Here is a 72,089-nt window from a genome sequence, read left to right on the forward strand (position 1 = left end):
AATTAAGCTTCAGGAAGGAAGATGAAATTAAAACCTTCCACGATAAACAAAACTTAAAAGAATTTGCAGCTAGAAAACCATCTCTCCAAAACATCCTTGGCAAAACATTACAGGAAGAGGAAATGGAAAATAACAATGAAAACCAACAGTGGGAGGTAGTACAGTAAAGGGGGGAAAATAATCAAAGAGGAAAACAAATCAGGTTTAGTAACATCAATCTCAATAATAACCCTAAATGTTAATGGCTTCAACTCACCTATTAAGAGACACAGGCTAGCAGAATGGATCACAAAAACAAGATCCAACAATATGCTGCCTACAGGAGACGCATTTGATAGGAAAAGACATACATAGACTGAAGATGAAAGGTTGGGAAAAATCATATCACTCATATGGACTTCGGAAACAAGCAGGAGTGTTTATACTCATATCAAATAAAATAGATTTCAAGCCAAAGTTAATCAAAAGGGATAAAGAGGGACACTACATACTGCTCAAGAAAACCATACACCAACAAGACATAACAATCATAAATATATATGCCCCAAACAATGGTGCAGCTATGTTCATCAAACAAACTCTTCTCAAGTTCAAGAGTCTAATAGACCACCATACAATAATCATGGGAGACTTCAACACACCTCTCTCACCACTGGACAGATCTTCCAAACAAAAGTTGATTAAGGAAACTATAGAACTCAATAACACAATTAATAACCTAGAGTTAATTGACATATGTAGAATATACCACCCAACCTCAAGCAGTTACACTTTTTTCTCAGCAGCACATGGATTCTTCTCAAAAATAAATCATATATTATGTCACAGGGCAACTCTTAGACAATATAAAGGAGTAGAGATAATACCATGCATCTTATCTGATCATAATGGAATGAAACTGAAAATCAACGAAAAAAGAAGGAAAAATCATGCATCACTTGGAGAATAAACAATAGGTTACTGAATGATCAATGGGTTATAGAAGACATCAAGGAGGAAATTAAAAAATTCTTAGAGATAAATGAAAATACAAGACACAACATATTGGAATATGGGACACATTGAAAGCAGTTCTAAGAGGAAAATTCATTGCTTGGAGTTCATTCCTTAAAAAAAGAAAAAACCAACAAATAAATGATCTCATACTTCATCTCAAAATCCTAGAAAAAGAAGAGCAAAACAACAGCAGAAGAAGTCGAAGGCAAGAAATAATTAAAATCAGAGCTGAAATTAATGAAATCAAAACAAAAGAAACAATTAAAAAAATTGAGAAAATTGAAAGTTGGTTCTTTGAAAAAATAAATAAAATCGACAGACCCTTAGCCATGCTAACAAAGAGAAGAGAGAGAACTCAAATTACTAGCATATGGGATGAAAAAGGCAATATCACAACAGACATTTCAGAAATACAGAAGATAACCAGAAATTATTTTGAATCCTTATACTCCAAAAAAATAGAAGATAGTGAAGGCATCGATAAATTTCTTAAGTCATATGATCTGCCCAGATTGAATCAGGAGGATATAGACAACCTAAACAGACCAATACCAATTGAGGAAATAGAAGAAACCATCAAAAGACTACCAACTAAGAAAAGCCCAGGACCGGATGGGTATACAGCAGAGTTTTACAAAATCTTTAAAGAGGAACTAATACCAATACTTTTCAAGCTATTCCAGGAAATAGAAAAAGAGGGAGAACTTCCAAATTCATTCTACGCGACCAACATCAATAAGTACATGAAAAAATGCTCACCATCTCTAGCAGAGAAATGCAAATCAAAACCACCCTAAGATACCATCTCACTTCAGTAAGATTGGCAGCCATTATGAAGTCAAACAACAACAAGTGCTGGCGAGGATGTGGGGAAAAGTGTACACTTGTACATTGCTGGTGGGACTGCAAATTGGTGCAGCCAATTTGGAAAGCAGTATGGAGATTTCTTGGAAAGCTGGAAATGGAACCACCATTTGTCCCAGCTATTTCCCTCTTGGTCTATTCCCTAAAGACCTAAAGAGAGCATGCTACAGGGACACTGCTACATCAATGTTCATAGCAGCACAATTCACAATAGCAAGACTGTGGAACCAACCTAGATGCCCTTCAATAGATGAATGGATAAAAAAATTGTGGCATTTATACACAATGGAGTACTACACTGCATTAAAAAAATGACAAAATCATAGAATTTGCAGGGAGATGGATGGCATTAGAACAGATTATGCTAAGTGAAGCTAGCCAATCCCTAAAAACAAATGCCAAATGTTTTCTTTGATATAAGGAGAGTAACTAAGAACAGAGTTGGGGGGAAGAGCATGAGAAGAAGATTAACATTAAACAGGGGTGAGAGGTGGGAGGGAAAAGGAAAGAGAAGGGAAATTGCATGGAAATGGAAGGAGACCCTCATGGTTATACATAATTACATACAAGAGGAAGTGAGGGGAAAGGGGGAAAAAAACAAGTGGGAGAAATGAATTACAGTAGATGGGGTAGACAGAGAAGATGGGAGGGGAGGGGATGGGGGATAGTAGAGGATAGGAAAGGCAGCAGAATACAACAGACATTAGTATAGCAATATGTAAAACAGTGGATGTGATGCTGCAATCTGTACACGGGGTAAAAATGGGAGTTCATAACCCACTTGAATCAAAATGTGAAATATGATATGTCAAGAACTATGTAATGTTTTGAACAACCAACAATAAAAATTAAAGAAAAAAAATAAATTATGTAATCTGTTAAGCAACCGCTCACTTACATGCCTTCAAAGCCCCTGGCCAACTCTCCAAAAAGGAGAGACCTTTTTAACTCTATGATTTCCAGTTTGGGATATATAATATACATGTAGTTATAGCACAGGTAAAATTTTATGTCTGATTTTGTTTACTTTTCTTAATATTTTTGAGATTTTGTTTACATGGTTGCCTGTTTCAGTACTTCATTTTTATGGAAGAGTAATAATATTCATACATATATATAGATGCTATATAGAGATATATATTTGTTTATATGAATATATCTATATGTACATGTGCTTACTTAGACATGGATACATATAAATACATAGACACATTTTTTATCATTTTGGAAGGAAATTTGAATTTTTATATATTTCCTGGTGGAAATGGCGATGCCATTGATATTCATGTTCAAGTGTTTGAATATCTGTTTTCAGTGAATTTGGAAATATAGCTAGGAATAAAATTGATAGGTCATGTGGTAATTCTATGTTTAAAATTTTAGCAATCATCAAATTTATTTCCATACCTACTATACCATTTTATATATTTAACAGAAGTGCATGAGGCCTCCCATTTTTCACATGGTGTCCAACACTTCTATTTTTAAAAAAATGAAGGTATTCTCTTGTTCATGAAGTACTCTTTCATGTTATTTGTTGGATTTCTGTTGTTCAGGTGTTGTTGTAGTAGTTTTGGTGTACAGAAGTGAACCTTAAGGTGGTCTACCAATGAGATACATCTCCTACCTGTTTCGTTCACAAATTCTCACTAAGTTACCCAAGGTTCCCCAAAACTTGCAATACTCTTGCAGACTCTCTCTCTCTCTCTCTCTCTCTCTCTCTCTCTCTCTCTCTCTCTCTCTCTCTCTTTCTCTCTCTCTCTCTCTCTCATTGCCTAGTGATTGGCTTTTCTATTCAAGAAGTTTTCCCTGACTCAGGGTACATGATTAGGAATGGCTCTTTTTTTCCAGGTGTAGAGCCAAAGCCTTTTGTAGTTGGAGACCACCTGATTGAGGCTAAGTGGAAAATTTCACCAGCTGGATAAGCTGCTGGCATTCCTGCATTCCAGGTAGGTAATTGTTCACATGTAGTGCTCTGAGCTAGTAACTGGTTAAAACATGAATAATGAGAAACTTAGAGATTTCTTGAGACTGATTCAAGTTTTCCTTATACAAGTCTCTAATTCAGGGTCTACTTTCTCTGCAACTCTACACCCCACCCCGTTCCATCTCATTCAACCCCACTCCTCCACCAGTATCCTTTCTTTCCTGAATTCCTACAGCATTTAGTATCTCACTCCAGGACTTGGCAAGCCCCCCTTAATCTGCTACCGGGTTGATTAGTGTGCGTCACCTCAGCAGTTCAGCTATATTGTTTGGATCCACAGGATGAGTCAACATTGAGCATTTCTTTTATAATTGCCTGCTGGTACCTTGTGTTGAATTGACACATAGTAAAGACTCAGCAAACATTGGTTCTTGTTAACGTGTAGGATTCGATTTAAACTCAAAGGGAACTTGTGATATTCTTTCCCAGAAATGAGAGTTGGGTATCAGAAAATCATAGTTGGTTAATGTTCACCAGCCTCGTATCCAGCATGTACATCTTCATGACCACAGGAAAGAGGGGGTCTAGAAAAAGACCAGATTCTCAAGAATTTTAATATTTTCCCTTTAGGATGAACTAAGGCATGTCATGAACTAATGTAGTCTTGTTATATTTTATTGCCTTTTAGAGATGGAAAGATTTATGTCACAGATGCAGAAAGGTTATGTCAATGTCATATTAGCTAGCAAATGGCAGAAATAAGAATTGAGGTACTCACCTTTACACTCAATGCTTTTTCCAACAATTTAGGGCTAGAGTGTGGCAGGAATTCTCGCTAACTCTTGATCTTATGTTTTGGCAATCTTAAGTTAATTTTCTTACAAAAAATATAGTATTGACAACACTGTACTTATTTGTTTAGGCAAATTGAAAACAACGACAACAAGGGCTCTCAGCTTGACTGTTCTTACTGTATTATTTTGAATTCTCCTTTAATCTATTCACTGTGTATATGTAAGTTTTCTCATGTATTATGGGGGATTGCTTCTCCAAATTGTGTCTCAGATGACTTTTCTAGATGATAATGGCTTATACCACCAAGTAGGGCATAGCAGTACATAGCTGACCACCACTGATAAAAACACAGATCCTGGGAAATCCAGTAAATGCCATCTATCATCTGAACTAAGAAAGTTCCATAAAGATTAGCTTTAACCCTTCATTTGAATGAAGCATCTGAGTCAAACTAAGAGTCTAAATATACTAAGGGCTCATGAATTTGCTGCTACCATTTCTGTGAGTATGGTATCACACACTTGGTTTCCACCAAGCATAGCCATAGGTGTATGCTCTAAACCAGCTTTCAGAACTTCAAACTGGTGTTAAGGTGCCTTGATTAAGGAAGAGATTGCAGACCCAGCCAATGCAGTTCTATTTAAGCTGCCTGGGTCATCTTTTAATAAGGCCTGTACTTTTGGGTGCAGAGCAGGCTGAACTGTGTTGTCTTCAGGGCAGGCTGAACAGATGTTGGCTAGAAGATAGCCCACACACTCAAACCCCCCTCTATCTGGTCCTTTGTCACCTGTTTGCGTCAAGTCTGAACATTCAACCCCACTCAAGGCTGAACACTTAAAGCCCCCTTGGGCCAACAAGGCAGCTTTCAGACTCAGAGGCTCCATTAGATTTGGGCTATAAAAACTCCCTCCTGCCAGGCCCCCCTCTCTATTGCTCTCTCTCTTGCTCTCTTTGTCTTTCTTGTGCACGCTCTCTGTCTCTCTTGTTCTTGCTCTCTCCCTCTTCATCTCTCCTCTTCTCTTTTTTTCTCTCGCTCTCTCTCTCTCTCTCTCTCTCTCTCTCTCTCTCTCTCATTATTTTCTTCTTTCTTTTCTCTTTGTTGCACTGCTGCAATAAAGATCTTTTGGTTGCTCTGAGTGTTGTGTTCACTTTTCTTTCATTGCTGCCGAAACCCAGGAGAGGGTTAAAACCCACTTTTGGGTCCCTCTTCCTTCGGAAGTGCCACTCACCAGATGGCCTGAACCCATTTTCTCGACCCCAGAACTCCATCCACCCCTGGCCTTCGATTGGTGAGTTTCCCCTTCCTGGAGTCCTAAACTCAACAGTGGTGTCAGGAGGATTTGACCGTTGATTGTCCGGCAAACCTCTTCACCCACCTGCAGGGAGGAAAGCACCCCACCACAGCCTTTAAGGCCACGGTGGCCCTCAGGGACTCCTTCCTAGGGCAGAATAGACTCCTGGGTTCAAAATTATTCCCTTCCCTTCCCAGCTGGTAGTTTACCAGCATAGGCTTTGTAGGTCTTCCTCGAAGGACTCTGGAACTTCCAGGGACACATAACAGAGAACTGAACATCACACCCCACCCAGACCTTCACCGTCTTGGTGGCTCTCCTAAAATCCTAGTCCTCACACCTTCAAGACTCGGCCGCCAGAGAGAACCCTACCCTCCCCTCCCTCCCTCTTCCCCTGTCTCTCTTTTTCCCCTCTTTCTGGCCCTGGAAGTCTCTGGCCTCTCCAAGAGGGGTCCTGAAAAGCCTTGGCCAAGGTCTCCCACGGCTCCAGCTCTGTCTAGGATGAGAGCTTCGACTGTCAGGATTCGGTGACAACCAATCTCTGCAGCTCGAACCTGCCACTAAGTCACTCCTGATTTTTGGCTCTAGTGGGGATGCCCCTTTTGCCAATAAATCAGTTTCCTCCTTCTCTCTTATACTATCTTTGCATCTCCTTCCCTCTTCCTCATACTACATTTGAATCTCCTTCCTTCTCCCCTATACTATGTTTGCATCCTCTTCCCTCCTGCTTATACTACGTTTGCGACATGGGTAATGTGTCCTCTCTGCTGGTCAACTCTCCCCTACAATGCCTCTTGGATAACATCAAAACCCTCTCCTTGACACCAGACATCAAACCCCCAAAATTGATAAAATATAGCACCCATGTCTGGCCCACTTATCCCTTAGACAACCAAAGCAGATGGTTCCAATTTTGGGTCCCTGGATACCCCCATTCTAAGGGATCTCTACAATTACTGTGAGCATTTGAAAAAAAATGGGTAAAAGGCTGCTATATCAAAGCTTTCTTCTTTCTTGTGCTCTCTGCATCTCTTGCAGATCTCTGAAAATTTTTCTAGCTTGCAAACCAACACCCGCAACCACTAATCCCCAATCTCCTCCTCCTCCGGACTCATCCACTACTTTTGACCCTACTGATGAATTTCCACCCTATCACCTGGCTCAAATAGGTCCTCACCCTCAACCTTCTGCCCCAGCCCCTCCACTGACTCCCCCACCCGAACAACCTGACTTCTTTTCTCCACTCTCTAGATCAAAAACTTAAACAACCGCCTTTCCTCAAACCACTGCCTCTTTTCTGAGGTAGCAGGTACTGAAGGAATCCCTTCACCCACTCACTCCTCTCTTCTTCTGTCAGCGCCCACACCAGGTCCCACCAGGTCCTCTTACCAGCTAACCCAAAGCTCAAACTAGCTGAGGAGAGCCCTTGGACCCTATCAGAGATCTGGTGAAAATGGCCTTTAAAGTTGATTGTCATCACTGGAAACAGGTTACTAAGAATTGTCCCTTACAGGCTTTTTGGGATATCCACTCCCATCCTCCCCTCTGCTCTACCTGTTCTACTGCTCAAGTTTTCCTTGCTAGGGAAAGTCCTATTCCTTTACATCACTCCTTCCTCATTCTCAGATCCACCAAGCTGCTCTCAGCCCCACCTTCCCGTTTTTCCCTTCCCTACCCAGGCCCATAGAAAAGGCTTAACTGACCTTCTCCACAAATCTTCACCATGGCTGATTTTAGGACTTTCAGCAAAAGAATCTCTCCAAAAATATTAATGTAGATAAACTTCCTATTTTCCTGTTGCCCTGTTTTACTTGGCCACTGTCTGGAAAAAATCAGCACTCCAGAACCTGGACACCTCCTTACTAGTTTTCCCAAAATATGTAAACAAGGCCTCTGGCCTTGAGCTGGGGCTTCACAGAGAAGGCTACATTTCTAAGATAAGGAAGTTACCAACTGTAACTCCATGATAACAGCTGGTGGGGGGGTGGGGGGTGAGGAGGAGAGAAAAGGAAGAAAAAGCTCTCCCCTTCCCAGGTGTGTCCTTGGAAGGGTTAACTTGCCCAGAACACACACACATACACAAATACACAAAAACTGCTTTTTGTGAACTTCTGCAGACTGTGAACTTCTGAGCCCCTTCCCTTACATGTTGGGTACAAAATTCTGAAACAACCTAAACTTGGGGTTCAGGGGATTAATTGATTACAACAGAAGCTGTGCCTTCTGAATCTGGCTGCAACAAAATAAAACTATTTCCCTATCTTCAGTGCTATCTTAGGTGCCTTGCCTTGTCTGTCCCTACTACAGTATAATTCTATATACTTAAACATTGTTCATGTTTTCATGAAATGGTCAACAGATGTGATTAATTGTGTGTTGCAAAGAACAAACTATCTCTTATTAAAATGGAATAATTTGCCTAAATTATTTTTATAATAATTTGCCTAAACAATTTACAAGGATTGTTTCAAAGTGTGAATAAAAAAAGAGTTAACAGGAGAGAGAAATTAGAAGGTTCTAAATATGGATTTAATAGAAGAATAATGTGTTTCTAGATAAGAGAGTCTATTAAGTAAATAAGAGGGTTGAAGCAAGTGATGAAGAAAGTCTGTGTATGCTGGCTATATAGGTTTAAGTAAGTGCTAAAGAAGGTCTGTGTATACAACTATGGTTAAACAACAACTGTTATTTTGCAATATTGTAATATGTTATTTCTTTAAAAGCTAAACTTGATTAATATAAAAACATCAATAATAATTGTGGTACTATTACTCTTCTTTGTATATTAAGTGTGTTCATATTTTCCAGATATATGTCATTAAGATAAAAGTTTTTAAAAAATTATATCAAGCTAGTGTTCTCTAAAAGGTTGCATGGTTATTTTAGGCTTATAAAAATAACATTGGAGATTTATTTATATCATTTAATGTTCTAAAACTGAACCTGTTATCAATAAGATTAATATAAAGTTCTATACACTGGGTACAATTTATATGTAATATACTGTATTACCTAGTATTCATGTGACATCAAGCAACAACATACATAAACTTTATAAAATAATATTTAAAAACAAAGATCAGTTCGATAGTAGAACACTTTACCTAAGATTTATAAATCTTAGCCTTACCTGAGATAAGGCTATGCTTCCCATCTTACTACATGTCAGAAGGACTCCAAAGTAGGCCAGACTTTAGCTAAAGCCCAATACTCTTAATTTAGGGTGAAAATGACTTTGCTGGGTGTTTATGAGCAAGACTTAAAGTTAAATTAAAATGGCCAAGAAAACCAATATTTGGTTCTGGCCCTCTGAGTCAGTCTGAATCCAGGGAACAGGGAACTTCTATAAAGAGCTTTGCAACTCTGGGCAACATAACCTCCTGGTCAGAGAGATTATTGAGGCCACTGGAGAATGAAAACCCAATCAGTGCACTTGCTGTGAATTGGAGGGTCATTGGAGACAGGAGACATCCCTGATGCTTCCAAGGGAAGCCACAAGATCAAGCAAGACCTGGACCCATCCTAGCGCAAAAGGCACTAGCAGAACTAAGAAGCTGCTCTCAAGTTCCCCCATGAGGGACCCCTATGGGAACTCAGCTGACTCTTAACAATAGATAGAAACAAAGTCAATTTTGACCAACTTGATCTTAAACACCTACCAAAACCAGTTCAGCCAAAACACAGTCTTTCCTGGGAGTAATAAAAGACAAAAACAGCTAGAAAAAAGGAGACAGCAAATAAGCCAACAGGCTCCATGGGGAATGTTCAGTCAAGTATGGCCTTGGCTCCTCCCCCTCACATGACTCCTATTAGTCCTCTCTCGGTTTCTCCTAATCGGACCATATCTATTAAATTGCCTATAGAAGTTCATGCAAGATCAGATACACAAATTCACCAACAAGCTGGTCAATCAACTACTTCTTTAAGACTACCAGCCCTGATGCCCAAGATGGAGACCTGTGATTCATGACCAACTCCTCTGGCTCCAGAGACTCTGTGCCCATCTAAAACCCTGTCTAACCCATTTTTCCAGTTTTCACAACCCCTCTTTAACTTCCTAGGAATGAGAACTACTCTCCAGCAGGTCCACTCTGCTTATTCTGTCTGTTCTACAGTATCCCCACAAGGAAGCATCAAACCTAAACTCCCCACACCTCAGATGAGGAGCCACTAGCCAGGCAAAGACTGGTAGATCAACTTCACTCATGTGCCTAGGCACAAAAAGCTTTGCTACCTACTTACATTGGCTGATACTTATAGAAGTCTTCCCTACATCCAGGGAAATTGCTGACACTGTCACCTCCATCCTCATCCAGCAGATCATTCCCAGGTTCGAAGTTCTCACTTCCATCCAGTCAGACAACAGTCTGGCTTTCACTTCTCAGGTTGTTCAACTAGTCTCCAAAGGTCTCAACATCACTTGGAGGCTCCACATCTCCTATCAACCCCAATCCTTGGGTAAGGTTGAGAGGCCTAATGGCATTCTCAAGGATCATCTCACTAAATATGCTATTGAACTCAGGCTCTTCTGGCCCAATCTCCTGCCATTGGCCCTCACCTGAATTCAGGGAGCCCCAAGAGCTCCCTCAGGCCTTAGCCCCTTTGAGCTACTCTCTGGGTGCCGTTTCTTAATCAACCAAAGCTTTTCAATCACTCCTCCTCCCCTTGTGTCCTACCTGCCTAATCTCACACTTCTATGCAAACTCCTAAGGGAACATGCAGACGGGTGCCTTCATGTTCCATTCATTGCCTCAATCCCTGCACAATCACCAACTGAATTGGACCCTCTTTAACTGGGTGACTCAGTCTTACTTCAGGAACTCCATTCTCAATCATTGGAAGCTCAATGGATGGGACCCCATACAGTCATACTTACTACCCCAATGATGGTCAAACTTTTGGGCCACTCCACTGGTACCATGCCTCTCACCTTAAAAAGGCACTTGTTCCAAATGTCCAGTCCTGGACTTCCACCATGCCCACCAAACTCAAAATTTCTCGCCAACCCTCTTCTTCTTTTACTAATCATTTTTCTCTCTCAAGTTTTTATCTCAAACCACAGATACCACTTCTACATCCAAGTGACATGACACCAGGATGACACCACCCACTCTCAGTTTATGGGTCAAGGCAATTGCCCTTCCACTGGCTGCAATTGGTCTGTCACCCTTAATATTACTGGATTCAACCAAGCCACCTCCAATACCTCCTAGAGTCCCTGCTACAGGAAGAGTGGCTGATACCAAGAATCTCCTACATCCAGGACTGGTTTTATGCCATCAAGGACTTGTGGCTTCAAGGAACTTTTATGGACTTTACCCCTACCACAGTAGTTGTCTGTAGCCACTGAGTGTTATTTCTGGCTGCCCTGGTGTTCTCAGACCTGTCCCCAGAACATTCCTCCACTTCCCCTTCTAGGTCCAAAGCCTCCCACCATTAAGCAGGAAGTAGCCAGAGGACTTTATGCCATCCCTCATGTCACTTAGAAAAACAAAAAGGGAGGAATGTTGGGTGCAGAGCAGGCTGAACTGTGTTGTCTGCAGGGCAGGCTGAACAGATGTTGGCTACAAGATAGTCCACGCACTCAAACCCCCCCTCTATCTGGTTCTTTATCATCTGTTTGCATCAAGTCTGAACATTCAACCCAACTCAAGGCTGAACACTTAACCCCCCATTAGGCCAATAAGGCAGCTTGCAGACCCAGAGGCCCCATTAGATTTGGGCTATAAAAACTCCCTCCTGCCAGGCCCCCCTTCTTGCTCTCTCTCTCTTGCTCTCTTTTTGTCTTTCTTGCATGCGCTCTCTGTCTCTCTCTTGCTCTTGCTCTCTCCCTCTTCATCTCTCCTCTCCTCTTCTCTCCTCTCCTCTTCTCTTCCTCTCTCTCTCTCTCTCTCTCTCTCTCTCTCTCTCTCTCTCTCTCTCTCTGTTTCTCTCTCTCTCCTTCTTTCTTTTCTCTTTGTTGCACTGCTGCAATAAAGATCTTTTAGTTGCTCCTAGTGTTGTGGTCACTTTTCTTTCATGTACCACAACATGTGTCACCTGGACTCCCAGAGAATTCTTAGGCTTGTGATTCTTCTGACTAAGTGGGTCACAAGAGACACTCCCTTAGGAAGCCATGGTCAGGCAGGCAGTTTGGTCTCCCTTGAAGTCATCTGTGTGCACATAGTGTTCATGCATGTGTATGAACCTGGTTGCTTCTGCACACAATCACCCAGTGACACACTGTGCTCATTGAAGCACAAAAGGGGCTGTGCTTTGCACAGTCTTATTGCAAACTGTGTCAGAGTGAGGGAATTTAGTGTGCAGCACTGGCATTCAACGTCCCTTGAAAATCAAGTCAATTCAGTGCAGAGAGTGATTTTGGTCTTTTTGTCCTCTCCCATTTCTTTAAATTAAAAAAAAAAATTGCAGAAGCAATTTTTAAGCCACTTGTTTAAAATCTTAATGAAGACAAGTGAACTCATGGGCACAGAAATGACTAGCTGACTCAAGAGTTATTATACAGATGCATAAAACAAGTTCTAAATGCATGAAGAAGTGGCAAATTAGACAATTCTCATTTTAGAAATAACTGTGTTTGTTGTAAGTTCTTTGTGACTAATGGCATCCCACTGCAAAGTTTCCTGGTGTCTCAATGACCATGACTTAGTTGTAATATAAGGATCTATCATGATTGATGTTTTCTGTTTTATAAGAATATTGCATGACCAATGTTCCACCCTTTATTTCCTTAGAACACTGAGGCCCTCCAGGGGGTTGCCTGACTCAAAGCAAGACTCATGTGTACCTAGTTGGCAGGAAACCAAGAACTGGGCACAGGTTCAGAATCCAAACAACTACCCTCTTTGGAGGATTAGGACCCTAAGCCAACCAGTGCAGGATGTGTGATGTTGGAATCTTTTACCTCCCTTGGGACCGCGGCCATTATTGGGTGTTGGCTGTGGTGGCCTCATGGGGTTTTGACCTTAGTCCCGCCTAATGGTTTAACCTGAAATCTGCTAGGCCCTTAGTGATAGTGACGTAACTGCTCCTTATTGGTTCTTGGTACTATCTCTTCTTACTCCCTCTTTCTATCACTGTATAACCTTGTCCCTGACACACAGTTGAGATTGCTGCACCTCTATGGTTGACTCAACTCCGGACTCCCTGTAATTCTGGGCCAGGCTGGGTGGTGGGACGGGTTGACACCCTCTTGGTCAGATAAGGGAAGCACCAGCTGGTCTCGTGCATTCCCCAAACCTTTGTTGGAGGGCGGTTCTGACAGTGTGAGACCCTCTCCAATACTGTAAATTAAAAGCATTTTATCATGTAACAACCAACTGGGCTGGATTTTACAGCAGTGCCCAATCACTCTGAGCCATGTGGGAAATAACTGTAGTGTTAACACAGGAGCCAGTATGACCCTGCAGGTGCACTTGGGGAAAGGCCCAGGAGACTTGCATCAGGGTGTAACTCAAGCAAACTTAGGTGAAGGCAAATTATACAAAAAGGTCTTTCATCTATAAGGGGGAGCATGCAGGGGCTACCTTCTCCTTGCTTTGGGCTCATTCCCCAGCCTCTATGAGGCATTTCTTCATGGAACTTGGAAGTCTTGATACTCCCCAAATGTCTGGAACAGCAGGTTTTTCATCATTTCTTGCCTAAGATCTGGCACCCTCCTGGGCTTCTGTCTCACCAACAGCAGCCTCTACCCCAGAGACCTGTAATCTGCTGACAGCTGGGAAGGAATAGGCACAGGCATCACAAATCCTATTTTGTCACAAGCTCTCCTGAACCACGGAATGAGCCTGGTGTCTCAGGAGTGCCCAAAGTGGAGGTGGTAATGGCATTGCAATTCTTCACAATCTGAGGTATCCTAGTGCTGCCAGGAGTCTGCTTGAGTAACCTGAGAAGCTACACCATGATTTCCATGATGTCAGTGATATTTTATGTGCATTTCTCTAGAGGAAGCAGAGGCAGGAGCAGCTCCATGCTCTCCCTGCTCTTCTTGTTGGATTGGTGTTGGGCTGACTGTGGGACACTATAAGCACATAGCAAGTAGAAAAACTACATCAGTGTCACGGTGTAGCCTCCAGCATTAGAACTGAAGTAACCAGCTATGGAGGTAAAAGCAATAAAGGGCCCATCTGTGTTGTAAAAGAGCAACCTCTGCTCACACAGAAGCAAGATTCAGGAATCTCGCTTTAAAATCCGCAGCATTAACCATGTTTTAGAACTATTTCTTCTGTCCAATTTGATCATAATTTACTCACACTCTGAAAAGTATTAAAATGTACTTCAACTTTTCTCTAATTGTTTTTATATATAAATCCCTGAGAAGATATTTATCTACTTGAAATTTGCTTTTAGAGTTAATAAACTTTCTGCATGGAAGCAGAAACCCCAAGCCTGTGCCATCTGTGCTGTCACATGTCAGGAGAGTTGTAGACCAGGCCACCCTTTCTAAAAGCAGGGTAGGGTGAGGTGCTGAGATGCAGAATCCCAGCACAGGAGCATGAGGTGCATGATGCTCACTCATACTTGGAGACTCAGAGGTCTTGACCTAATGGGGTATCAGGGCCACCATAATGCTTCTTAGGAACCTTATTTTTCTGCTTTTTTTAGACCTCAGGACAGCTGGTGCCACAAATGAGCAAGGAGTTTAACCAAATTGGATGAAGAAAATGGACAAAGAAAGAAAAGGAACAGGAGAAGAAAAGAGAAAGTGAGGAGGATTTTAGGGAAGGAACTTGGAAGCTGGAGGGAAACTGTGGTAGGTCACCACTCATCAGCACCTGTCCCCTGGAAAGATGATGAATGGAGGGCAGACAGTCTGGGACTAGATGCAGCTGTTCAAAGAAATAAAAACACAGCAAATAATGTCAGCTGGACTGTCAGGGAGACCAGGGGCTATTTTTCTCCATCTCAGGGATCATAAAATCACATCTCTGTGAATCCCATACCCAGAAAGAGGTCAACTTAACAATGTCGCCTAAGAACTAACTGGCCCACCTGAGCCCCAGCACTCCTCAGGGTGACCTAGGGGCTGATCACAAGCCCAGTTGACCCCCCAATTGCCTCTCTCACCTTTATCATAGGGACACTACCAGTCTGTCAAGCATGGGCAGGAGGATTCCACTTGAGAATATCTGCCCTTGCACTCCCACAGATCCCTAACTTGAGAGAGTCATGAGTCCAAAGATCAACTGCTGAAAAACATCCAAACTTTGCTTCTTGATATCTTGCACTGCCCCCGTCCCAAGCCTAGGCAGAGTGTTCACCTGCTGTACTGCAGCCCTTTCCAAAGAGACTAAAGAATAAGGGGAATCTCCTCCTCCTTAGTGAGAAGAAAAGGGAAGAGACATTGTCCTTGAAGTGTAACAACTTTACTACCAAATATGCTACCACACAGCCAGACTGAGAAGTGCTGGGCACCTGATCCAGAAGCCACTCGGACCCCACCTGTGGATATCAAAGAGAAGGACTTCCCAGGTAGCCTGGAAGTGACTTGATTCTGGAGAGAAGAACTGGAGAGAGAGTTTGCACCAGGCTCTGCACCAACTCTTCCTGCACTTGGCTCTTTTGGGATTCACAGTCACATTCTTCTGCCCCTAATCTACATCACAGCTAAGAACTGTCAGAGCTCTCCCAAGCATGTATCATTCTCCTCACTTCAGGATACTCATCAGATAATGACTGCCTCCACCTAACAGGAAAAATGGCAGGCTCAACTTCACGTCTGCCAAAAAAACTGTTGTGCTGACATCAGTTTGCTGATTTAGTGGATTTTCTAAACGCATGTATCTTCTGAGCTATTCTGTGGACACCAGCAGTATTATTGGCTATGCCTCAGGCTGGTCAGGCATATTCTGTGCATCTGAACAAAATTAGAACAAACATGAAAAAGAAGTCCCAGGTCACACACCTCACAATAACTCAGAAACTGAAGAAATCACCTGCCATACCATTGACAGTCCTCCCATCACTGGAGACTCTGACAATGGCTTGTGGTGGAGTAGAGGGCTAGATGGGACCAGGAATGTGCATTTCTTGCCAGGTAGCAACAAAGTGCCACAGCTTGTCAGGGTGGGGCTCCATGCCATTCCCAGTGCCCATATACCATGGTGCTTAACAGGCAGGATTATTAGACAATCTTCTGGCAGCCAGATGCCAAATTAGCCAGAGAAGAATCTGCCTAACACTGGCTGTTCCAATGACAATTAGGCATTCTTCAAAGTTGGAGCTTCTTGTAGGAACTCAGGATGGGTGTCCAGGAAGAACAGTCTCTAAATCAGTGAGAATAGAATCTGCAGTTGTCAACACAGGCTGCAGTGTAGTCTCCTGGGAACTCAAACACTGATGTTCAGTTCCCCCAGAGCAACACAGCAACAGTCTCTGCATTAGGAGTAAGGGTGGGAAATGTTGCAAAGCTGCCAGGTGGTCCGCAGGGCATCCAGTATTGAGAAGTACAAAACAGAGGCCATTTGACCCTGCCTGGCTGGGCCCTCAGCTGATGAGGGAGGGGCTTGTGGTAAGACTGGTAAAGCTATGGATTCCATAGACATGGTATGAAGATGCCACAATGCCAGGGACACAGTACAACTCCAAAGATAAATGAGGTCATTTGCAGCCCTGTTCTCCAAGGTGATGTGACCAACCTCAACTTCTAAGCCATAGGGGTGTTCCAAATCCAGTAAACATCGGTAGTTCTAAAGGTGGGTCCAGGATTCTGAGGCATTCATCCTGGTGACTTTCTGGGATTTAGGAGAAATGTGTTAAAATCTGACTTTGCTACATGGTATATTTATCTCAGCAGTCTCTCCAACAGCCTGGGTGCAGCCTTATGATCTGTTAAGTTGGGAAGGAATAGTGTGAAATCTTTGATAAGCTCCACACCCAGAAGTGCCAATAGGAAGCAGCAAGGAGAACTGAGTGCCAGCCCCTGCCTGCATCATGAGACAGAGAAGTACATGTCAGCATGAATCCAGGGTTATTGTAAAGAGCTTTCAAACTGTGTACAATAGTTTCAGTTCATGTCGCCAGTATTTAAATTAACATTTAAGTAAAGTGCATATGTGACAGATACTTTAAAATCCACTAAAAACTTCTCAGTGCTTTGGAGATAAAAGCATAGAGAGAAAGCTCCACTGAGAGCTCTGCACCCAGGCAAATCACACCTCTGTTCTGCCAAAGACCTCACATCCTGGAAATTTTATAAAGCTGGCATGAGGATGAACATCAGGGACAATTACCAAAGGAAAAATAAAAGTAAACTCCACTTGAGCCTGGAAGAGACGGCTGTCCTGAAAGTGCTGAATACTCTTTGAAATTTGCTAAAACATCTAACTTAATACTCAACTCTAACCACCTGTTTCTAAAAATCACCTCCTGCCCACTTCAGCAACTTCATCACTCTGGTTTTCTCATCCTTTTTGCATAGTTTTTACCTTTTAAGGATATACAGATTTGACTTATCTAAGGGCATATGACTTAATTTTCTATTTCTACTAATCACTTTTTAAAGTTACCCCTCTTATTAAAACTCAATTTTTTTCTTATAACTAGTTAAAGATTTACTAAGTGGTGTATCCAATCCAAAGTCTCTGTTTAAAATGAATCTAGCAATAAATGCAAGTTTATTTATGCATTATTTCATAAATTTTGACAATGATTTTTTTTTATTACTGTATGGCCAAGAGTTCACTTGATCATTTTGCTGTAAAAGTCAAAGATTCCATCAAATAAAAAGAAATATACAGCATCAATTAATCAAATTAATAGGAAAATATAGTTCAAATTTGCACCCACAATTAGATGGAAAAGGTAAAAGCCAAAACCAATGGTAAAAAGATGGAGAACCCATGAGTTCTGTGTGTATTCATACAGCCACCACAAATACTTTAATCCAAGGGTATTCGGGCACATGTACTTAAACTTCTTTAAATACAAAGAGCCACATCACCTGTAAAATGGTGCAGAATGGTGAATAATGAATAAAATACAAAACAATGCAAAAATACTACCTTTTGATAAATTGTTTTTTTTTAATTTCTTAATTGATGTTCTATAAATGGTGACATTTAGGTAAATTGTCCTTTAGGTGTATTGATTGCTAGGAGAATGGGTGTTAGACAAATCAGTTTGTGTTGTTCCCAGTTAGAAACAGTTCATCACCTCCTAGATTCTGGGAAGAAGTCTGTTAGAGGCTGTGCAGCACTGGCAGAGAACACTGTAGGAGCCCTGTGCATCCTTCTGTGCATCCATCCTGGGGCCCCCCTCCCTGTGTTTCTCCCCATCACTGCATGTCTCAACTTCTTGCATGACCCCACCCACCTCCTACCTTGGGCTCTGCATCAAGTCCACAGCTGCTAGCCTGACACAGGTCCTCTGCTCAACAGACCCCCTCATGTCCTTTTCCTCCAGTGTGGTGCCCGCCTTTCCTTCTGTGCTTCCGCCTGGTGCTTCCTCTCTGCCCCTTCTGCCTTCCTCTTTTCTTTCTTGGACTCTTGTCCTGCCACTTGGGGATCTGCAGGTGGGTGCTATCTTGGTGTTGCCCTTCTGGTCCCTCTGGAAGGTGGGTGCTTGCACCTTGCTCATGTGGATGCTGAGGACCACCACACCTGGCCACTCACTTCTCTGATGCAGGAGTTTGTGGGGCAGGAGGCTGGCCTTCCACCTGGCAGAGGCTGACCCCTGGGCCCCTGGCAGGTAAAGAGATGGGGTGCTGACTCTTGGAACCTCCTCTCTGGAGGTCCTCTGGGCCTCAGAAGTCTGCTATTGTTGTTCAGTGCCCTCCTCCTCAGCCCTCTCTTGGGCAAGGGTGTCCTGGTTCCCTGCTAGCTGCTAGGATTTTCTTACTGCCTGCTGCCTTTTTCGCCCACAGGAAAGGTCCTCAGGGCTCACAGTTTGGCAGATGATAAGTCAGAATTGGACTGTAAAAGCTTATGCTCATCCTGATCATATGGTCTAGGATGCTCCCATCCTCCAGGCCCCACTTGGAGTGCTAGGTCAGCATGGACCGCACAAACTCAGTGAGTCTCTGTAAGCATTTTTGGAGGTTGTAGGCTTCAGAACTTCCTCAGAGGCCAGCAGCAGCTCTAGCCTGTACTTTTCCTCAAACTCTTCGGGATAGGGTTGGGCGCGGCCTCCGCGCGGCCTATGTAAGCGGCTCGCTTCTGAGGGGATATTTCATGGCGGGTGTCCCTTCCATGTATATCTGCCCCTGCATCAGGACTCTAGCACACTCCATTTAGCCCTACATGGTGACTTTCATCATGGCAGTGAAGCTGAAAATGTCCCTTCTTTCAAGATCAAGACCAGAGAAATAGTTGAACAGGTAGTTGGTGATGGTGGGGTGTCCTGCAGGCACAGCTGTGATTAGGGCCATGTTCTCCTTGCCTTTCCAGTTGATGCTTATGGGGGCAGTCTGCTAAGGTTATCACAGTGTCCACAAAGCAGACAACAAAAAGGCCCATCAAGCACTGCAGTTGGTCCCCTGCACCTTCTCATTTCGAGGACCCCACTGCACCAGTGCTTGAAGGAGGAGCCCTCAATCCTTGGCACAGCCAGTGCACAGGAAGGTGGCCTCCTCCAGGACATTGTCCAGGGTGCTGTCCATGCTCACCACACTGCATTTCTCGTCACTTTCAGAAAGATAGAAGGAATCATCAGAAGCGATTCTATGGGTGTCTGCCAGAGTATTCTTTTCTTCACATTTTAGCTTGTCTGAAATTGGGATGCATCTCATTACCACCAACCAGTTGATAGTCACAGAATTATCCCAGATTGTGCACATGTGAATTATAGCTTATAGTGGTATCCTCTTGACTGACCTGCATACCATTAATATAAAAAATGCCAGGTTTGATTGGCATTGTAAAATGGCTTCAAAAATATTACCCTATGACTCAAGTTTATCATATATGCAGAAAAGCATGGAAACAGAGCAGCAGGGTAGAAATTTGATATTAGTGAAACAAATACTCAGTGTTAGCAGAACTGATCACCATTTCATATTTTCTTGAGTAGCACTCACAAAATATTTTGAGAGCTAACATAGGAAGATAAGCACAAATAGATGAAGTTGAACTACATTTTGTCAGTGAGGCCTTGCAAAAGGTTGTCTGTCTCATGCCAATCAATGAAGTTGAAGGCAAAGAAAATCACTGTCTCACACTGTCTCATATGTGAGACAGTGCAAGAAGGTTCAGAGGAGAAATGACTGAATGCTTGTCTTGGTCTAATCAGTGAATTAGTTGAGTGGTAAACTCAAGGCAGGTGGGGTGTGGCTGGAGGAAGTTGTTCATTGGAGGCATGTCTATGAGGTATACATTTTGAATCTGGAGAAAAGAGTTTCTCTCTTTCTCTGCTTTCTGATCATAGTGTAAGTTGCCTCCCTATGCCACACTCTTTCTCCATTGATATTAAATTTATGTCTAATTACACATGAATATTCATATTATTACATATGCTTTATATTAATGTAGTTTTATGTATAGAACTAAATTTAGGAATAGTGTAGGGTTAGACATAGTGCTAGGGAATGAATATATATATATATATATCTCAAAAGCATGGTGGCTTTGCTTCTTTTGTGGCTCCTGGAAGGCAAAGGTCTCAATGCTGGAGCACACAGAAGGACCCTTAACGATTTCACCTGCAAGTAAACAAAAGAATTCTGTTCAGATGGAACTGTTAGACCCCACTTATGATGCCCAGACACTGGAATTAGGGCAAAGCATGCAGGAAGGCATAAACATGGTGGGAGGTAGTAAAAAGAATGAGTCAAGGGGATGCACTGGATCTGGAGGAGATTCCAGGTTCCAGCTTAGAGGATAAGCTTCCCTGTGCACCCAAATCCCTGGTGCCCCAGCCATAGCCCTACTGCATGTCATATGGTCAGATCCTACTACTGTCCTTTTATTACCCAGTTCATACTACATGTTATGTGGTCTGAAGAAAAATAAAGGCCTTGTCATATTCCAGGAAAAGAAGGAGGAAGCATGAAACACGCACATGTAGAAACAGCCTGTACTGAAGAGGACATATTGGGGCAAGTTCCCCTGTTAAGTGTGTGTCTCATTTTTCATAAGGAGAAGTCAAATTGGCAGGGACCTCAGAGATGGTCCACCTTTAACAGATGAAGGGTAGTAGCTCACAGAGGCAAAGGGGCCAGCCAATGGCATACAACCAGTTAACATTTAGCCTGGAGTTAGAGACCAGAAATTTGGAACAAAAGAGGGTGGCCTGCACACTGGAGGGAGCCAGCAGGAACTGGAGGCTGTGGGTTAACTTGGCAGGGATAGGAAGAGGCTGTACAGAGCCAATCCTCCAAGTGTTGTGTTAAGAGGCTCAGGAAAGAAAGCAATCCTCGGAGAAGAACCAAAGGGAATTAGAAAACAAGAGCTAGTTAATATACATCCCATGCTTGATCACACTATGGGTGTCAAGGCTCTCAGGGTACAACTTAGGAACATTCCTAGAATGCTCAACTGCTCTGATGTTTACCATATAAGTTTAAAGGTTTAATTTCTCATATTTAAAACAATCAGTTACACATGAATTTTCTCTTAATAGGATTTCTAGGGAATTATTAGCACAGCATTTAAGTGAAAGTAGAGAATATCTGCTATATATATATATTTTAAAACTTTTCCCTTAAAGTGTATTTTTTTCTTTTCTTTTCTTTTTTTTATTGGTTGTTCAAAACATTACAAAGCTCATGACATATCATCTTTCATACATCTTTTTTTCATTATCAGTTTTTTCTTTTATATCCAGGAGACCAAATGGATCTTCCTTCATGTTTTTTAAAGAAAATGAGATGTTAAAATAAAATGCTGTTCTTAACCTAATTTTGTGCACTAAAGTCAATTTATAAGGTTATGCCTTATTTGGTTTTTCATAAAGTAGTTCAGGAAAGTCCAGAATGCACTTATGGCCTCAAGATCTCTTGGTAGACAACTAATTCACACAGAGACTTTGAAAGTTTCTTCCCTCAGGGACCAACTGAACTGCATTTCTCTGGCTCCTAGCTTGACTGACATTAAGGAGAGAAAATTGGGCTAAAGGGGAGAGATGGTGAGGAGAGGAGAATAATAACAGGGTAGAAAGCGGAGCGGGCAGGAGGGTGAAGGGATGGAATCTTAAGAGGAGGCTATCCAGGAGCTAAGACCTGTGTGGTGAACCTGATATCTCCTAGAAGGTAAAGGAGGTCAGGGTCACTTACAGAGCTGATGTCAGATGGTGATGTATTTGAAGCAGGCTCTGTGACTGTGTAAGATGGAATCGTTGCTTTCGCTCCAAGTTAGTCCTTGCCTTCTTCAAAATATCATGTGTCCTGGTCACTGAAAGAAGAAAAGAGCCCCAGAGAGAAGGAATTTCCAGCTGGGCCCTACTTGCTGGGCATGCATTTTCTAGAGCATTTTCTTCTCACCCCTCAATCATGGCCTCTTGCTGACCCCTTTTTCTCCCCCTCCTTCTGCAACCACAACTGCTCATGTCACAGGAGGGTTGGGCCCAGTGCATCAGACTCTCCCTTCCCAACATTCCCAGTGCCTCTGTGGTCACTGTTTATCTGCAGCACAAGTGGGACATCTGCAAGACAAGCCCTTTCCTCTGCTGCTCCACAGCTCAGGGGCACCTACGCTGGCTGACAATGAACTGCTCCATGTTCTCCTTCTGCTGGTTAGCAGTCTTCAGACGCTCAGCTGTGCTCTCAAGGAGCTTCTCCTGTTTCGATACTTGGGCTCGCAGATCCAGGAGCTCCCTTTCCATTGATTCATCCTGGGGAAGAAGGACAAGCTCTCAGACAACAGTTTGGAGACCGAATGTATCCAGTTCTTTGTGGTTCCTACCAATCAGAAGCAGAACTCCAATCTTCTCAGCAGACTGAGTTCCCTTCATTATAGCTTCTCAATCCCTCAGTTCAGAACAGTTGAGAAAAAGACCACAGGTAGGAATGTTGAGAACCTGAAAGCCCCCAATCAAGGATCAAGGAGACCCTGACTCCAGACCCACAGCAACTCCCAACTGTGAACAAGACCTCCAAATCAGTCCTTGAAGTAATTTTGTCTCACCCTTCTCCCATCCATGCTGGACTTGGAATTTCAGAGATACTATGTCTGGGACACAGGGCTACCTGATGACAGTGTTCACATTTCAAAATGTCTGTACGAATCTGAAGATGGTAAAGTGCTTCCTTGTAATTAGCATAGTTTTTTCCCCAAACATACCAGTTACATTAATATGGAAATAAAAACTAGTGAGCGGATCCAGATTCTAGTCCAACCAAGGCAGGACAATTCTTTAGGGGCTCTACCTTTTCCCCAGACTGGAACAGAGATAAAAGGTGTGTTGGGATTCTAGGAGCATGACTGAAAGAAGCTGCAGGATCACAGTGACTTCCTTTGATCTTTTGACCAAGAAGCCCTGAGGAATGGAGAAGCTTCAAAGGCCCCTGAATTTTAGTTCAAACTTCAGATTTATTGGAAGCAGATATTTATAGATTACCATGGCATCAATGTCTGTGCTTCTCCATTTCCTTTTCTTCTCTTTGAATTATTATCTTGGGGTTTGGGGTGTGAGGACAAAGTAAGGTAATCAGAGCTTCAATGAAAACATCCACCAGGGGTCTCCCTCCAGGATGCTACATTAAGATCCAGCACATTCTAACAACCTGTGTAGCTCCTGACCCTCAGAAAGCCCTGGAACTGAGAATACAGAATCTCATGGGGCAGAAAAACAAAGCTTATACCAGAAGACAACACTGGCCTCTTACCACTTTGCCAGGCAGCCCAGGGCCATGGATACTTGGTAAAGCTGCTCTCCAGAACATGGTCAGGAGCGAGGCTGACTCATCTAGGGTGCGCTGCAGGGCATGAGCACTGCTTCTTAGCTCATGGAAACATTTGCTGCCTGGTGCCTGTGGAAAGGTGGGAGGGAGCCATGGACATCACTGAAGTTGAGACATCACAGGGCTCACGACATTGCAGCCCTGCACAAGACTCAAGCTTTCTTTGTTGATGAGGCACAAAGCATGGGCTGCTTGAACCTGCAAAACCCTAGCTCATCCCTTTGAGGTCCCAGGACTGAATAGTGGCTCCTTTTACCTGGAATGACTCCTCACCTGGACACCCTATATAAGGCTGTCACAGCTCATTCCCATGTCATGTCCTCTACAGACCTTTTAACTTCCTTGCATACAATAAAAGACCCCTCTGCACCAGTGAACTTGAGGTACAAGAGGTGACTTCTCACATTGGGCTTGTGGCCCATTAGTTGGTTTATGAATAGGGGTATGTATCTTGCCCTCAAGTGGGGGTTACCTGGATGCAAGGCTCTGTCTATACATCCATGGGTCTCTGGTAGCTCAGACAGCACAGCCATTGGCCCTTGTTGTCTCTGAACACAGATGCACTCTGAGAAGCATTTGCAGATTGCCTCCCTCCCACTGCCAGATTCTTACTCTTTCCACACACAAGGCCTTTATGGATGTGAATCCCTTAGTACCTGTCCACCTGACAGATTTTAATCCACATGGGTCAGCATGAGTGTAACAGATAATGAGCCATGAGGCTGTGCTGATTTCAACATCATATGGGCATCAACTCTTAACAAATACTTTACTGAGGATGGTGGCAACACTGCACAGACATCTCTGTGGCTCTGAGGCAGAATATCTAGTTGGTTTCCTATACCACAGAGTAGAACATAGAATGAATAAGGAGATAGGGAAGCAAGGGCTTGGCTAGAATAATTGGAAGATGCTTCCTCTGTCATTGGGAGATGCAGGCCACAAAAATAAAAAGGGGAGAAGAAACTAGAATTAAGGACAAAGGGCACAAAGAAAGAGTGAAGGCAGGAGCTGCAGGTGTGACTACCTCTGAGCCCTGAGCTTCAAGGCCCAGGAAGTTGCATGTGGGTGTCAGGAGAGACTGGATCTGTTCAACCAGCTGTTTCCCCTCCCCAATCTGCTCTCTGAGAGCAGTATAGTCATCAATGTGGCCTATGATGTGGCGGCCATGCTTGTTGGCGAAGGAGCCATCCATAGAATCACCCTCTAGCTTCAGAGAGTTCTTCATTCCTGAAGGATCATTTGAATCCAGCTCTGAAAAAGAAAGCCACAATAATAAAGATCTGCTGTTATTCATGAAAATATCCTCAGTTCTCACAGTGCAGAGACAGTGAAAGAGCTCAGGGTCAAGAAAGGCAGCCTTCAGAAATGCAGGGTGGCTCAAGCCTATAGACACCTTTTGTTTTCTTTATTTTTATAATCTTTCTTACAACATTACATAATGATAAACGTTCCAGAAGAAAAATTTTGTTTTCATTGACAAGTGGGCTATTCAGGACAATATTATAAACATGAAATCTTTCTGTATAGAAAAGGCACAGACAACTGAATAAGAATGTGTACAGGGCAATGACCAAAAGACAGCAATAGGACAACTGTGGCAAGAAGAAGAATGAGAAGAAAGGCAGCCACAGAAGTCTCAAGGAACATGGAAGATGCTTTCTCTGTGAGGAAAAAGGATGTCGCACACAGAAAATTTTCTAAATTCACATGACACACTTACAGAGGACCAGGACATATTTGCATTAATAATTTTCCTTCATTGTGTCCAAGCCCTTTAGTTGTCATATTTATACCATTTGTCCTGGTGACAATGACAGTATCTGAGCCAGGAGAAGAGAAAGAAGAGCTGTGGAGGACCAGAGTTAGAAAATCTATGCCAACACCCCAAACACCGAGGAAATACCTGAATCTAGGGAGTAAAAACAACCAGTGTCAAGGACATCACAAACAGCCTGCACCCCAAATCATGCACAGTCTAGCCTTTACCACACAAGATCTAAGGTGCCAGGACTTCCCTCTCATATCATTAGCCTATATATGTCACATAGAAAAGCAAAAGTCAACAGATTGATATGTTTCTATTATTTAGAAAAAAAATGTTTGATGGATGGATATTCCACATGAATGTAACTTCCAGTAAAAACTTGTTAGGTACAATTTCATAAACCAACTTTGAGTATAATTTTCTATGTGCTTTCTAGTACAATGCCTTGTATTGAAACTTAAATATGCACAAAATCACATACATATATAAAATACACATACGTATGAATATATATGAAATATGTATATGTTAAAATATTTATCAAGGGCTGGGGTGCAGAGTTCAGTGGTAGAATGAAGAAAAAAAACCACTCTATATAGTGTGGCAGGTCTAGCACACACAGAAGAACTTGGGTTCAAATTCTCTGTATTACAAAAGTAGATCAAAATGTAAACTATCAACAAAAGGAGTTCCTGGTAAGAGGAGAGTGAGTCATAGCCAGGTTCCAGTTCAGGCCTCTGGAAGCTGGGAACAAGAGGAAGAGCAGGGACTGAGCCATGCTGCTGCATCTCAGCTGGAACATGGGAACACAGTGACAGGGAAGCCCTGTCAGGAGGAAGTGAAGAGGAAACTCAACACCACACCCACCATGGCAGCTCCAAAAGGGCAAGGCAGCCACCTAATGTATGCTGAGCACTTCCTGCCAGCTGGGTACTGTGCTTAGCTGTTTACAGATATATCTTACTTACAGGCCACAATAAAAAGTCCATGAAATAGTCCACTTTCATCTGACATTTGAGGACATTAACTGAAAAATGAGTATTCAGCGCAACCAGAGAAAATAAGGATTAATATGACCCAAGAATATCTGGCATGAGAATGTCAAGGCTCAGACTTAGAAGAATCTGAGCAGAAGTGATTGAGGATATGGCCATGCAGGTTACTGGAGAGGGTGAATTAATTGGTGCCCCCCAAAAGACAAAACAGAAGAAACAGAGTGGAATGTTGTGTCAAGAGGCTGGGGAGTGGGGCCTCTGTTAACACTCAAATTAAAACTAGGGAGGCAAGATACAGGCTGGATATGGAAGAGAGCCAGAGAAATCTGGTGAACATGCTTATCTGAACAGGCAGGCAAGAGACTGGGGCAGGACTGAATGTCAACCACGTGAAATAAGTGTGCCTTCCACCCAGCACTTTTCCACAGCCCTGATTTCCTTAGGGACACGAGCATTGTGCCACAAACTGAGGTCCCCCTAGGTGAAGAAAAGGAAGCCCTTCTAGAGAGTGTGGAAGGTCTGTGATGCTGAGACGGAGCCTAGTGAGGTGGAAGGAAGACCAACTAAAAAGCCAAGCACCTGATTAGGTCTCTAAGCCCTGTAAACCCAGCTTGTCTATTAATGTCTCAGTTTCCCCTTTGTCAGTTGGATCATGTAAAATATAAAAATGTAGTAAAACCTGTCCTACAATAAATGACATTGGGAAACACAGGCTCCAGGCCAGTATGTGTCTCCCACCTATAGCCAAACTTCCATAGAAATTTGTTTTTGCCTTTTTAGGTTTCATAATGATTTTCTTACCTATATTTCTTTTTTAAAATTAGAACTGTGTAGTTATATATAGTAGTGGGTTCATTCGGTCAAAAAAATACACACATGCAATTTGACTTCAGTTCATGATTGCCCCCTTCCCTCTCTCTTTTTTCTCCCATTCCCCCTAACATTTCCCAAATCTCTTTCATCTACTCTATTAGACTTCTTTTTTGCTCATCTATTAATTTATATTTGATTGCTTCTTTCTACCTATGCATAAAGGTGGAGTCCCTGTGGTATATTTATATGTCCACCTAACAACTTTTTAAGAATTCATTCTGGGGCTGGGGTTTTGGCTTAGTCGAGAACACTTGCCTCAAATGCCTGAGTCCGTTTGATCAATCCTAAGCACCAGGTTAAAAATATATATAAATATATTGTGTTCATCTATAACAACAACAAAAAACAATCATCTGCATTGCCTCCCCTTACCCATCTCTGCACTCTGCCTCTCAATCTTCTCCATTACTGCTCTTTCCTTTATCTGTATGATATCCTATCCTGCCCTCCCCATTTCCTTTGTTCTACTCTAGTTTCTGCATGAGAGTAAACATTCAAGTTTTGAGTTTTTGTGTTTGGCTTATTTCACATAGCATGATATTCTCATTGCTATCCATTTACCTGTAAATGCCATTATTTCATTTTCTTTTATGCCTTTGAAGAACCCTAGTGTGTGTGTGTGTGTGTGTGTGTGTGCGCGTGCGCATGTGTGTTTACATACATATCATATATATGTGTCAGAATCATAAAATTTATTTATCTATTAAGGTGATTCCACCATTTAGTGAAATGTGCTTCTATAAACATTGAGGTGGCTGTCACTGAAGTATGCTGATTTTAGAAGTTTTGGCAAAATACCAAGGAGTGGGCAGATCCTCACAGGATGCTTACATCTCTAGTTTTTTGATGAATCTCTACAGTGGTTTCTGGACTTGTACTAGTCTGCAGTCCCATTAACAATATACAAGTGTATATTTTCCCCACAACCTTGCCTGCATTTTTATGTATATTCTTGAACATTGCAATTCTGGAGTCAGATAAAATTTTAATATTTCTTTCATTTGCTTTCCCTAATTGCTAGTGATATTGAACCTTTTCTCATTTGGCTATTTGTAATTTTTTTCTTAAGAAGTTTCGATTTCATTTTTTCTATTGCCCATTTATTGATTGGGTTATTTGGGATATTTTTGTATGAAGTGCTTTGAGTTATTTATATATTTAGAGTATTAATCCCTTATCAGATGAGTAGCTGGCCAAGATACTTTTACCATTCTGTAGGCTCTCTCTTCACACTCTTATTTCTTTCTTTTGCTGGGAAGAAGTTTTGTAATTTGATGGTGTCCCACTTATTTATTCATAGTTTCAGTTCATGTACTTTTGAGGAAGCTGGTGCCAGCAATTATATGTAGAATGTTGGCCCTACATTCTTTTCTAACAGTTGCAAGGTTTCTGGTCTAATTCCAAAGTGTTTGATCCATTTTCATTTGAGTTTTGTGCAGGGTGAGAAATAGGGTTTTAGTGTTATTTTTCTAGATAGTTATCTAGTTGTCCCAGAACCATTTATTAAAAATCCTCTTTCCTCCAATATATATTTTTGCACCTTTGTTAAGTATCAGAGGGCTCTAAGGATTGGATTTGTCTCTGTCTTCTATTCTGTCCTATTGGTCTTTGGGTCTATTTTTGTGACAATATCATGCTGTTTTGTTACTAGAGCTCTGCAGCATTACTTATTGTCTGGAGTTTTGTATTTAACAGTGGTACCAATAATAAAAAACAAACTGAAATAGAAAACTACTTCAAGAATTAGATAGTAGGAGACAACTATGTAGGCTAATATATTAACATCCCAACTTGAAGTGGTGGGAATTACAATATATATTTAGGAATACAGTATTTTTCTTCTGGCAGAGCTATTTTTGTTTAATACTTTTACTTTATTTATTTTTACCTAGTGCTGAGGATCCAATCAGTGCCTCACACATGCTAGGCAAGTTCTCCGCCACTGAGCTACAATACCAAATCTAGGAATACAGTATTTTTATTGAAAATTCTTTTTAAAAATATTATTATTTTTACATAATAGCATATTTTGGCATATTATACATACATAGAATAACTATAACTTGTTGAAAATAGGATCCCCCATTATTGTGGTTGTACATGACGAAGAACTTCATTGTTTGTATATTCATACATGAAGATAGGAAAGATGTGTCTTATTCATTCTCCTGTCTTTCCTATTACATGTTCCCCCCTTCTCTTCATTCCCCTTTGTCTAGTCCAATGAACCTCTAATCTTTCACTCTCTAGTTGTAAGTTAGCATCCACATTCTGCCTTTGGGTTTGGGACTGCCTTATTTCACAAAGCATGATAGTCTCCACTTCCATCCATTTACTGGTGAATGATATAATTTCATTCTTCGTTATGGCTGAGTAGTATTCCATTTTGTATGTATACCAAATTCTATATCTACTCATCTGATGTAGGGCACCTAAGTTGGTTCTATAGCTTAACTATTGTGAATTGAGCTGATATTAATATTGAAGTGGCTATGTCACTGTGGTATGCTGATTTTAAGTTGTTTGGGTACAAAGTGAGTGGGATAATGGGGTCAAATAGCGGTTCCATTCCAAGTTTTGTAAAAAAGCTCCACACTGCTTTCCAGAATGGTTGCAACAATTTCCAATTCCACCAGCAATGTATTAAGTGAATCTCTTTCCCCACATCCTTGCCATCATTTACTGTTGCTTTTATTTTTAATATTTACCATTCTGAGTGGGGTGAGTGAATTCTCAGTGTAGTTTTGATTTACATTTCTCTAATTGCTAAGATTTTAAATACTGCAACCTCTAAATCAACCAAGTTCAGGCAGCTTCTCTGATTTCAGGTTTTTCTGTACTCAATCTGTGTTTCTCTGTGTTCTCCCCTCCCTTTGTGGGGTCTCTTTGCTGCTTTCAGTACCCATGTGGCAGGTGAGTTGGCATCTATATATTCTTATATTTTGTTGTTGTACTCAAATTTCTGATTCCCTAGTCCAACTGAATGTACACTATTATATTTTGTGAAATTCCTTTTTCATCAACCTCAGTAGGTGTCTATATTCCTGCTGCTGTGCTCATGATACAAGGTAATGCAGCTTTCCACTATCTCACCATCTTCTGGTCTTGCAATAGAGCTTTTTATCCAGGATGATTGCTCATCAATTTTAACACTTTTCAGATTGATGCCATCCCATTTGTGGATGTTTCATTTTATTTCTTGAACTTTAGGAGTGTACTTAAGGAATTCAGTTCCTGAGCCTCAATGTTAGAGTGTTAGGCCTACATGTTCTTCTGGTAGATGCAGGGTTTCTGGTCTACTTCTCAGGTCTTTGATATGCTTTCAGTTCAGTTTTAAGAGAGAGGGGCTAAATTTCATTTGGCTACATATGGATTTCCAGTTTTTCCAGCCCCATTTGTTGAAGAGGCTATCCTCAGCACACTATAGTGATATAATCATATCAATGTTTTTATCAGCACAATTCACAATAGCTAAGCTATGGAGTCAACACACACACACACACACACACACACACATACATGTATTACTCAGCCATAAAGATGAATAACTTTATAATAGTTGCCATTATATGGATGAATCTGGAGACTACCATGCTAAGTGAATTAAGTCAGTCTCCCCAAATACAAATATCAAATGTATCAAATGTTTTCTTTGACATTTGGAAGCTAATCTACACTAAGGAGGGAAGAGTGGAAGAATACAAATTCCAGGTATTAGACAAAGAGAAATGAAGGAAAAAGAGTATGGTAAGGAAAGGAAATGAATGGTAAGAAAAGGAATGAACCTGACATTGTGTTCCTATATGTACATTTGCTATGTACATATAGGAACACAATGCAGAGAATGTCACCTTTATGTACATCAAAAGCCTGGGGTCCTAATTAGATTAAGATATATTCCATGCTTCTATATGATCTCAAAATGGGCTCTACTCTCATGAAAAACTAAAAAGAAGTCATAAAAAACATAATAAAAATGACACTTTAATTTGCATGTCTAAGTTAACAATCCAGGGGGCTGGGTTTGTGGTTCAATGGTAGAGAAATTGCCTCGCATGTACAAGACCCTGGGTTTGATCCTCAGCACAACATAAAAAAAATAGGTGAAATAGAGGCATTATGTCCAACTACAACTAAAAAACAAATATTAAAAAAAGATAACAACCCAGGTTTGAGTTAGACTTGTTCCCTATGAAAACCCCCAGAGAGAGATCCATGATCTACTAACTTAGTAAAGACTCATTCACAGCACAAAGAGGTAATGAAGTCAAGCAATTCAGGTACAGAAGGCAAAAAAGTGTAGAAAGTATACAATTTAAGAGAAGGGAGCATGTGTCTGAAAGATGCTCTTCATAGGGTTGGGACTGGGCTTCCCTGCAGCAGTTATCAAGAATATTAGGACAGCAGGCATGAGAACAGAGCAGATTTCAGAATGTAAATAGGAAATGTAGATGGAAGGGCAGGTCAGGGCTACAAGGCCATGGGAAGTACAGATAAGACCAAACAGAGGCTCCATCTCCTGTTGGAGACAAGCACAGATGAAGAGAAATCACTGCAGAAGGAGGAGCTACAATCTTACAGAGTTAAAAGGAGTCAAGTGCATTCCAGAGCCAACATACCTGAAGCCTGAAGGCCAGGGAATCTGCATGCTAGTTTCCTCTTGCTCATCAGAATTTTTCTTGTAATCATCTTCTCTTTGCTGACACCTGTGGCATCATTGAGGACATGCTCTGTAAGTATGTGCAAATAAGACAGGATTTGTAAAATGCAATAGCACCCAGATATATTTCCAAACACTAGAAAATCAGAGTGGAGGTAGGTTGTGCTTTGGGGAAGGAAGAGATAATAAAAATCAAGCAAAATCAAAGGAGAAACACATTATTAAAGAAAGGAAAACTCATCCTAAGGAATTTAAAAATATGCATAATAATAATACACTGCACGTATACCCATTATATATGAAAAAGCACATATAAAAAATGTGTAATACACACAAGAGGGATCTCTATATTTATCTGATGGACAACTGCTCCTTTGGGCTCTTGACTCCACCTGTGCATGGGAAACTTGCATCTATGATATGTATGGGCTCACATGTCCACTCAAAGGCCCTTGGGCCTTCTCAGAAGAAATTGAAAGGAGAAGAGGGTTCAGTAACAATCCCAATTCTCCCTTTGCTAACTACTCCTAGAAAACCCATTTCTTATGTCCCTGCCAATTGACCCAACCTAGCAACCCAGGCACAGTGACAGAAATCACGTGTCCAATGGACATGTCATCTTTTGTACATGTGCCTAGGTATTCTTGGGTGGGTGGTGCCCATGCAAAAGTTCCTAAAATAAAGTAATACAATTGACAAAAAGGGCTTTAAAGTAACAATGAATTCATGTTTATTATCCAAATATAATTAATCTTAGTCACTATTTCTGGAGAGAACATTCTACAGAGACACCAGGGCATGGGACAAAAAAAGGAATTTATTGATCTTGATCCACAGGCAGAAAAGATCATGAATAGAAATGGTGGACATCATATTTTTCTTTGGGGGGGGGACAACAGGGATTTAACTCAGGGGACTTGATCACTGAGCTACATCCCAGACCTATTTTGTGTTTAATTTACAAATTGGGTTTCACTGAGTTTCTCAGCACCCCGAGGCTTTGAATTTGAATAATACTTTTTGCTGAGGCTGGCTTTGAATTCATCATTCTTCTGTCTCAGCCTCCTAAGCCACTGGGATTATAGGCCTGAGCCCCCATGCCAAGCACAGCAGACATACTTTAAAGACAAAATCAGTCAGATCCACCTGACCTCTGTACCTACTCTGAAACAAGATGGGTCTCCTGCCTCTGCATGCATATATCTCAGCCTACACAGTAGAGTTGAGTGCAGAGAATTTTTGCTTTCCTAGGGAGAAAAGTTAGATTCATTTGAATTATGATAGGAATACTCACTGGCTTCATCCATAGCAGAACTGACTGTAGGCTCAGCTGATGGGAAGACAGAGCTTCTGACAAGTTCTTGTGTGTTAGATGAATTAGGATGATCCAAGGGTAGAAAATAAGTTTTCCCCAGCAGGAGGTCATCCTCTTTCTCCTCCTGCAGTTCACCATTGGGAATGCTGAGACAAGGAAGAATAACCAAAAAATCAAGGTGGTTTAGAAGCTACAGCCTCCCAGTTGGTTATGATTCAAAGTTGAAGAGTGGAGTCCCCTAACAGGTGCCTCCCTTCAAAAATAATCTAGAAAACCATTTTCAAATCATGGACATAGTTTAGATGCCATAGTATGAGAGAGAGAGTGAGAGCCACCAGTGTCCAGTGTACTGGGCAGATAACAAGCTGATGAGAAAGGAGGCTCAACTTCATCTATAAAGTACAACTACAGAAGGATCATACAATGAGAAGCAAAGCTGTAGTTGAACCTAGGGCATGACTGATACTGACACTTGCATATAGATGGCCAGCAAATACAGTCTGGTACATGAGAGAGTGCCCCCAAAATGTGTGCCTTCTAGAACTTTTTCTATCCATTTTTTTGACATAATACTTTTGGGGGGGGAAGGGGTAGAAAGGGAGCGTATTTCTGTTTTTCTTGCTATGACATACCTGTCCGGGATTCTCAGGCCATAGTATAGAAAGATAGTATGCCTCTAATTCTGATTATTCAACTTAAAATAAACAAGTGATTTTGTTAAAAGGAAGAAATGCCCAAGAATGACTGTGCAGTTCTTCTCAGTCACGCTCACTGTACCAGCACCAGGAAGATAAAAGATAACCTTGCTAAAAGGCTCCATCACACTGGGCTTAGTCAACATCACCCCTGCCAACAGTAGTCTTTTTTACATTTGGTCATCAAATGTGTCTACTTTTGACCTCATGGTCTAATCTTTCAGGTTATCCTTAACCCCTTATTTTGCCTTTTCTTACAATCTCCAGATTATTTGTTGTTACCTGGAATTCAGTGAATTTTGGTCTTTTTCATCATCATTTTCATGGTTTTCTACAAACAATTCAAAAACATCCAGGAGTCATTACATAGTGCTATTTCACCCATTTCAACACAGAGCCCAAGTGGGTTCTTCAGTCACCTTGGCTAGACAGGAATAAGAATCTGCAGGAAATCTTGAAAGTTATTACAATTTCGATCAGGAATGAGCAGAAAAAAGAGTCATGGAAAATGGAGTGGGCTAAGGGGTGAAGACAAAATGACTTCTGCCACGTATAGCCCAGATAAAGTTCAGTTGTCATAATCTTTCCCATCAGTTTTCACAATTTTTCTTTGTGTGTTGACTTAGTCCTGTTTGCCAAGGAGGGTCCAAGAAGGAGCCATGTGCTAGTGACTTATGAAGGCCATGTTCCCAGAATAAAGAGGCAGCAGAGTCAAGGAAGCAGGATAGATCAAAAGCCTAGACAGTGTGTGATTCCAGGGAAGGTGGCATGTGTCTGAAAGATGCTCTTCATGGGATTAGGACCCCCCATTAAGCTGGGCTTTCCTGTGTCAGTTACAGGGAATATCAGGACAGCAGATGTAGGAACAGAGCAGATTTCTGAATGCAAACAGGAGGTGGAGATGGAACAGCCTCTCAGGGTGGGAGACCATAAAATAGAGACATAAGACCAGACAGTCTCCATCTGCTGTTGGAAAGAACCAATGGTGAAGAGAAATCACAGCAGAAGGAGCTACCTCCTCATAGAGAGAGCTAAAAGAGGTAAGTGCATCCCAGAGCCACAGAAGCTGTCACCACTCTACCCGAAGCTTGAAGTCCTGGGAATCTGCATGCCATTCTCCACTTGCAGAAGAGTTGTTTCCTTTTCATGATCTTCTGTTTCATGACACTCATGGTATCAGTGAGGACATGCAGCTCACATCCAGGTGTTTTGACAGCCAAGCCTCCAAGGGCATCACCCTCAAGCTTGGGAAGGTTCTGCAGTTCAATGCAAGTATCCAAATTCAGTTCTGAAAATAAAACAGGAACTATTATCCTGTGACACAACTATTGACCCCAAAGGGTCACCTAATCAAGAAAGCAGCCTTGCACAAAAAAGTCTAAGGATTTATGTGTAGCTTATAGAGACTGATACTTTCAGGGCTGGGGTTGTAGCTTGGAGTTAGAGCACTTGCCTCAAATGCATGAGGCCCTGGGTTCTATCCTCACTACCACATAAATATAAAGACATTGAGACTGATACTTTCATTTTGTTGATGATTCTGGCATATCCAGTATGATAAACTTGACAGGAGGCAAGTGTGGTTACAATTCTTGAAAATATTCAAGAAATATGGAAGTTATAGACACCTATAGCTCCCCAATATAAAAGGCAATAATACCACTAGAGATCTAGGCAGAGCTTTTAGTCAGGAAGTGATCATCAAAGTTAAGCAAAATCATAGTAGAAGGAAAACTATATGAAAGTAGAGAACTGGGGAAGAATCATCCCTGGAATATTTTAAATCTTACTCTGACTGACTTATTTTATATACAGGCATTATTACTAATAGAACTACTGTATATGCCTAACATATAATGGATATATCTGATGAACAGAAAATTATGAACATTCACATGTGGGATTGTATAATATCAATATTCTGGCCACAAGAAGTCAGAAATAATTTAGAAACCTGAGGGAAAAAAAGAGATGTTTGAAAAGCAGATGCTCAAAAATTCCCTGTGAGACACCAGAACACAATCACTCAACTGAGCCTGTAGGCTTAGTCTTGACTGGGATTGTGGGAGAACCCAGTAGAGTCCAGCAGGAAGAAAAGATGGTGAACCTCCGCAAGTTTTCACACGTGCTTCAAGAACTACACACCAGTGACACACACAGAGCCCATGCCAGGGAGTGCTCTACATGAGGCACAGGTGTTTCTTCTCTTGCATGGCCCTCAGATGTTTGTAATGAGTGCAAGGGTGCCCACATCTGTCAGATGAGTGTGGCACCTGACATGAGAACCAGAGGCTCCAGAAGCTGATATTGAGGGAGACAGAGAATCAAGATGAACACAACCCAGATTAAGGGGACAAGGAGGGACTAAAACTCAGTCTTCACATCTGAGCAGAATTGAGTCCTTGTGAGGACACTGGCAACATGGATATGAAGACAGACGAATGGAGAGGATGGACTCAGTGTGGAATCAGCAAGGAGACAATTTGTGCACTTTCTGGGTGAAGGTGTCACATTAATTTAAAGAGATGAGGAAAGGTGAAAAGTGAGCTGGATATGTCAGGACACAGAATTGTGGGCCCAGGATTTATACTATTACTGAAAAATTGCTCTATATCCAATGAAAATATCTTTTGTGAAATTATATTTATCAAATAACCAGAAGTTATCTGATGATTTGAGATTACAGAGTCAAATCTTTCATTAAAAAATTTTTATTTTTATTGAACTGGTACTATGGAAATTATTTTAATAAACCATGAAAGAGATGAAAGCACCTAAGATATGCACTTGGTAAAGGCCAGCCCAGGACCTGAGAGTGTATTTAACCCTAGGCCCCAGGCTCCAGCTCACATCACTATGTCAGAGAATCGCAGCTTTAAGTCTGACCGAGAGAACATGTAGAGACCCACCATCTCTGCCACCCACAATATTCTGACAACCAACATGTGGATCAGAGCTTACAAATTCCCTTGCCTTTCCTATCTGGGAAGAGCATCCACTGTTTTCCAGGGTCAGTGTTGGCTACACAGCTATCGATAGCAGAGGAAAGACTCAGCCTGGCTCCACCATCACCACAGATTAACTGGTGATCCAACATTGTCCCCTGACAACTACTCATTTGGGTATTTACATCCAGGTGTGCATCTGAGGCTTGCATCTCTGACACACTGGGGCTCACATGCCCACTCAAAGGCCATTGGAGGCAGGCCTTCTTAGTGACACCTAAAAGGAGAACAGGGTAACTATCCCAGTTCTTTCTTTCTTTAGTACCCCCACCCAGAATGCCCATTTCTTATGTCCCTGTCTGTTGGGGAAACCAGCTTGTGTCTCAGGTACAGTGACAGAGATCATGAGTGTGATGGATATGTCACCTTTGGTTTCTGTGCCTGGATGCTAAGAAGGCCAGAATCAATAAATGGGATGGCAAACTGCAAAGCGTCTTCAGAGTAAAGGAAACAATTAATAACGTGATGAGAGCGCCTACAGAATGGGAAAAGATTTTTACCACATGCACATTAGACAAGAGCATTCAATCCTCAGGATGTATTAAGAACTCAAAAAACAAAAAACCCAAAAGAAAAAAAAACATTAAATAACCCAATAAATAAATGGGCAAAGCACTGAACATGCACCTCACAGCCGAAAAAATACTAATGGCCAAAAGATACATGAACAACTCTTTATTATCTCTAGCAACTAGAGAAATGCAAATTAAAACTATGCAGAGATTCCATCTCACTTGAATTAGAATGGCAATTATAAAGAATTCAAGTAACAATAAATGTTGGTGGAGAATGGGGTGAGAAAGGTACTCTCAAAAATTTGAGTAGGACTGAAAATTAGAGCAGCCACTATGGAAAGCAGTATGAAGATTCCTTAGAAAACTTGGAATGAAACCACCATTTGACATCATCAACAGATGAATGGATAAAGAAAATGTAATGTATATAGAGAATGGTATATTACTCAGCCATAAAGAAAAATAAAACAATGGCATTTGCAGAAAATGGATGGACTGGAGATATCATGCTAAGTGAAATAAGCCAATCCCAAACACCAAAGGCTATGTGTTCTGACTTCTAGATGATAACCGGAAAAAAGGGAGGTTGAGGAAGGGAATAATAGAAATCTACTGTATTGGACAAAGGAAAATAAAAGGATGGGAGGAGAGGGAGAAACAGGAAAGACAATAGAATTAACTGGACTTAACTAGCCTTAACTAGCCTTGTATTTGAATACATAACCAGGGTAAATTCACATCATAAACAAAAAGAGCGGGATCATCCACAGGATAAGTTATACTCTACTAATGTGTAATTTGCAAAATACATTCTACTGTCATATGTTACTAAACAAGAACAACAACAACAAAGGCAGGTGTCCAGAAAAGAGTGTCGCTGAAGAAAAATCATCCACTTAAGATGGCTTTGAAGAAAAAAATGAGTTTAAGGCTATTTTCCCAGGATTATTAAACTCCATCACTGTTTGTAGAGAGGACATTCTATTGAGACTCAGTGACCTGATTGAAATTAAAAGGTTTATTGATCTCTCCCCCGAGGGAGGAAAGATCATGGAAAGAATCTAGGATACCATGGAGAGGGGTGTCCAGTGGTTGTATAACATTCCTAGTTATGGGACCCTCTCTGCATTTTGGAAGCCTATGACTCCTTGTGGCTTATATACCACCTACAATCCATATACATATACAGTCTGTTGCCACCTGGAGGCTGTTAGCAGCTATAAGCAATGCAGCAGAGGAGCTGGCTCCTTATTGTAAATCAACTGTATGAAACTGTGAAGAGATATCGGGTCCATAATCCTTATATTTTCCACATACTACAGAGGCAAATTGGACATTCCTCCTGATATACTTGAGTTCTATGTCCCTAGGGAAATGAATAATGTCCTCAGAAATTGAGCTGACTGGAGGTTTCCAGCAGCCTCATGTCTATCCAGGTCAGACTCAGGAAGAACTGGGTACAATAGGGCCTGCTGCCCACTACTGTATTCTCCACACACTCTCCTTGAAAATCCCTCATTCTCACCACGATCTGCTTCAGTTTTCTCAAAATTTCTTCAATCTGACTGTTTGGCTCCATCACCCTGAGAGCACACCTCATCATACTCTCATCACTGGTGTCTAGATTCTTCCATTCTCCTCCTCACTATCTTCTCTTCTTGTGAAGTTCCCCAAAGATCAACTGTCTCACAGGTTAACGTTTGTTAAGATACAGCTGCACAGTGTTACCCAAGCTGCCCTCATGCTCCTGGCCATGAGAGAACCTCCTGCTGGGACCACTGAGCCCAGCCTCACTAACCACTAACTCAATGTCCTGCTCTTACCATGTTCCCACGCTGCTTGGGAAAACTGCATTCCTACATCCCCCTGAATAATTCCAACTCCCTATCCTGCATTTGAAGTCCTCATTCCTGGCCCCACAAAGTTATCCAACATCACATCCCAACACTCCAATACACCATCCTTCCTTGTCAGGCTGTCTCCTCCCTGACTCTCACTCTGCTTCTCTGTCTTCCAGCATTCAGGTCTTTGTCTACAGGTGCTGCTCCCTGCCTGTCATGTACTGTGTGTCCCCAAGTCTCAGTTCATCCATTATTAATCATCTGTCATTGAAGACACTCAGTAACATGCATGAGAGATCCTCTTGACCTGAAGGAGAAAGTATCTTAAACCAATATACCTGTTTGTGAAAGCAATGGTGAAACAGAGAAAAAAAGGAGATTAGACCCTGAAGGATTGAAAATGGCCACTGACACAAGAATCTCTTCATGGACTCTTGGCAACTTGGACAGTTTCTTCACAAAGGTCTTGTACAGCATGCTTTCTACCAGCCACTCTGTCGTTACATAATTTTGGTGGGAAGGAGAACTCCTTTTATATGTCCAACCCCTGAAATCCTGGCCCATTCCTTTTCATGAAAACCGATTTAGTATCATTATATCAAATCAAATTTCCTCCCCTTCAATCTACTTCTTTCAGTTCCTTGAGGCTGGATCCCTCAATCATTGGGTACAATATTTATTTCCACTGTGTCTAAACCTCCAGCCCCTCCTACATATAGTATCTATTATGAAAAGTGGCCAAATCTGTGAAGTCCCTTGGGAAAGTCTCACCTTCCCTCAAGGATATTACATTTAAACTACCTTGAACTCAGACTGAAGGGCTTTGGGGTAGTTTGGTCTCAAAGTGGCTGTAATTCAATGTAGACTCACTCTCTCTACCACTTCCGTGAATGACTACAGAGCTACTACTACCCTCTAGGTCATCTGCAATAAATATTTTAAATTGGGTTAGAATTTTGTCCTGTTTTCGGTTGCCTGCTTTTATCAGGGAGGAACCTTGCTGACATTTTTCAAGGCTCACAGTAGAAGATCCTCTGCAACTATTGGAGCCATTTATCAAACTCTAAAAGTATTGTTGCATGCCATTAGTGGGCAAGATGCAAAAGTCCTCAACAAAATATCAAGTTGTAGCTTAGTTATACTCATGTTGTTTCTGCAGGGCTTTCTGTGTACACAGAGGATAGGTCCGAGCAGAGAGGTTAGCACCACTACTGTAGTTACACCTGTGTCCTGTTCACAATATACACATTAGGGTCAGTGAACCCACACAGGATGAATATTAGTACAATTAGAATGCTCTTTTTCTTCATTTCAGATTCATGTATAAAGGTGAATGTGTCCATCTCTATTTGGAGGGAATGGATGAGGCACTGGCTCTTCCCAGGGACAAAGTATACTGATTAATAGCTCAAAAACCCATGTGAGAGGCCTTATGAATTCTTTGTTCCAGAGAAGCAATGTCTGTTTCTCTTTGAAATTGTCTCAAAAACATTTGTAACATACAGAATTAGAAATGGGTGAACACCCAACCCAGCCTCCTCTTTGAAAGATCAGGCTGCACAGCAGTAAAAATATGTTGGCTGAGGAGCCAGGCAGACATGGGCCCTGTGTTCCCACCACACACTAGTGGAGATTTGGGGGCAGTGACCATGCTGAATCTCAGTGTCCTCAGCACTATTGTAGAGACACCACCAACTGTGAATAGTGTCTCTTGAGGATTTAATGGAGTAGTCTGTATACAGAGATCCCTTGGCAGTGGTTACAGTTCACACATGTATTTTATTTCTGTTTCTGAAATGTTGTGACACTGAGATTAAACTTTTGCATCACTGCACCTCAGTGGAAATGGGAAAAAGAAAAAGATGGTCACACCTGAAAAGGCACTGACTAAAGCAAGAGTTGGAAAATAAATTTAGTCAGTTAATTTTACTATAAAACATTCTGATACAGTGAGACATCAGACTTCTGCTCTTCCTAAATACTGATTTAATGAGTAAAGACTCCCAAGAATTTCAAAAGTTTATCTGAGGAAAAGTTTAACTCTACCTTGAGTGAGAGGCAAGAAGAATATATTTTTTTTCTCTACATACTCTATAAAGCTTCCACCACTCATGGCTCTTGTTCAACAAGAGTGACATTCCTGGGAATTGTGGAGAGAAATGCTCTCTGCTGTCTGAATAACTGGGGCAGTTCCCCATCATGTACACTGGCCATTGACAATTTACATGAGAACATAACTCTCAGATGGAACACATGATTCAACATGTAATCTATGGAGGAAAGAATCATCTGTGCTCCTTTGGGTTGAAAACTACAGCAATGTATGGTGGAACAGAAACAGGAATGATTAATTGAAGGATAGCCTTCTCAGAGGAAGTTGAGAAAGTGCATTAACACTCAAGAACCATAAAAGACCTCCACAATGATTTTTGAATATTCTATCTCATGAAAAGAAGAGAGGAAATCATTAGAAAATAAATGCAATTTCCAAGGACACTGCAGAAGGAATGATTTAACCCCTTTAAAGACTGAGGTCTGACCAATCCCTCTAAATGCAATTTCCAAGGACACTGCAGAAGGAATGATTTAACCCCTTTAAAGACTGAGGTCTGACCAATCCCTCCTGGAACAAGTTGTAGTGATGTCTGTGAGATGCTTCTAATCCCCTCCTCCTAACTCCAGTCTACCTGCAACTGTGGCTGGCACATTGCAGACCAGGATTAAAAAAAAACTGACCTGGCAAGAAAAATAACAAAGCTTCAGATCCACCTGACCTCTAAACCTGCTGAGAAACAAAATGGTCTCCTGGCTCTTCAGGCATATGTCTCAGCCTAGATAGTGGAGTTGAGTGCAGAGAATTTGTGATTTACCAGGGAGACAAGTTGCATTCATCTGAATTAGGATAAGAGTACTCACTGGTTCCATCCACAGTAGAGCTGACTTTACACTCATGTGATGGGAACACAGAGCTTATGACAAGTTCTTGTGTGTCACATGAATTAGGATGACCAGAGTACTGAAAATATTTTTCATCCAGCTGGAGGTCATTCTCTTCCTCTTCCTGAAATTCACTGTTGATACTGCTGAGACAGCTGAGGCAGGGAAGAACAAAAGATGAAATCATGGTGATTTAGAAGTTACAGTCTCCCAGCTGGTCCCGATTCAAAGCAGAAGGGTGGAGTTCAAAACAGGAGCCTCCCTTCAAAAATGATCCAGAAAACCATTTTCATCTCAAGGACATAGTTTAGGTGCCACGGTATGAGAGAAACCAAGGGCCACCAGTGCTCAGTGTAGTGATAACAAGATAACAAGCTAATGAGGAAGGAGGCTTAACTCACCTATAAGACACAGTCACAGAAGGATCACACAATGAGAAGCATAGCAGGGGCCAACCTTGTGCATAAAGCATGGTGAATTTTAGACACAAGTGTCTGATCAATAGTCTCCTGAATTCAAGAGTCTCAGAGACATTTTGCCTTCTTTGCACATCCATATTATGACATGATATCATTTTTATTCTGCACATCCATATTATGACATGATATCATTTTTATTCTATCTATTTTTCTTGCTATGGAATACCTGTTGATGAGCTCAGGCTAACAGTACAGAAATGATTTTTGAGTCTCATCCTGAGTTTGACATTTACAAAGGGAACATATGATTTATTTAAGATCTAGAAGTGCCCAAGGCTGCTCAGTTATTCTTGAGAAGACTTACTCTTACAATACTATAAAGAAGACAAAGAATTTTGCTAATGGGTTCCATCATCTTGGGTTGAATCAACAACTTCACTGCAATCAGCACTCCTACTGGGCCTTTAAGAAACTTTGACTACATTTGACCTCATGCTCTGTACTTTTAGGATTCCTGCACCCCTTTTATTTTATCCATTTTTTTTCTAGCCCCTGGTCATTCATTGTTACCTGAAATAAAGTGACTCTTCTTTATCATTGTCCTCATTGTCATGGTGTTCTGTAAACATATTCAGAAATGCAGAAGTCACTAAATAACTCCCCTTCACTCATTCCAATACAGACACCTCCCTCAGAAGAAGACATAATTTATGTATATATAATTCAGGGAGCAACTAAGGGACTTAACCTGGGAGAACTCACATGTTGAGTTTAAAGAAATGGTCTGAAATGCTATGCTGATCCATCATGCACATCGTCTCTGACTGGGGGGATCATTATGGAATGCTCTTCATGTAATTGGACAAAGTCAAAATGCATTTTGGTCTCCTGATCCCTGGATACTCATCCAGGTTCTTCTGGATTTCACTAACTGCAGCTTCCTTCCTTCCACAAAGCTCATTCCAACACTTAGTGGCTCTGGGCCCCCTCACAATTCTCAAATAGAACCAGTTTCATTCTCTATGAAGAGGATTAAAAGCCCTGAGCCTCATTTTTCTCAATACTAGGGATTTTTTTTTTTTTAAGATCGCAAAGTTAACTTTGGCAGTGTACTAGAAGGAAATTCCTCTTTCAGAACAGTTCTAGTATAAATATTACTACCACCTGATTCTAGCATTTTAATGGAAGCAAAATTAACCATTTCAATGTTCTCTCTCTTTTATGTTTTTGGTACCGGCCATTGAACTTAGCGGCACATGACCACTGCACTACATCCCCAGGCCTATTTTGTATTTTATTTAGTGATGGGTCTGAGTTGTTTACTGCCTTGCTTTTTCCTGAGGCTGGCTTTTTAAACTTTAAATTTTTTTTTTTTAGTTTTAGGTAGACACACAATACCTTTATTTTTTATTTTTTTATGGTGCCGAGAGTTGAACTCAGTGCCTCATGCATGCTAGGTGACTGTCCTACCACTTGAGCCACATCCCATGCCCTCTGAGTTGGCTTTAAACTCAAGATCCTCCTGCCTCAATCTCCTGAGCAGCTGGGATTAGAGGCTTGTGCTTGTAATCAAAGAATTAAACATGAGCAAGAACACTTAGGAGAGATAAGTTGTCCTAGGTTGTAAGAATAAGGTCATACACAGCCCTGATATGCACACACATAAATGGTACCTGTGAGTAGGCTACAGTCTCTACAACTTCCCTGATCTTGTTAGTTCTAGGTTTACCATCCTGAATTTGTCACTGGACCCTCAGAAGTATAATTAATAGAAGTGCATTTGTGTTTTAATGGGGTGGTCATGAGCTGCAGCTAGACAAAGGGAAACTTCATGCTCACCCAAGAGATCATCACTGAAGCAGGTGGGCTGGTGGATATCTGATGATTCAGAGTGACTGGGGCAAGTGTTACAGCCCTCATTCAATACGTCCTGCAGGATTTCTTTCTCCTCCTGTGGGGCTTGTCTCAGACTAGAGGGATAAAGAGTACAATTAAACGAGAGGATTAAATATGAGTCCCAGTTGGTCTAAATAGAGGCCTAAGGGAGTGGTCACAGAAGGGCAAGAGGGTACTCCTTTCAAAGAGAAAGAAAATGATCCTCCTAGGATGTGGGCAGGGTGCACATGTCTTTATGACAGGAGATAGGAAGAGGGGCTCAATCTACTGACTAGAAAAGAGCTGAGGACAGAGACTCCACTCTCCCTGTGTGATACAACCATGAGCCACAGCATACACAGAAAATGAACTTTATGTGTGTGTTTGTGGGCACATTTGTATATGTATGTGTGTGTGTGTGTGTGTGTGTGTGTGTGTGTGTGTGTGTGTATGTGTATTCCCCAAACCCAAGGCTATGATATCCCTGCCAAAATGTCCTATCAACCAGAAAGAAATCGATTTATATCTCATACTCAATGGACCCATACAAGACAGGAGATGTAGATTCTGTGAGGTAAAAAAAAAAAAAAAAACATTTAGTTAGTTTGATTATTTCTAGTTGGATACAGACAAGAACCACAGAGAAAAGAAAAACACCTCCTTAAAAGATGTACTTCTTCCATGGTTGAGGAATGCAGTCATACCAGGAGCTTGTGTTTGCCTGTGCATGTGAATAGTGTGGACACTTTGTACCTCTTGGTTTGCTCATCTGGGGACCCTCCTCATATTTAACCCATCCTCTTCCAGGCTCTTAACACTCATTGTTACCTGGGAGCCAGTAATTCCTGTTCTTTTCCACTCTCCTCCTCTGCACCACTCCCTGAAATCAAATTCAGAAATGTCCAGTCAGTCAATGAGTAGTTTCTACATCACTCACTACAAACACAGGGGAAGCCTGAACTCAGTGGAGAATCATTAGTCCCAGACCTTTACCAACACGGCCGTTATATGTCTGTGGATCTAATATGGTACAAACTGGATCCTGATATAAAAGATTTGAGCTATTCTTGAGGATGAAAAGGCATTTTCATGTCTCCAGTAGACATCAGTAACTGGGAATTAACCTATGCCCACCCTACACTTCCCTGTAAACTAGAAGTTGCTATAGTCTTTGTGTTTCATTATTCCATTGTTAGTAAACTGAAGGCAAAATAACAATATCTTTACTTCTAGAAATGATGGATTATCCTTTTGATGAAAGAAAAGAGGAGAAAAAGTTTTGGAGAAGATCTTTTTCTCAGAGGGGAAACAGACACTCATACCTCACTTTAGTGACCATAAACCTATCTGCAACTTACGATATTTCTGGAACTCGTTGGCCAGGGTATACACGGTAGATTGACATAAGATGAATTTTTCTTCCAGATCACGGAAATTCAGTTTGTGTTCTTGTAATTCGGCTTGTAGTCCCCGTATGATTTCTTTCAATTTCATCTGAGGCTCTCCGTCAAGGTTCATTTCAGCCCCTCCATCAGGGGAAGGGCTGAAGAATACTGCCATGTTTGTACAGTAAATGTACAGCCAGGACCTGCAAAGAGGAAACCCAAACATGTTATGGGTTAAAAACAAGTGAATCCAAGAGCTGGATGCAGTGGCAAACGCCTATAATCTCAGAGGCTCAGAAGGTGAGACAGAAGGACCTAGAGTTAGAAGTCAGCTTGAGCAATGACAAGGTGCTAAGCCACTCAGTGAGACCCTTTCTCTTAATAAAATACAAAAAAGGGCTGCATATGTGGCTCAGTGTTTGAGTGCTTCTGACCCAAATATTTAAAAAAAAATAAAATAACCCAAGTAGAATTCATTGGGATTAAGGGAAGACAGCAGCTGTCACGATTCACTTACTGTTGAGAACTAAGTACTCAGCAGTCCACAACACTTCAAACTCCTTCACCTTTCAAACAAGGATTCACACACCTGAGTCTATAGCACGGACTCAAGACAGAAATGAGGAGGTAGGGCTGAGTGGGCTAGGTAACAGTCTAACAGAATCAGAAGGTGGGAGATGTCATGGAATGTGGGAGCCTCTGCCTTCCAATGGCCTCATGATGGCTGACCCACTGGTTTCCTCAGAAGGTCACTACAGATGTAGACCACCACTCATTGGGCAGTCTCAGTACTTGTGTACCCTCATGCCAATGTTACCAACTTTTCTTTGTTCCCTTCTCCAAACACCATATTTCACATTACTCCTACAGGTATATCTTGAGAATTCTCGAAGTAAAATGGTTTCCCAACAAGTTAAAATTATCTACAGGACTACCCAGTGGTCACCTCATTATTTCCTTAATAATAAGGTGGATCATAAGGCTTTTCCTCAAGGGAACAATGCAAAACTGTCAATGTAACATAGTCATAATGTTCTTCTCTGAATATGCAGCCATTATTTCAAAATCCACTAAAAATACAGAACGAAGAGTAAACCATGAGTGTTTGAAATTGTGTTCTGCACTCTCTTAATATTATTTTGTTATACTCCATTTTTATTGTGGCCTCTTTTCTCTCACTGGGACATCTGTTGGTGTATAGGACTCTGAAGGAATTCCTCACTTATTACAAAAGTTCCAATTGGCTCAGGCAATAGGAACATGGAAAGGTGAATAGAAACATGGAGGGGAGCCATGCTAAGTCTTTGTGAACCCTCAACTGTGGGACACTCATTGGAAAGAAAATTTCCAGATCCCTCTTACTAAGTCCAAAGCAGATAATGTCCAGTGCTGACTCTGCTCTTCATGGCAATCTTCCCTTAACTAGGTCAGGCTACTGGTGTCTGCAATCAATGTTCTCACCTACTGAGAACCATGGCTGAATCTGAAGCAGATACGTTAAGCTCTTTTCAGTAAGGATTGGATACCCTTCCTAGCATGCTGCAGGGAAATGAGCCCAATGCTTTATCTGTAGGACCTCAGCAAATGCATTCATTTGCTTTAACCCACTTATAATGTAAGTTCTCTAGATACATGGAGATTTTACATTTTACACACGTCACAGGGTAAACTGAGGAGCAAAGCAGGGGAGTTAGTTTATTCTGCTTCTATGAACACAAGAGTCATGAACTCTCATCCACTTGAATGTCAGAAAGCCTGGCTTTTAGCCCCACCTTCCTCCCTTTGGACTGCAAACCTGAAAATTACTTCGATTATTTACCTGCATTTGAAATGAAGTTTGAGTAAAAACAAGAGTTGAACTTTGAGGAATGACAATATTAGTTTGTTTTGAAGTGGATAGAAAATGCCGAGGTCTAGAGAAAACATCACGATAATCTTCGCAAGGAAGAACTTATGTGTCTTACTTATCCTGCCTCTTTCTCCAGCTGGCCAGAACATACTCAGTATCTGTTGATGTCATCAAAATCATCTTCAGATCTTGAGAATATGAATTTCTATGAGCCAAACTGGAGAGCAGGTGTTGGTCTGAGAAGTCATCCATCATTATGCTGGGACCTGTTGGAAACAACAAGTAGGGGGATCACCCTGACTACCAACATTTTTTGATACAGCACTGGCTACACTCATCAATTAGCCCACTATCAATTCTTTCACTTGCTGTTCACCAGACTGACAGTTCTGTAAAAGCTAAGATAATGTTCTACCCATCTCTGTGTTCACAGTTTCCAGTGAAGACCAAGCACTGAAGCACCTGGCAGGATACACTGAATGAGTGCATAAAAGTGGTTGCCTACCACTGTCTTTAAGATGAAGTCCCTTTACAGTGTCATCTAAAGCCTTCTAGTTAGTGTCCCCTTCAATGAATCCACAAGTGCCACATACAGAGTCTTGCACATAACTCTGCATGTGAAGAAGAGAAAACTACCCTAAGAACACTTTGTTTCCCACCTATAATCCACATTGCACTCTAGGGTTTGTAATTGGGGCTCTTGCCAGTTTTAAATTTTTTTATTAAATTTTTAATTTGTATGAAAGTTAAAGGTTGACTGAAGGAAAGGCTTACAGTTGACTTACTCTTATTCTAAAAGATAGGTGTTAGAAAAGCATCCATGTGCCAGTGATTTAGGAAGACCATGGCTCCCAGGAGAAAGAGGCAGTGGAGCTGAGGGATCTGGGAAGAGAAGGCAAAACAGCCGACAAAGTGTGATTTCAGGGACAGCGCCATGTGTTTAAAGGATAATTTTTATAGTATTTGGACACTGAGTTGGCTCTGCGTCAGTGTGGCAGTTACAGAGAAGAGCAGGACAGCAGCTTTGGATACAGAAAAGTGTTCAGAGTGAAAACCACAGGAGTGAGTCAACCTTATGCATAACCAAAGTTGAATTTTACACTCTCCTATCAAGTGAATATAGCTTCCTGCATGTGGAAGGTCCCAGAGAACTTGTGCCTTCTACCTACACAATATTCTGATATGTTGTTGCTGTGTGTGTAGCTGCTGTTTTTGCTATAGCAGAACTGTCCAGGATCTTGGAATAACACTTCAGAAAGAAGTTACTCATGTCATTCTCATTTTAGTTCTTTCAAAGGAACAAGTGACTCTTTTAAAGGAGAAAGCCCCCAAGACTTCTCAGACAGATGATAAAAATGCTCAACACAAAACAGGCAATTCAGAGTGGTTTAGCAAGGGAAACCAGTGACACCAGTAGATGGTTTTTACCTTTGCAGCTATTTTGGCCTGTTTATGTGCTCTTTTTGTCTGATAATTACCCTCCCATGATGATTCCCTGGGGGCCAGTGATTCAAGTGATGCTTTTCTTCATCATGATGCTCTTCACTATTTCCTACAACTGAATTTATTAAACCCCCTTTAGATATTAGGCAGTTCTATCTCATCCATTAAAAACTGTAGCCTATCATGGCTCAGAGAAAATATCGGTATGAATTTAGAAAGATCTCATGCATTTCTTTAAAGAAATGGCCTGCCCAGGTATTCTTATCCATGAAACAAAGTGGCCCCCATAAAGTAGATCTCACGAGCAGCATGCTAGTTGTTTAACTGGGCAGAGGGAAAAATGTCCTTTTTTCCCCACATGAACAGAAACTGGAAACAACTGGTGAATGCTGGTAAATTTCAGCTATACCTACCTCCCATTACATGGCTGCTTCCCAGGCACAGTGATTTACTTCCCAATACGCCTTTCATAGAAAACATATGCATTCCTCTTCAGGGAAGAAAGACAACCCTGTCATACATCTAGGAACTCCATACATCTAGGAACTACACAGGACCCTCCATGCCTGCTCCTATCACTTAACCAGGGAAAATTCTCTCCATGTCACTTCTTAAGTATTAAAGTGTACCCTACATCCCACCCTCAGATTTTACTACTTCAACTCCCTAAAACAAACCCTGAGAGTGACTTTAGAAAGTACACTCATAAACATTCCCTGTTTACATGCTACAGCTATCATGCCATGTGCATTTTAAGCAATATTTTGGAGAAGAGAAAACATAACCAGAAAAGATAAATCTCCCTTGGCCCACAATTAAATCAGCCTGCAAATTCCTTAAAAGTTTTCTTTCTTAGGCCATGCTCTTTTCAATTTCACAAACTTGCACCTGTCACACTCTCCTTCCTGAAAGTATGCTAGGTATTTGCTGCCTGCCATCTTAAAGGCACATGCCTGGTTCAGGAAGGAACATATGGGATAGTATGACCTCTGCCTAGTGGGTGAATCTACTGTCCTCCCACTTAGGCAGTCTCCATCATTCAAGACCACACACAAGATGCAGATACCAGGAGAGCAGGTACAAATATCACTTGCCTAATGGAATCTCTCATGAGCTGGGCACCTTGGAACATCTTTCTGTGAGCAGGGCCTCTGGGCACCTTACAAAATGCTCTGCCAACTTGTGCTCTTCAGCCAGTTCCTCTCCATGGCCCTCAGGGTCATGCTGGATGAGGAGGTCCTTGATATGCCTACTGAGGAAGAAAGAAGCATCTTCATCTTCCTGCAGCTTCAGGAGGCCAATTCTGGTGCCTGAAATTCAATCAGGAAATTAAAATCCCTAAGGTAGGATACAAGGGGAAATTTATAACTAGAACTCAATGAATGATGGGATAGTAGGATTTGGACACAGATTTCTATGACAATATCCCTTTGAAGCCTTCAAACCAATATTCTGGTACTTTTTGAGCAATTGTTCACACATTCTTGCACTTGCCAGTTTACCTCCTGCAGACTACTACACACCCAATGTTGGTACTTCATGTACTTTCTTGGTACTTTTCTTTTGATACTATTAAAAAATATATTTGTACATGTGTATATATTTATACATTTAGGCATATAAATGTATATGTATACACATGTACACGTACATATGTATAGATAAAAACATACATAAGTACAGATATATATCTAACTGCATTCCTTGCTTTGAGAGGCCTACTACAAAAGATGAAGTATGTGGAAGGAAGTCTGAATTTAACCCTGCATTTAGACTCTACATGAGAAGGTGGATGGGACCTGGGTACAGGAAATCCCGAGACTGATTCATTCAGAGTAACTCTACAAGTACCAAAAGGAAAACAAACTTATGTGGGGAATGACATTGCTGTTTGGGTGAATGGAATTGGTAGTAATCAGCAGCTTGTGTGTACATGGTCGTGTTTCTCTCTGTCCTTCCACCTGGGTTGAGCTTGGAGACAAAGTGCTGTGCCAGCCTGTTCCTATCAGCAATTTGCTCTCAGAGGACCTTCCCCAGGGGACTGTCAGAGTCTTCCATGTGAGGAAGTCCTTGAGATGCTGACTGAGGAACAATTAGGCATCTCTCCCTTCTGGGGACTGCTGGGGTAACTGGGTGACAGCTCTCAAGCCTGAGCATGACTTAGAACAAAGAATTTCCTGACCCAGGTAGAAAGGAATGCATCAGAATGCATGCAGCATTGAGAAGCGATAAGGATTTGAGAGAGGTGTTTCTGAAGATATCATGAGGAGTCCTTCAGTGCAATTCTGACTCATTTAATGCCAGAAGCCCATGAGCATTCATAGTTTACTTGAACTCTATTTCAGTAAGTTCAGAAATAATAAGTTTTGACCTTTAATACAGGAATATGGAAGAAAGCAAGCAATATCCTTTAAAAACACACTTTGAAACTCTGTGCAATACGTACAAACATACAGAAGACCAATTTTTCCCTGGATCTGGAGGGAAGAATATATACAATCAACATATCACATTGGTTAGCTCAGCACCCCTGGATGATCAGAATTACCTGGGGGCATTGGCTCCTGTCCTTCATCCTTACCATGTTATTTATTTCCTGCCAATAAAACCAGACTGGACCAGCCACATTAAACTACTCCTGCTTTACACATTGCAAACACGAGCATATAAATGTTCTCTGGGTACACTGGGATGTCCTGAGAAGAATACTGAAGGAGAACTTAAAAGAAGGTACCCTGCACTTACCACAAAAACTGGCCTTGTGAGTAGGAAGTCCTGTTCTGATAAATTATTGACCCAGATCCTGTCTCTGAACTCTGGAAAAAAGTCAAGCATGCACTTTCCCCCCCCCCCAAGAGATTCTGGTAAAAGTGCCTAGCTGCCTTCTAAAACACATGGGTAAGTTCCCTCAGCAGACACTTTGTTTCATGTTGGTTCAGATTAGAAAAGACACTGAAAATAGATTTAGATGGAATATGCAAACTCTCACAAAGGAAACATTTATTGGTGTGCCATTGACACAGTATCCTTGGCTATTAATGGATTTTGCAGGTGACAGGGTAAAGCCTTATCTTCAGGGAAAATGCCATACATAGGCAATGAGAATTTGGGACTGGAGCTTAGAGCCAAGCAAACATGGTACCATTTTGAAACATAATAGCGATTTTGCTGTCCTTCTTGGATAGCCACAAATGTTCAAAAAACACTGCGGAGAATTGATATTTTAACAGCACAAGTAGAGGAGAGATAAGAGGACCCACTGCAAAAGAGTCTTTTGGATAGATGATTAGGCATCTGCATGCTAAAGAACTAAATGAGATTCTTTGAATACATTCACTCTCCTCATCCCTGCCTGCAATGTTCCATAACTTGCATTTGCCAGTGAGTGCCAGGAGGGACAGGTGGGGCTAAAAGTTGGAAGAGTGCAAGCTACCTGACCCACCCAATGCCTGTACTTCAGACCTGGTCCTAGGGTTTGACTCATACCAATGAGTAACTATGGGACCTGCCTGCAGGGAGATCTCTCTACCCACATAGAGGGTTGAAATTGAAGAATAGAGAGGCTACCTGGGAACCCACCAGGAGCCACCTTTTTCTTTTTAATTTTTTTTAATAATTGTAGATGGACAGTTTTATTTGTTTTGTTTTTATGCTCTAATCTCTTTAGTTTTTTATGCAGTGCTAAGGATCAAACTCAGTGCCTCACACACATAGCCAAGCACTCTGCCACCAAGCTACAGCCCCATTCCACCACCTTTTTCATGGAAGCAGTGTATTCACTGGCCCCATCCAGAGTAGAGTAAACCACATGTTCCTCAGAGAGGGAGGCTGGACTCTTGCTTGGGAGGCCAGAAAAGTGAGACAAGTCATGACAGCTGGAATGAGCCCAAAGCACCTCTTTCAATGAGTCCATCAGCACTTCATTCATATCCTCCTCCACTTGCAGCTCCATGCAGAGACCTGTATGATATACAAAACAATTACATGGCTGCATTTTCTTAGTTTCAGAAGAGTATATCACTGCAGTGTTTTGTACAAACACTAGTTTTTCCTATACTTACACACAAAAAGCAACCTTCAATGACAATAAATATACTCTACATGAATGGCAGTAGTGATAATGATTTATATGCTACATTCAAAGTTAGTAACATGAAACGCAAAAGTACTAAAAGAAATGATCTGAGCAAGTTTGACAGCCAGAATCGAAGATTATTGTCTTATATCATCTTGTTATTCTGAATAATTGTAATACATGTGTGTGAGGTTGTATATTCTGAACTTAGTCCTATCAACAAAATTAATTATTTGACGGAATTAATTATTTTGAGTTTCAACATTCACAGGCAGGGATAGAAATATTTTTATATGCAGATCTAGCTTCCAGGCCACAGGTCAGAACACCCAGCATCACATTTAATTCCCATTAGTAGTCCAGTCATTATTTTATTATGATTATACAGTCTTGTAAAATGTCCTTTTTTATGAAATGCAATCCATTTTCATCTAATAACATTTTAGATGCCAAGTATTTAGAAGTGACTCTGAAGAACAAAGTTATTTCCTGAAAATGTTCATACTAACATACAAATTAGCACCAGACTGAAGACAAGGACAAAACAAAATCAAATATAAAGACTGGATTTTAAATGCCACTACTAATACCAGATTAATTTTGAATATTCCTATTTGTACTGGAGTATTCATTACAAAAAGAACATTTCTAGTTTAACATCTTCAGAATAAAGTTTTAAATAGCAATCCTTAAAATAGTTCATTTGAAAATATATAGAGAAATGTAATAAGCATGCATAAATGTTTTTTCATCAGATTTGATTACATACTTATTGTAGATATTTATAAGTTATTCACCCCTGATTATCAGTAAAGTTTGCTAGATGTCACAAAGTAAAAGATCCGAAAAAAGATTCTAGAATAAACACTGCCACTGGAAAAGACACTAAAAAGCAACCGTTTGCAACATTTTGAAAATCTGCTTTCATATTTCAGTTTTATAAGAAGTAGTTTTAAGTACTACATACATGATGATAAATTTATACTTGTCTCATGTAGTCCTGAATTTGGTACAAAAGAAACTACTTTAAAATCACATCAAGGGCTGGGGATGTGGCTCAAGTGGTAGCGTGCTCGCCTGGCATGTGTGCGGCCCAGTTTCGATCCTCAGCACCACATACAAGCAAGATGTTGTGTTCGCCGAAAAACTAAAAAATAAATAAATAAATAAATATTAAAAAGATTCTCTCCTCTTTTTTTTTTTTAAAAAATCACATCAAATCTCAGATCGAGAAAAGTAGTTTTGTTTTGTTTTTTCCTTTTGATAAGTGAGCATGTGTTTTGCAATCTCTCAATTCACAGGAGTACAAAGTTAGACCCTGAACATGTCTTGTGGCTGTCTTTGCCTTCCTTCAGAGCTCCCAAATCACAATGAAGTACATTGTAACACAGTACTGAGATTCAATAGTTGAACACCTGCAAAATAGGACTGATTAATTGGTTAAAATGTAATCATATTTGTCAATATAATTTAAGATTAAAAATAATTCTCATATCTTACTACTGATTTTCAATATAGTCCATCATTTTGATTCTTTAATACTTGGTATATTTCTCTTAAAAAACATATTGGGAAAGGACAGTTTCATTGAGATAAGAACAAGAACAAAAATTATTGAGCTCTATGGAAACTTTGATGATTAAAAAGACAGCAGTTCAAGCACCTCTTACTTTGTTAGTTAAAGGTACTATTGATGAGCACATCAGGTACTAGGAAGGTCAAAGTGCATTGTGCTAGCAGACATGAGAGTTGTATTCAAGGTAGTGTGTTAATAAGCACTGAAGAGATCCATTAGTAACTACAATGAGGTTGTTTTAGTCAAAGGGAGTAATTAATAGAATTATGAATAATGGTTGTTATGCAATTCAACCCTAGAAAATGATATTGAATATGAAAAGACAGACTTGATATTATCCAATAATGTAGTGTTTGGCAAGTGTCAACGTTAGACTGAAAAGGAGTTGATTGTGTATATCTCTAAGTTAAATACTATTGCCTAATTGTTGAGTGACTTCTACAAGTGTTTTGTTTGTAAAAAGGTTTTTTTTTTCTTTAAAAGTGGGAAGACACAAATTGCTATTTGCTTACTGTATTTCAAACTTTCACAAACAGTGAGGATGGGGGTTAAGAGCATAATGTTGGATAAAATGTTCAAATGTTATAATAAAGACCAAAAAAATGTAAATAAATCTACAAGTGCTGCAAGACTACTTATTTCTCAGTTCAGAAACTGATTTTATGACATCAATGACAGCTCATTGTTAAAAAAAAATTGAAGACTAACTTGATAATAGGAATTTCTTAGAAGATACTGAAATTGATCTTTTCCTTCATTTAATAAAATTGATTCACTTTCTGCATTCCCTTCTGCTTTCTACCTTCCTTTAAATACATTAACAGATTAAATATATTAACAGACTTTCCCACGAAATATTAATACAGATTTGTCCATTCTTATTGACTTTCTATTCTCATTTAACATCCCCCAGCCTTCAGTGCCAAAAGGAAGCACTAAAATAACAAAATGCTTGGCTCCAGAAATTACTCTAGGCAACAACCTTTATCTTCTGTCCATTCTTTTTCAGTTCATCTCCCATTGACCATGAGCAGTCTTCCTCCTTTCTTTTGACATCTTAGAGACTTCACTGGCTTTGAATCAGCTTCTACCCAGGTGGGAGCTATAAAACTACCCCAGTAATCACAGAGGACTGTGTAAAGGCAAATTCAAAACCTTTTTCATGGTGAGGAAGAGATGAAAGGCTTAGAACCCTCATAAATTAATAAATTCTTCTAATCACAATTCTGAAATAGTATTCTTCCTTTATATTCATATTTGTCTTTCCAGAGCTCAGATCTTCAACAATTATTATAATAGTATACTTATTATTCATTTCCTCCTCAATTCACTTAACTACATATACACACATACAATAAAGGACTCTAATAACTCTATCAAGGCAATTTTCACAGAAAGTATACCCGATTGCATTATTGTCATTAATATCATTCAATATCACTCTTTGTTTTTAGAAAAATTCTATTTGGGGGGATTGGTGTTTCATGATTTGGATCCTTTTCACTAATTTGACCTGCTTCTTTGCACTTTAAAACAAAAATGCTAATTCTAGTGTTGCAAACCACTTTGGGTTCTCTAGATGGTCAAGCTTGAGTATTTCTGTGCACCTTCAGTCCCTTACTCCTTAATATGGCATTTCCAATGACTTATAACTCCTGCCTCATACCATGTCATTGCCTGACTGATTCCTACCTAGCTTTCTAAAGTGAGTCTATCAGTGGGATGTTCTGATAACTGGTGCTTACAATTCGCTCAGTTGCTGTTTCTAGGTGATTCTATGGCACTCTGTTAATTCCCATCCAACAGATACAGAACGTGCACAAATTCTTTTTCTGCTTGCCACTTTATGCAACTATACCACACACCACCTGAGGGTCTTATATCTTGTATGTTTGAATTCCAAGCACTTTGTCACAGTAAGTGCACAAAAAATGTTTGCCAATTGCTTGCCATAAACTCCAGATATTAAAATATTAAAAATTTCATATATGGAATTTCAAACTTAAATTTGAAAATACGAATATTGATGTTAGGACAAAGTTTCCCTTTTAGAGTCTTTCTATTTGACTAACTGGATTCTAAACTGGATATCAGAGCTCTTGGAACATGAGGCAACAACAAAAGCCAGGGACACTTAATACAGGAACTTTTCTCTACCTACTGGACTTCCAGAATACATCTCTGTGTTCTATAGATCAAACAAAGCTCCCAAATACATAGCAATTCTGGATGTTGAGAAACTTTAAAAAAGGAATGTCCAAAAGAATATCATTTCAACAAAACACAGAAGTCAAGGGGAAGAGAAAAGGACGAATAGCCAATAGTAGTGAGTGACATCTAATATTATGATGATAAGATGGAGACAAAATAGTCTTTATGCTCATTTATGATATGAAAATACTACAGTTTATATAGCGTACGGATGGTTCTATCACAAAGATTATTATTTTAAACTTTTTCTGGTTTGCTTAAGTATTAATGTAAAGCATAAGCTTATTAATTGAAGAAAAATTCACTATGGAATAACAATTTCTTGACATAAATTTGCATATAACAATGCAGAATGATATTAGGATCACATGGTCATGCAAAAGTGCCTTTCTTGTTTTTTTTTTTTTTTTTGGTTGGGAGGGAGGGGGGCGTCCAATGGACTTAACTCAGGGAAACTCAACCAGTGAACCACATCCCTAGCCCTATTTTGTATTTTACTAGACACAGGGTCTCACTGAGTTGCTTAGCGCCTCTCTAAATTGCTGAGGCTGGCTTTGAATTCGAGACCCTCCTGCCTCCACCTCCAGAGCCACAGGGATTACAGGAGGGCGCCCCCATGCCTGGCCGAAAGTTCCTTTCTTAATTTTCAGGATTTTTTCTCCTTTTAAAAAATAATTTATCAAAACTACACTGAGTTGTATCTCGCTCCAGTCTGAATGCCAACCATCAAGAGTACAAATAGTAAGAAATGCTGACAAGGATGCAGGGAAAAGGGAACAGGGACCCTCAGTGGAATCCTAAATTGATCAACCACTATGGAAATCAATATGAAGGTTCTTCAATAGTGTAGTCATATTACCACCATATGCCCCAGCTACACCACTCCACAGTATTTATCCAGAAGAACTCTTAGTTAGCACATATAGAGCAAACACAATCATGTTTATAAACATGCAGAACATGCACAATTCATGTTTATAGTAAAACAATTAACTATAGCCAAGTCCTACAAGCAGCCTAGGTGTCTGTCACCAGATGAAAAGACAAAAGAAAATGTGATACATATAGACACAACAGAGTTTTACTGAGCCCTGGAAAACAAAACAAAATTATGTCATTAGTAGGAAAATGAATCTAGAGAATATGGTGTAACGTGAAATAAGCCAGACTCAGAGAGTGAGGGTCATCTGAATCCATTATATGTGGAAGGTAGAGAGAAAAGGGAGGGGGGGGATGCAACATCTCATAAAGACAGAAGAGAGAACAGTAGTGTAAAGGATGGGGTCAAGGGGCGGGAGGATGGGAGAGAAAGCGCAAGTACTGGGGGATGAAATTGACCAAATTGTGTTATGTGCAGGTATAAATATTGCAATGAAGAGGAGGAAGGGTCCGCAGAGGTGGCAGCGCTCCTGGGGAGCGGGATCTACCTGTGAGCAGAAGTCTGTGCCCTGGACGCCCAGCTTGATGCACGTGGGACGCTGGAGCTTGGTCTCGCTGCTGCAGCCGTCCATCTCGCACACCCGTGTCTCCACCGCCGCTGTGCTGCTCGCCTGCCCGCCTGCTGCCGGCGGAGGAGCGGTTCACTGGGGAAGAGGTGGGAGGGAAGGGGGACCGACAGCGCGAAGGGGAGGAGGTGGCAAGGGAGTCTAACAAGGAGTCCCGCCCCCTGCGGGTCCAGAAGCGAAAGTGGGGAAAGCAGAATCCCTGAGGCTACCACGCTGTGCGCTCCGCCCTAGTCCAAGAGCGCAGCTGGCGCCCCGCCTACGCCTTCCCCCGCCTTAGGGACGGAGCGCAGGTGGGGGCAACGGGGAGTCCAGCCTCGCTTTGCGCTGGTTGGACGCAGTTCACTGTCTGCGCTCAGCTCTCTCAAGCTCTGGGCGGTGAAGGCCAGTGAGAGTCAGCGAGGAGAAGGGGGTAAACTCTGTGCCTTGGAAGACACATGCCCAGACGTCCTTACTGACCAAGGCTCTAGAGCTCTGCAGGTTCCCAGGTCCTGCACCTCAGGCAGATGAAAAGGGCGCTCCACTCTTCTGCTTTGGTTCCACTGGCCGCTCAGGGCAAAGTAATTTCTTTTCTATTTCTCACTTATAATGTTTCCTCTGAGGCCTAAGGATCGCTGCTTGTCACAGAAAGGAGAATCAGAGCTGTCATGGGGAAGACAGCTGGGGTTTGCATCTGTTCTCTCTCTCTCTCTCTCTCTCTCTCTCTCTCTCTCTCTCTCTCTCTCTCTCTCTCTCTTTCTCTCAACTTTTGCACACACCACCTCCACTGCTGGTTTATCTCTTGCAAGAGAAAACATACCTTATACATATTTACATATATGTAGCCAGGGATATAGTAAGTTCTAAATAAATAATAAAAGAATGAAAGGTAAATGAAGTACTAAGAGAGTTCTTTTTTCAAGTGACAAGAATTTTTGGCTAGCAGATTAGCAGTGGAAGAGAAATTAACCAAATCAGGATAAACTGAGTATTTATACAAAAAAGACAAAATTGAAGTGCCAATCATATAGTCAGAAAACTTTCTACTGAGAAGTTTGCAATTTTATTAAATACATATTAAATGGACATGTAAGTCATGTCCAAAGTATTGTATCTTAGTGTACTGTCAAGATTACAAAATTCACTTCTTTTATACGGGAGAAAAACAGTGTTTTTATATGTCTGTCAAACATGATGAGACTTCCCTGCAGGTACTGAAAGATATACACTTAGCTTAGAAAAACAAAGAACACAAAATCAGATATTTTTATGTTTCATCGATTATCTTTTTCACTTTTTAGAAAAAGAAGGAATATTACATGATTACACAGGCCTCTCCCTAACCTCTTAAAGATTGAGTTGGGATGGGTGTCATAGGCATCACTTTCCTGGTCTTTTCAAAGCCCGCAAGATGGTACCCCTATTTTGCATGAATTAGGCACAAATAAAACTTGCCTTCTTGGGTTTTCTATCTCTGTCCTTGATCTTCTTTGCCAATATTTGGGTATGTAGAAATATTTGTGCATATTCCAATCTATGACAGTTTTATCATGTGTATAGTTTGTATTCAATTAGAGACCTTTCCTATGAAAGTGTTACTAATTTTTATTAAAAGATTGCTATTGTTCATGTAAAACATGAAAAAAAAATTCAGTGAATCTGATAGTGTGAACTTGGGGGACTAGATACTCAGAGCTATGACCAAGCAGAGGGATTCATGCAAAAAAGTATGTGCTTTCCTCTCCTGGGCTCAGTTCTGTTTCACACTCTCTTGCACTACAGATGACCAATGATGTCTCTCCATCAAGAGCCTGTGCCTCCTGGGCATGCCAGTCTTGGCATCTGGCCTGCAGCACCTGGCTCCACATCAGGCCCCAGCTCACAAGCACTGCTGTGCAGTATTAGTGGGAATTGTTTTGTGTTGTTGGAAGGTTTCTTGGATACTCAGCAAGCATCAGCCTTTTAATTTTGGAGCCTTATTGTCGTTCAGATGTGTACCTCTGCAGGTGTACAAAGTATCAGATTTTACTGCCAGTGGGTTGTACTTGAGAGACACGTCTTAAATTGTATGATTTTTGGAGAAGTTTATATACTTTCTTGGAGACAGGATAGCCTTTTCTTTAATATCCATTTAAAATCTATTCATTTCATTTAGTGGGAGTGTTAACTTGTCACCAAACAGGACTCTACTTAAAAGAAAATTTAAAACTCTTTGGCTTATATGTGTAGGCTGGCTATGGTGGTACATGTCTGTAATCCCAGCAGTGCAAGAGGCTGAAGCAGGAGGATGGGGAGTTCCAGCCAGCCTCAGCAAGGGCAAGGTACTAAGCAACTCAGTGAGACCCTGTCTCTAAATAAAATACAACATAGGGCTGAAGATGTGGCTTAGTGGTCAAATGCCCCTGAATTCAATCCCAGATACACCTCCCCAACCCCCACCAAATTGCTTCTACACCCTGATGCCCCTTGACTATGGGATGAGAAAGTCCTGCTTCTGAACAATGCAGACAGTGTGCAGGCCAAAGTACAAATGCTGGACAACTTCCTGGACATTGGGATGGCCTGCAGTTGGCTTAGGGGTGGATCTGATGACAGTAGCAAGGACCCCATTGATGTCAACTATAAGAAGCTCAAAAGTGACATTAACGTAGTTGACAAAGACTCTGAAGAAGCAGAGATCATCAGGAAGTATGTTAGGAACACAGGCAAACATGCACAATGCCTATGACCTGGAAGTTTGGATATCTCTAAGGTAGAGTGCAAAGGGGAGAGCCAACAGTACAAACCCTTTAAGAAGCTTCACAATCAAAGGTTGCTGTGGCACAGGTGCAGGACCACCAACTTTGCTGGGATCCTGTTCCCCTGTCTAGGCATAGCCCTGCCTGAAGCACCTGTGACAGGCTACATGTTTGGCAAAGGGATATTTTTTGCTGATATGGTCTCAAAGTGTACCTACTACTTCCGCACATCTCAGGGAGACAAGATAGGTTAAATCCTGTTGGGAGAAGTTGTCCTGGGCAACATGTATGAACTGAAGCATGCTTCACATATCAACCAATTACCCAAGGGCAAGCAGAGTGTCAAAAGATTTGGGCAAAACTATCCCTGATCCTTTGGCTAGTATTACTCTGGAGAGTATAAAGGACTGGGATCTCATAAGGTGTTATCCACACCTGCCTACTATACAATGAATACATTGTCTTTAACATTGCTTAGGTAAATAAGAAGTATGTACTGAAACTGAAATTCAACTTTAAGACATTTCTGTGGGAAACAGAGATGTGAGTTGCACCCTGGTGACTCTAATTTGAATTAACTGTGTGCTCATGAACCAACACACCCAACAGAAACCTCTACTAAGCTACCAATGGATGTTACCTTTACTAAATCTCCTTAGAAATGGTTTTTACATGAACAGGTTAAAAGATTTTTCTCAATTTTTCAAATCCCTTTTATGTTTAATGTTGCATTGGAGGGTTTGAGGGTTCTATCTAGCCAGGCACAGTCCTGACAGATACATCTGACAGTAGAGGGAAAGTCGGGGGTGGGGGGGGAGGTTTTTGGTTTGTTTTGTTTGCTTAGACTAGTCTTATTTTTTTTTCTTTTTTAAAAAAGCCAAATTACAGCACTTGCCTTATTGGTTTCCCAAGAGTTGGAAACAATGTGTTTCCACCCTTTTCTCTAAGTGTTCATCTTTAGTTTTAATTCTAGCAATGTGTGATGCATTTATTTTGAGCTAAACATAAAAACTAATTTCATACTAGAAATGTTACCATTAACAATATTTGTCAATATCATCAGTGATCATTTGCCTATTAAGTTTCTCAAACCAGAACTCTAAAAACACAAATAGTTTTTGGAAGTTACATACATTTTCTTTCTGTTTTCCTTTTTTGTATTTTTATTTAGAGACAGGGTGTTGCTTAGTTGCTGAGGCCAACTTTGAACTTGTGATCTTAGACTCCTGATCTGTTGGGATTGCAATGTGCACTACTGTGCCCAGCTAGAAAACAAATCTTGTCTGGTCTTTTGGTGGTGATATGGACAGAAGCTAATTGAGCCATGTATGAAATCCTTGCTTGTGCATCAGTCCTATGATGAACCTGTCACCTGCTTACCCCACTAAATTCACATGACCCAAGAATGGAGGAAGCATGATTCCCCAAAAGACAATCAAGGTGCTATTACCAGAAGAAGGGGAAACAGAGGCTGGAAAGTCCAAAATAGAGTGGCAGGTATTGCCACCATTCCATCCAGGCTCCTTGGGAGCCTGGACACCTCATCACACACAGTACCCACCATAGCTTTCCAAACTTCCTGAGTTTGAAATAAGCTGAAGAAGCTGGTGGATTCCTTCTTGCCCTCTTCCTTGATTTTCTCTGGTCCAAGTATTTCTAACAATTTTAGGACACCTCTGACCTCAAGAAATTCTCTCAGGTACCAATTACTGTCCAGGGAGTAGAAGAGTTGAAATAAAACATTTGACAAATTCCTTGACACTGACCTCCTAAGGGAGTCTAAGTTCCTTTCCTCGCATATTTTGCCTCCTATCCCAGAAACGTCCATAGGTAAAGTGGTATGATACTTTGGATATTCTTCCTTCTAGCAGGAAGTGGACATCTCTTTATTTGGGGCTCTCCAGCCTCTGTTCCCCTTCTGCTGGTAATAGCACCTTGATTGTCCCTTGGGGACTCATGCTTCCTCCATTCTTGGTCATGTGATTTTAGTGGGGTAAACACTTGCCAGGCAAGTGTGCTACCGCTGAGTCCCAGCCCCAGCCCCCCATCTGGGTTCTTGATACAAGTGATAGAAAAGAATTTCAGCCCACACCCACAGAGGAATAGACAGAGATTAATTTAGGGAAGTAGATAAATATTTAAACAAGAGGGAATGAGGACAATTTCAAGAGATGCCTTTGGGGACGAAGCAAGAAATATACATTCAAGAGAGAATGTGGCCCATCTCCAGAGTGAAGGGCATGTTTGGGGGATTCTGAGCTCTTCTTTCAAAGGAAACTCGAGGAGGGGTGAGAATGAGATGGTGTGTAGTGATGATATTAATCTGGTGATCTCTCTGGTGGTCTGTTCAGCCTCAGGATCCTCCAGCTGCTGTGGTCTTCATTATCTGATGATGGATAACCTGGAAAGTCCCTAAATTATATGTTCCCCAAGGCATCCTATCTCTCTTTGCTTACTCTGTTTATTGGAGGAGTTAATGAACAGTGCACAGGTAGATTTACAGATTCCCCAAGAATCTGGGTGTGGCAGGTCTGCAAGGAAGACAGGCTGGGATAGGGGTGTCACAGACCTGGAAAAGTGTGGGGGAACTTCTGAATTTGAATCTTTCCCCCCTGTTCTTCCTTTATGTCTCCTACCTATTTCTCATTCCTCCTTTCCTACCTCCATTTACCTTTCCAACATAATCACCTCCTACTCTGCTCCGTGCTTATTCAGCTTCTGCTGCACGGGTTCCTTCTGCTCCCTGAACACAGCAGACTCACCTCCACCTGAAGTGTTCTGCCTGTGCTGCTCCCTCCACCTGGGACATGCTACTCCAGACCCCTCCATGGCTCAGCCCCTCACAGGGATCTACTCGAAACTGCAAACCACCTCTCAACACCTCAAAGTCCCTGCTCTACTCTCTTTTTTCTAAAATACCTGTCAAAGCTTGACATTCCATTTACTTTATTTATATTGTGTGCTTTCCAGGACTAGAACACAATCCCCAGGGAGGCAGAAAGTTGGGCCTGTTTTGCTGCTCTATCCCCAGTGTCTAGAACATGACCTGGCATGTAATAAGCTCTTGGTTAATTCTTGTAAAAAGAATGAAATTTAGCTGTACATGGTGCCACAGTTTTAATTACAGTGACTAGCGAGGCTAAGGCAGAATTGCAATTCCTGAGATTTGAAGTCCAAAATATAGGTATCCTCAGGACCATGTTCTTTCTGAAGAGTCTCAAAAAGGGTTATTGACTCTTTCTGCTTTCTTTTTGTTGTTGTTGTCCCGGGGATTGAAACCATGGCTGCATAACTACTGAGTTACATCTCCAGCCCTTTTTTAGTATTTTATTTTGAGATAGGGTCTTGCTGAATTGCTCAGGGCCTTGCTAAGTTTCTGAGGCTGGCTTTGAACTCATGATCCTCCTGCCTCAGCCTCCCTGAGCCACTGGAATTAGGAGCGAGCCCCACCACACCCAGCTCCTGGCTTCTTTTAGATGAGATCATCATTTCTTGTTGAAGCCGTGACATCACAGTGTGCACACCTACCTTTGATTCTGAATGTGAGGGATAGCGAAGCATTCTAGAAATGGTTTCTTTCTGTTTTATCTGTTTCCAACTGGTTGAGCAGAATGAATGAGTCTGACATTAGCACCAAGGGACCAAAGTGAAGGGGAAATGGAAGCAAGAATTTCGTGTGTGTCTTAGTCATTGAAAGAGCTGGTAATGAATGGGACATTTCAGAGGGGATGGTGTCCTCTGCCTTCCAGAGGAGACTGGCGTTGGCTCTGGTAACTGTCACCATCTGGCATTCCTTGACCTGTGGCAGCATAACTCCATTCCCTGCTTCCATCTTCACAGGGCCGTCTGCCCTCTGTAGGTTTCTGTCTCGGTCTCTTCTCTCTTTCTTATAAGGACACCAATCATATTAGAGCTAGGGCCAGGCCTAACCTGGTATAACTCCTCTTTCTTTAGTAATCACATCTGCAAAGCCCTATTTCCAAATAAGGTCATATTCATAGGTTCCTGACATTAGCTCTTTGACATATTTTCTTAGGGAACACAGTTGAACCCCCAACAGCAGTCATCATCCTAGGTCTCCAACTGTGTCTGAAATTTTAGATACACCGGGTCCAGCCTGCTGTGGCCTGATGTTTGTGTCTTCTCAGAATTTATGTGTTGACACCTACTCCCCAATGTGAGAGTATGTGGAGGTAGAGATGTTGTGAGATGAGGTCGTGAGGGCAGAGCTCTCATGAGCGGGATTCATGCACTTATTAAAGATGTCCTGAAGGTCCCTCACACCTTCCACAGGGGAGTTTACAGAGGAGACAGTGAGCTGTGCAGAAGCAGCCCTCACCAGACCCCAAGTCTTCCAGTGCCTTCACCTTACACTTCCTAGCCTCCAGAACTGAGAAATGTAAATCTCTGTTGATTTTAAGCCACTCATTCTAAGGTATTCTGTTGTAGCAGTCTGGACGGACTAAGGCAAGCACCCAGTCACAAATCACCTTCCAAAGGTACAGAAAAAACAATGACATAAACCGAGAGAAATAACAGATGATGTAACAAACTCAGGAATCCAGGTAACAGAGTTATCAGACACAGATTTGGGGTTTGGTATGTTCAAAATATTAAAAAAGAAGGCACTTTTTTTCTTAACCAGAATTGCCTAGCCATTTTTATTTTTTATTTTGAGACAGGATTTGCTAAGTTACCTAGGGCCTTGCTATCTTACTGAGGCTGGTTTGAACTTTTGATCCTTCTGTCTCAGCCTCCCAAGTCACTAAGATTATAGTCATGTACCACCACACCCAGCAGAAGACAAATTTTTAAACAAATAAACCGAAAAATATGATAAAAACTGAAAAGTTTAGTTTTAGTGCAGAAATGTCCTGTTCTTAAGACTAATACAATTTAAGGAAGACCCAGAGACTTTATTGTTGTTGTTTTGGTGCTGAGGATTAAATCCAGGGCTTCACACCTGCTCTGAAGACACTGCACCACTGAACTACATTCCCAGCTTCCTCTGAGTCATCTTAACGTTAAAATAGAATTAGGGTGATCCCTAAGCAGTAGCACCTCTGAGCACCTGCCAGGAGCAAATTTAAGTCCTCTCTGGAAGGCAAAAGTCATCATCCTCTCTGAAATGTCTCATTCATTACCAGTTGTCTCAATGACTATGACACACAAGATATTCTTTGATCCCTATGTGCTAATGATGTCAGACTCATCCACTCCACTCAGCCAACTGGAATCAGACTTACATGCTCTTGTACAAGCCTTGTAATTATCTCTTGATGTTGCCATTATAAAATCTGCTGCTTACCCAAAAAATATAATGTGAATTATTATGGAGAAAAATACATTGGTCATCCTTCCTCCTCCTGATTAAGGATCCCTGACCAAGGGGTGATAGGTGAAGGATTGCCTGGCATTGCACAATGGATACCTTGACCTCGAGATTTTTTTTTAGTTTTGAGGATTGAAGTCAGATGCATTCTACCATCCTACCCCAAGCTACATCCCCAGTCTCTTTTTTGAGACGGTCTCACTATGTTGGCTGGCTTTTGTTTCTCAACCACAGCACTAAGGACATTGCAGGTCAGATCGTTCTTTATTGTGAGAAGAGAATATCTTTTGCAATATAAGATGGTTTGGGGGTGTGTTTGTTGAGGGGGGCTCTTTGGGGGTTGCCCTGCACATGAGCTAGGCACAACCCCTCAGCTTTGAGTAACGAGGACATTGAACTGACATCGCACACTGTGCGAAGCAATGAGCCTTCCCTTCACTGGGCAAGGAAGTGCCTCGGCTCTGGGCTTGGGTGTCACTCAATGGGATTGGGCAGCCCCCCTTCTGAAACATCATCCCCTGCCTTATTTGGGTGGAATATTCTATCAAATGTCTTTGTCCTAATAAATAGAGGGGTTGGGGGTGCGCTCTCTCTTGTCCTCTTGCCCAGGTCCAGTGCTGTCCAGTGTGGAGCTGACCCTTGAGGTTGCAGAGCCGCCCCGCCTCCCACAATTGAGAAAAAGGGACCTTTGTGTTCGTGTGGCCTGTTCATCACCTGCCCAAACCACACAGAGTGACGCAGAGTGACCCTGGTTCCATCGCCAGCATGGATCCTGGGCCATAGGTGTGTGGTGCTTGTTGGTTTTTTGTCTGTCTGTCCTGGAGGTTGGAGCCAGGAGTGCTTTACCCCTGAGCCTCGTCCCCAGTCCTTTTTATTTTATTTATTGTTGTGAGATGGGGTCTCACCACAAATGCTGAGGGTGTCTGGAAATTGCTGAGGCTGGCCTTGAATTTGAGATCCTCATGCCTCAGCCACTTGGGAAGGGAAGAGTGAGTGTCCTTGTTCTTGATGACTATCTCTCCCTACCTTGGAGTTACAAGACCTCCCCCCAAAACAGTCTTCAGTCACCACAGCTATGGTGCACTCTTCTACCATGGGGAGAAAACCCCCTAAACATAAAGATTAGTATTCTAGATGTTAATATGAAAATTGTTCCAATACTGATGTTACCTTGGCAATAGCTTTGTGACCACAACACAAGGAAGTACGTCCTAAAGATAACACAAACTGAGTGGACACGGTGGCACATGCATATGATTCCAGTGACTCAGGAGGCTGAGACATGAGGATGGCAAGTTCAAGGCCAGCCTCATCAAGACACTGTCTCAAAATAAAAAATAAAAAAGGGGATGTAGATCAGTGATAGAGCACCCCTGGATTCACTCTCCTCTATAAAAAGAAAAAAAAGGAGGAAAAAAAAAAAGCAAAGTCATACTAACTATAAAGTAAAACATTGATAAAATGGACCCCATTCAAATTCACCATCAAAACAGTAACCAGATATGTGGAAGCTAAAGAGAATACAGGGGAAAGTGGGGCGTCTCATGAAAATAGAAGGGAGACCAGTGGGGTAGAGGAAGGACCGGGAAAGGAGGAACAGAGGGAAAGAGGTGCTGTAAAATGAAAGTGACCGAATATGTCATGTGCATGTAGGAATATGTAGCACCAAGGCAACTAGTGTGTATAATACATCAAGAAAAATGGAAAGAGGAGTAAAGAAACCAAGTGGGGAAGAGACCAATTTAGATACACATGGCACATCCCGCAAAAGCCAGCATGCCCCCCACAACTCTGCCCCACACATACGTGCAGGTTGCTGTCTCTCAGAAAGTCACGTGTTCCGTGTTGCAGCCAGTGACTCTCACCCCAGCACACAGAGCATTGGCTGCTCCCTCCTTATTAAACACCCTGAACTGGACAAACCCTGCAACAAATTCTCCTGAAAAAGAGATGCCAACAAGAGCCAAGTACTAAAAACAGTGACTCTAGCAGGACACAGCTGATTCACATCTCTAATCCCAGAAGTTCAGGAAGTTGAGGCAGGAGGAACAACAGTTTGAGGGCAGCCTCAGCAACTTTGTGAGGTCCTACCCAATTCAGTGAGACTCTGCCTTAAAATAAAATTTAAGAAAGGACTGGGGATGTAGCTCAGTGGTGAAGTGGTGAATCTCTGGGTTCAATCTCTAGTACCAAAAAAAAAAAAAAAAAGAGTGACTATAGCCAGGCCCAGTGGCACACACCTGCAATCCCAGTGACTCAGGAGGCTGAGGAGGAAGGATCACAAGTTCAAGACCAGCTTCAGCAATTTAGTGAGACCCTCAGTAACTTAGTGAAATCCTCCCCCAAAATTAGAAATTAAAAAGACTGGAGCTGAAGCTCAGTGGTAAAGTGCTCTTGGATTCAATTCCCAATACCTAATAATAATAACAAGAACAACAACGATAACTAGAACCTCTTCTTTTTTAACCAGACCAGGATGCCCTAAGCCAAAAGTTTAGGCCAAACATCCAAGATGTAAGGATGGAGCCCACACCCCTGTGGCCAGTGCTTGGTATATTCCAGCTATGAACTTGGCCTCCAAAATCTTTTCCACAGTGTATAAGCCATTTTATTTCCAACAGTGCACAAGGATCCCAAGGTCTCCGCATCCTGGCCAACACTTGTTATTTTCTGCATTCATTTTTGTTTGTTTTTAAAGTAGCCATTCTCATGGGTTATGAAGTGGTATCTTTCCGGGTTTCTGTTCTCACGACTAAAAGGCTCAGGGGTCACTCTAGTTAAACTGGGCTGACTGGGCTGCACAAAATAACCACACAAGAGGCACAAATACCTTTTTCTTTGGGGTTGCTGTGATGGATCCTCTGACCTTAAGGGTCCACAGAAAGAGACAGAGCAAGGCACTCGCTGATCCCTTTTATTGAGGAGAAGCTATTCAAATGAGGCAAGGGGTCAGGTTTCAGAGGGCTGAGTCTATCTTCATGATGTCCACTGTCAGCAGGTTGACTGACACCTGGGTAGGCCACACCCAAGGGCACAGTAAGAGAAGGGGACACACACAAGGCACTTCCATGGAAGATTCTATCCTAAACAGGGCAAGGGGTTATATTACAAGGGAACAGGTGAGCATAGCTTCACCCATGGGGCTGTAGCAAGACACACCCATTTCTGTGACTGAGCACCTCAGTACCCAGCTGGGGAGTGTAACTCATTCACCCATAAGATTGGCCTCCCACAGTATCTCACTAGAGCTTTGGTTTGCATTCCATAATGATTAGTGGGGCTTGGCACTTTTCATGTGCTTTTTGGCCATGTGTATTACTTCTTTGGAGAATTGTCTGTTTGAGTCTTTTACCAAGTTGTGAGTTTTGTTGTTTGGGGTTGCATTGTTGAATTTTAGGAGTCCATATATGATATGCAAATATTTCCTCCACTCTGTGGTTGTTCTGCTCTGTTGATAGTGCTTCTAAATTACAAACACACACACACATATTTGGGTACTAGGGATTGAACCCAGGGGCACTTTACCACTGAGTTATCAGTCCTTTTTATTTTTTGTTTTGAGACAGGGTCCCATTAAGTTTCTGAGGCTGGCCTCAAGCTTGTGATCCTCCTGCCTCTGCCTCCCCAGTTGCTGGGATTACAGGTTTGTGGCACCACACCCTGCCAAATGCACAAAATGTTTAATTCTCTTGAAGGCTGATGAGTCCTTTCCTTCTTTAGTTGCCTGTGTCATTGGTGACAAGTCTGAGAAATCATTGCCAAACTCACTACTATGAAGATTTTGACCTGTTTTGATCTAAGAGTTTTATAGTTGTAGTCTTACATGTAGATTACAGATCCATTTTGAACTAATTTCTGTGTGTGCTATTAGGCAAGGGTCTAGCTTCATTCTTTTGCATGTGAATATCCTCTTTTCCCAGCACCATTGGTCAAAAAAGGGGTCCTCTTCCCATTGAGTGGTCCTGGCAACCTGGTTCCAAGTCATTTGACCATAATGTGAGGGCTCATTTCTGAGCTCTCTGGTCAATTCCATTAGTCTCTGTGTCAGTCTTTATGCCAGTAGCGTGCGGTTTTGATCACTGTAGCTTTGCAGCACATTTTGAAATCAGGAGGTGTGGACTTTGTAATTAATTGCCAAGAGTAACAAAACTATTTTCCTGGATTCCATGAGCCACTCTCGCAAATTATTGAACCCAAGAAGGATGTCTCTCAGCCAGAGAGGAATACAATTATTCCACTTAGAGTAGTGGAGATAAGGAAGGGCTGATTATAAACATGGTGACATTCTAGAGAAAAACACAATAAAATGCCCAACATTTAACCAAGGTCCAGTACTGATGTCATCCCGTCCCACCTGTACTATAACCCAGTGGGGATGATTGGGTCACTTGGCCCCTTTTGAACAAAGCCATGAAGATGGGATCCAGGAGGGTTAGCTACTACCCTAGAAGAGGCATCCTCAGAGGCCTGCCAGCCCCATCCTTCCCTAAGGAGAAACCCACCACCAAGGCTGTCAGACACCAGATATGGATATTGGGTGACTTTGTCACACACCCAATCCCCCACACAAAAAAGACTATTTTCTTCCTTAGGAGTTTCAGGTAGAGGATGCAAATTGAGCAGTCCATATGGGTAAGGTAAGAAGGAGCAGGACAAAAAGCCTCCTCCCTGCCCTTTACTCCTCTGGCTATTTTAAAGGGTTACCTGAAGGGTGTTGGGGGATGGCATATTCCCCTGTCAGGATTCCTAAGCCCTAACAGTCCAAGCACGGAGGTGGTGGAAGTTGAATAGTTGAGAGCAATAGACAGTCTTTTGGAATCTCCTGCAGTGCTTTCCTCCCTACGTAAGAAGATCCTGTGTTAATTCAGGAATACTCAGAGGTGAAGTAACTGGATTGTGAGCACTGTAACCAACCAGTCCATCCTAATCTGTATGAACTGACTGGGCAGTAACTGTAGGCAGGTGGGGCATGGCCGGAGGAGGTGGGTCACTGGGGAAGTTCACTTCTTCCCACTATTTTATTTCTCTCTTTCGCTTCCTCCCCACCCCCACCCCGACTGTCATGCATGGAGTAGCCACCTCACCCATCCACTGTGATGTTCTGCCTCACTTGTGCCCACAGCAACAGACTTGATCCACCATGGACGGAATCTCTGAAACCATGAGCCAAAACAAACTTTCCCTCCTCTAAATTATTCTTGCCACAGATTTTTTGTCACAGTGATGCGAAGCGGAATAACACAAACACCAATTCCTAAAATAACATGATTTATTCTTTTTTCCTGTGCAACTAACATTCCAGTTCCTAAGCAAGTGGTTCTCCATCCTTAGGACCGCATCCCTGGGAGAAGAGCTCTGGGTCCTGTAGAATGAAGTTCTCAACGATAGAAGAGA

General features: G+C 41.5%; 2 protein-coding genes and 1 long non-coding RNA gene across 5 annotated transcripts in view; all 3 read right to left on the minus strand.

Annotated features, from left to right (window-relative positions):
* Nucleotides 1–17,873: 17,873 nt before the first annotated feature.
* Nucleotides 17,874–25,152, minus strand: LOC144368372 (myomegalin-like). The gene is made up of 4 exons (XM_078027185.1): nucleotides 23,633–25,152; nucleotides 22,500–22,638; nucleotides 22,082–22,199; nucleotides 17,874–20,509 (listed from the first exon to the last, which is right to left on the minus strand). Exons 1-4 carry the CDS (start codon nucleotides 23,687–23,689, stop codon nucleotides 20,506–20,508), a joined length of 318 nt encoding a protein of 105 aa, XP_077883311.1. The 5' UTR covers nucleotides 23,690–25,152; the 3' UTR covers nucleotides 17,874–20,505.
* A 26,902-nt stretch (nucleotides 25,153–52,054) lies between these two features.
* LOC144367791 (uncharacterized) lies at nucleotides 52,055–58,835 on the minus strand. 2 transcript variants are annotated; one of them, XR_013427287.1, is made up of 4 exons: nucleotides 58,572–58,835; nucleotides 54,325–54,504; nucleotides 53,037–53,242; nucleotides 52,055–52,098 (listed from the first exon to the last, which is right to left on the minus strand). It is a non-coding gene; the product is annotated as an uncharacterized LOC144367791 (long non-coding RNA). The 2 variants fall into 2 exon arrangements; XR_013427286.1 differs by lacking the exon at nucleotides 52,055–52,098 and having other exon boundaries at nucleotides 52,522–53,242.
* A 13,238-nt stretch (nucleotides 58,836–72,073) lies between these two features.
* LOC144367792 (intelectin-1a-like) overlaps nucleotides 72,074–72,089 on the minus strand; it is a 10,143-nt gene continuing 10,127 nt past the window's right edge. For both annotated transcript variants that reach the window (XM_078024939.1, XM_078024940.1), the window contains exon 7: nucleotides 72,074–72,089. This exon is cut by the window's right edge and continues 137 nt beyond it. In XM_078024939.1, the coding sequence (XP_077881065.1) occupies nucleotides 72,074–72,089 (16 nt within the window).

This window comes from Ictidomys tridecemlineatus, chromosome 11, assembly GCF_052094955.1.
Source record: "Ictidomys tridecemlineatus isolate mIctTri1 chromosome 11, mIctTri1.hap1, whole genome shotgun sequence".
NCBI classification, from domain to species: domain Eukaryota; kingdom Metazoa; phylum Chordata; class Mammalia; order Rodentia; family Sciuridae; genus Ictidomys; species Ictidomys tridecemlineatus.

Bases quoted from the DNA above. Each gene is read 5' to 3' on its own strand.
- LOC144368372 (XM_078027185.1), bottom strand. From the start codon at position 23,689: ATGTTCTGGAGAGCAGCTTTACCAAGTATCCATGGCCCTGGGCTGCCT. The intron at 22,639-23,632 runs GTAAGAGGCCAG...CTTCTTCCCCAG, and splicing joins CTGGGCTGCCTGGCAAAGTG to GATGAATCAATGGAAAGGGA. The intron at 22,200-22,499 runs GTAGGTGCCCCT...TTCTTCTTTCAG, and splicing joins GCAGTTCATTGTCAGCCAGC to TGACCAGGACACATGATATT.